Below are 68,537 nucleotides of genomic sequence, written 5' to 3'. Positions count from 1 at the left end.
ACGAGACCCGGGAGCTTTAGGAAGGTCCAGGTTGTCAATTAGCTTCATGCTAATATTTTTTCTGTTGGCATTAGTGTACGACCGACTCTTCAGAGTAGTATATTGATGGGTAAGTCTGATCACAGTCTGTATAAACACAAACCCGACTCGGTGTACAAATCTTTGTCTGATACATACATAAGTAACTCTCAGTGAGAACTGGACAGGCTGAGACAAATTCTGCTTCGCGTTCATCTGGCCAGTTGCATGGCTTCTCGGTGACATTCCAGTGAGTGTTGTGCCTGGAACACTGAACCGGGTGCAGGAATGAAACGGGATGTGCTATAAATAAAATAGCCTAAACGACAAAACAACACGCAATGCAACAATAACATAAGTATGCAAAGTAGTTGGACGGAAACGAATGTTAAATAATCGTGGCATCGAATTTGAACAACTCAGAAAAACACTGAGATTAGACCACTTGTTGGAGTGACCATACGTTCTTCGTTGCAAACAATCCACATCGCCCGTTTGATTCTGGTATTTAAGGATATAGGTCCCCAGCAACCCATGCATGTTTACAGGGGAGACTATATAAATATATCGGGCGGTCAAGCATGTTTACAGGGGAGACTATATAAATATATCGGGCGGTCAAGCATGTTTACAGGGGAGACTATATAAATATATCGGGCGGTCAAGCATGTTTACAGGGGAGACTATATAAATATATCGGGTCGGTCAAGCATGTCAAGCATGTTTACAGGGGACTATATATATAAATATATCGGGCGGTCAAGCATGTTTACAGGGGAGACTATATAAATATATCGGGCGGTCAAGCATGTTTACAGGGGAGACTATATAAATATATCGGGCGGTCAAGCATGTTTACAGGGGAGACTATATAAATATATCGGGCGGTCAAGCATGTTTACAAGAGACTATATAAATATATGTCACATGTTTACAGGGGAGACTATATAAATATATCGGGCGGTCAAGCATGTTTACAGGGGAGACTATATAAATATATATCGGGCGGGCATGTTTCAGGGGAGCATGTTTACAGGGGAGACTATATAAATATATCGGGCGGTCAAGCATGTTTACAGGGGAGACTATATAAATATATCGGGCGGTCAAGCATGTTTACAGGGGAGACTATATAAATATATCGGGCGGTCAAGCATGTTTACAGGGAGACTATATAAATATATCGGGCGGTCAAGCATGTTTACAGGGGAGACTATATAAATATATCGGGCGGTCAAGCATGTTTACAGGGGAGACTATATAAATATATCGGGCGGTCAAGCATGTTTACAGGGGAGACTATATAAATATATCGGGCGGTCAAGCATGTTTACAGGGGAGACTATATAAATATATCGGGCGGTCAAGCATGTTTACAGCATGGGAGACTATATAAATATATCGGGCGGTCAGGGGCATGTTTACAGGGGAGACTATATAAATATATCGGGGAGTCAAGCATGTTTACAGGGGAGACTATATAAATATATCGGGTCAAGCATGTTTACAGGGAGACTATATAAATATATGTCAAGCATGTTTACAGGGGAGACTATATAAATATATCGGGCGGTCAAGCATGTTTACAGGGAGACTATAGACTATATAAATATATCGGGCGGTCAAGGTCAAGCATGTTTACAGGGGAGACTATATAAATATATCGGGCGGTCAAGCATGTTTACAGGGGAGACTATATAAATAAGCATGTTTACAGGGGAGACTATATAAATATATCGGGCGGTCAAGCATGTTTACAGGGGAGACTATATAAATATATCGGGCGGTCAAGCATGTTTACAGGGGAGACTATATAAATATATCGGGCGGTCAAGCATGTTTACAGGGGAGACTATATAAATATATCGGGCGGTCAAGCATGTTTACAGGGGAGACTATATAAATATATCGGGCGGTCAAGCATGTTTACAGGGGAGACTATATAAAATATATCGGGCGGTCAAGGAGGTTTACAGGGGAGACTATATAAATATATCGGGCGGTCAAGCATGTTTACAGGGGAGACTATATAAATATATCGGGCGGTCAAGCATGTTTACAGGGGAGACTATATAAATATATCGGGCGGTCAAGCATGTTTACAGGGGAGACTATATAAATATATCGGGCGGTCAAGCATGTTTACAGGGGAGACTATATAAATATATCGGGCGGTCAAGCATGTTGTCACAGCAGCACAGCTGAATTATTCATGATGGCGACCACTGGGTTGTCTTGTCCTGACTTGATTGTTAACACACCGTCATCTGACTGTAATAATGCTCAGTGCGGCAACTACCAGAACAAAACCTTGTGACGACATCAGGTCACAAGAACAGTCAGCGTATGACTATCACTGTGACATGCATGTAACCATCTGCTGCAGATAGCCAATATACTTCCAGGAAGCCTGGACACAATACGTCGACCTTGATAATCCAGGGAATCCCTAAATACGATAATTACCGTGGCCTCGTGGGTTACCATAGTTACCTTTGAGTCAGCTACACAGCACAACACTACAAACACACACGGAAATGTGTACCGATGTAAAACAGTTGGACATCAAGACGCTGGTGACGGGTATGTTGTCTGCAGACTGTATGTGTGACAAGCAGCGTCCATCTTGGAACTATCAATCTGTCAATCATGCAACAAATGCCACACACAAATGTTCAATCATATCACACCCTCAAGAGGAAGTCATCCTATGCGATATTACTGGTGGGGGTAGATATGGCCTTTGTTCCAGTCTGTGGAACGAGAAGGTGAAACATGATAGACTTTACCACTTGCATGTTGGGACGTGGGAATATCAACCCTTCTCATTGTTGTTATAATAGGCAAAAATCGATTGTCTAAGACTCTGTCGCTATTTCCACTATTAACAAAACAGCCACTCGTGATGAATCTTCTTGTTTTGGTTGAAACGGTTCAAAGTAACCGAGATAAATAGATTACAGAACGAATTCCCTCGAGATTCCGTTTTAAATACCACAATTGTTATTGGAACACGCAAGAGGGAGTTACTGAGGGCGAGATCCAAGCAACCTTGGTCCACCGTAGGAGAGGAGGTAATGGATCGGGTGGACAGGCTGGTGACGCTGGTGTGGTTGTCATGGGCGTAGCTACCATTATTAAAAAACGCCGGGCTTACACATGATCGTTGCTCAAAAAATTGACAAGCACTCAATACTCTCTAAACATAAGGCTTTGCAACCTATAGGGCTTACACGAAAAATAGGCTTGCTACATGCCTGGCTGTGGCTACATGTTTACCATACTTAGAAATATCCTCTTTCAACTCGTAGCTCATCTTCACTGTTGCCTGTTTCACTTAAGGGGGCTACTGACTGTCCCTACAGAAAGTCTACCGGGGATTCATCAAGATCGAGGGACTGTTTTAATATGGTATGTATCGACCAAGTCTCGGGTAATCGGTATTTGACGAGACTTTAGCGAAGCAGAACCGACTAACGGGACGAGGTTGACGTTTCCCCTTTAAAACAGAACACGCGTGGTGAATTCGCTTGAACATTTGCAACAAAAAGCTTTCCCCATTTAGAAAACAAACACACCGGAATTGCTTACACATAACGGTACATTTGGCTTTGTGAAGCAAACACAAAACGCTGTCTTGGAGAATAGCGAGCTGCAGACATACATTCCTGGAACTATACGTTAAAACAAAATATGAGTACACGATGTGTTGTATCTGAAACTGCATGGCGATCGCTGTTGTCTACAACTTGTTTGATTCATGCTGGTGTTTTTGAATATATATCTGGTGTAATGACACATGTTTAATTACTCGAAACAAACCACCACCACCCCACCACCCACCAACACCAACATACCACCACCCCACCCCACCAACATACCACCACCCCACCCCACCCCACCCCACCAACATACCCGGGAACCAGTTTGTAAGCAAGGCTGCTGTACACATTAGAGTGGATGGTTTGACCTTTCTAATACAATTAGTGATAAACCAATAGTCGCAAGATTTAGATACCCCGACAAGTGTGTCCATGTAAAACAATTCGACTTCAAGATCTTGGTGACGGGGATGTTTTCTTCACATGGTGACAGTCCACATCGGTACTGTGAATCTAGCAACATTTACTAACAGTTCATCACGTAGATGTCAACTCTCTTTTGTCGTGTAACACATTCCCCCATTAACGACGTTATGAAGTATATCACCAGTGAAAATACAAGTGAAAACACTGCCGTTTCCTGTGTCTAATGTCCAGACTAATATCATTGGGGTATGACATTAATTGTCATTTTATGTCACGTATTGTCGCCAGTTTGGCCTGTTCCAGGTGTTCCATCACAATGATTACCATCTACGGGTTCCGCGGATTTCAAATATGGTAATGATTTGGGCCTAGATTTTCGGAGCTCTCTTAGCGCTAAGATAGTCGTAAGTGCCATACATTAAAATTAACTTACGACTATCTTAACGCTAAGAGAGTTTCGAAAATCTATGCCCAGGACATTTTGTAAGATCATGCTATCAATAGTTGAGACAAACATGAACGGGTCCAAACGCCATTTGCCTCAAGTAAGTGACGTTTCTCAATGCTGAAGTGTCTGAAGAATGTTTCATGAGTTCATGTAACTTTCGCCACACAATGAACTATGGTGGCTCATTCGATAGTACGACACGATATTGCGATATGGCGACACAATATATCGATATTGCGATACAGCCAAAAACGAAATAGCGATATCACGACACGACATGACGATAACAAGATACGATATGGCGATAACTCAACACGAAATGGCAACAACTCGACACGACATTGCGATAACACGACACGAAATGGCGAAACTGTGATTCTTGTCCATGTCAAGGTCATGAGAATTCTGTATGCTATAAGAGTTCATCAGAACAGATTTGGGCTCTAACGGTGCCTGATCGATCTGCCTGATCTTATGGGAAATCGATCTCTGAAGGGTTTATTTTTTAGAATGGTGGCTGCTTATCTAATGGTTGGAAAGAAAAATATCATTATATAAACGAAAAGTTGAAGAATACTTTGGTACAGTGGAAGCTGTATAATCCGACACTCACTGGGACCGGGGGAAAATGTCGGATTATACAGCGTGTCGCATATTTCAATGTCTCCTAGCTCGAATTCTGTTCAAACAGTATCATACATTGTAACTGGCTTCATAAAATTAATGTTTGATAGGTATTTTCTTGGTATATAAAGGGGAAAACAACAAAATTTGTATTTACATACACATGTATATCATTGGTATTTATTCTCTTCAGTACAATGTACATACATGTACATATGCATACCATGCTGACTACCCAATCACGATCATATTCACAGTTTCATGAAAAAGTCCTCCATTGTAGCCATTGAATGGTTGATTGGCTATTTTAGTCTAATATGGGCAGAGGATGTCGGATTGTACAGCGTAATAGTGTCATTGTGACCAGAAAATGGTGTCGGAATTGGGAATGTACAGATGTCAGATAATTCAATATTAAAATCATGATAATATAGAAGAACGCTGCCGGGACCCAAAAATATGTCGGAATACACAGATTGTCGGATACTTCAGATGTCGGATTATACAGAGTCCACTGTATAGTAAATCAATCTCTAAGTTTTTGACAATTAGCGTTGGCAATTTGGCGGGATGTAGGTTTTAAAAGGGAGTAAGATACGTTTTATATTCCTGAGTTAAGTCACCCGTGAAGGTTCGGGATAGAATTGATCTTCAGTAACCCAATCTTGTCTTAAGAGGCGACTAACGGGATCGATGCTCATGCTGTTGATCACTGGATTGTATTGTCTGGTCCAGACACGATTATTTACAGACCGCCGCCATATAACTGGAATAGTGCTGAGTGCGGCGTAAAACAAAACTCACTCACTAAGTTAAGTAAAAGTAGTATATCTAAATCTTTACAGTGCAGTTTGACCATTCATGGCCATCAGCAAAGCCATGTGTAGGCCAGCTGCATATGGCCGGTTGGCCACAGAAGCTTAATTTTGTGGATGAGGTACTGGATACTGCAGACTGACCATACATTACTGTACATACGATACAAAGATGCCTGAAAGTGAGAATGTATATAGAATTCTGGTTTTCAACGGGACTGGACCCTTATGCAACAGCAAGGCAGTTGACTGATGATCCCCTCTGAGATGCTATCTGTGCGCTGCTGCACTATCATGTAATTGTATACTTGACGCCCAATAAAGTGTTGTGGACCCGCTGAGGAACTTCTGTGTTTAAGGAAACAGATAGCCCAACTAAACAGCCCGGGATACAATGTTACACTTGATTGGATTAAAGTATTTGATGACTGAAGTCGCTCAACAGCATGCCTCATAAGATCATGTCTTGAAACACAATACCCATTCAAGTGTCTACACTAAACGCCAAGACCCTCCTTCCTTAAAGGCGGAGGTGCCTATCTTCAGCTGGCGTTGTGATGCGTGGACGTCCACTTCCTGGTCTGTCTATGGTGACCCCAGTCTGTCTGTAGCCCTGAATAAGTCTTATAATCATGATACGGAGGCATCCGAGGCCGTTGGCAACAGCATTGTATGTTGACCCCATCTGCACCATCCCATTGGCTCTTTCTCTCTCTTTAGCTGTTAATCGTGGCATATTCTAGTACTTGTGTGTCATATCATGCATTCTTTCTAGGCTCTCCTTATACCCTACAGAATCATTCTACACATGAAAGGCAGGCAAACCCTGCTTGTTCCTCAACACTTTTTCACAATATCCAAGACACGTTTTACTTGTTTTCACTAATGAAAATCAACAGATTATGTTTTAAAAGACTGAAATCAAAGCAATGATTTTTTCACAATTTTACACACTCTACAACGGTTGTTTCTTGTTTTAATAGTTGAAAAATGGTGACTTTAAATGGTTTATTTTTGTTTCCAAGCAGAATATTGTTTCCACCTTTCTTTTGGACATCTAAAACACTGTTATTGGTTTATTTCGGCATAGACGAAAATTTAACTCTCTGAAAAAGATGCATTTCACCTAAATATGAATGCATTTGAAAATTTGTTTTCGTGATTTGCATAAAGCTGTGTTGTTAGGCTTTCTTGTAAACTAATACCTTCTAACATATCTTTGATAGTGTTTCAGTAATTCATATAGGTAGGAGGGTGATGTTTCTGTTGGCGTTTAGTGTATACACATTCAATTTGTCCATACACATTTCAAGCTCGCTGACTTGGTTGACACATGTCATCGGTTCCCAGTTGTGCAGATCGATCCTCATGCTGCTGATCACTGGATTGTCTGGTCCAGACTCGATTATTTACAGACCACCGCCATATAGCTGGAATATTGCTGAGTGTGGCCTAAAACTAAACTCACTCACTTCACTATTTATGGCAGAATGTCTATAGATTTGTGTTGTCGCGTCTAATGTATACACTACACATCAAGATTGAAAAGTTGTTATCAAGTGGCGGTTTATGTGTTTGTAGTTCTGCTGGGTTAAAACTCATACATTGACTATAAGGGAACACCGCATTGACTGTTACGTTCATGTCAATGTACACCTATCTTGATGCTGACACTAGATAGTCAATTGTGAAAGACAATTAAAGTACCCATTCAATTGTGCAAACAAACATTTTTTTATGTTAAGTTTCATTTTGTGAATGATGATCCTAGTTAAAACAATATACACTGAATGGGTCAAACAGTAAACCGATAAAATATAAAAATAACCCGAATTTGAATGATAAACGTTATTCTAAACGAGATTCGAACTCAGATCTCTCTTTACAAACGGATGTGAACAAAGAAATTCACAAAAAAAACCAAGTGATAAATGATAAACCTCCCCTCATCTATATGCCTTCACTCGTAAGAGTGAACTATATGTTGCAAATGTTATACCAATCGCGTAACATACTATTACTTTCATGTTGTAGCAATGGACTAGTGATTATATGAAGCCCTTTACACATTCAACACCACAGGTGCTTGTAACGCTAAAAACTGTCATCAAGGTATGTACAGTCACTAACGGGGTCTTAGCACTATATAAAGGCCGTATATAGTGCTGAGACCTAGCTCGTGACAGTACATACCTTGATGGCAGTTTTGAGCGTTACAACAGTACATACATACCTTGATGGCAGTTTTGGGCGTTACAAGCTAGTGCTGAGACCCCAGCTCGTGACAGTACATATACCTTGTTGGCAGTTTTGGGCGTTACAAGCTAGTGCTGAGACCCCGTTAGTGACAGTACATACCTTGATGGCAGTTTTGGGCGTTACAAGCTAGTGCTGAGACCCAGCTCGTGACAGTACATACCTTGTTGGCAGTTTTGGGCGTTACAAGCTAGTGCTGAGACCCCGTTAGTGACAGTACATACCTTGATGGCAGTTTTGGGCGTTACAAGCTAGTGCTGAGACCCCGTTAGTGACAGTACATACCTTGATGGCAGTTTTGGGCGTTACAAGCTAGTGCTGAGACCCCGTTAGTGACAGTACATACCTTGATGGCAGTTTTGGGCGTTACAAGCTAGTGCTGAGACCCCGTTAGTGACAGTACATACCTTGATGGCAGTTTTGAGACCCGGGCGTTACAAGCGTTAGTGCTGAGACCCAGCTCATGACAGTACATACCTTGATGGCAGTTTTGGGCGTTACAAGCTAGTGCTGAGACCTAGCTCGTGACAGTACATACCTTGTTGGCAGTTTTGGGCGTTACAAGCTAGTGCTGAGACCCCGTTAGTGACAGTACATACCTTGATGGCAGTTTTGGGCGTTACAAGCTAGTGCTGAGACCCCGTTAGTGACAGTACATACCTTGATGGCAGTTTTGGGCGTTACAAAGCTAGTGCTGAGACCCCGTTAGTGACAGTACATACCTTGATGGCAGTTTTGGGCGTTACAAGCTAGTGCTGAGACCCAGCTCATGACAGTACATACCTTGATGGCAGTTTTGGGCGTTACAAGCTAGTGCTGAGACCCCGCTAGTGACAGTACATACCTTGATGGCAGTTTTGGGCGTTACAAGCACCTGTGCAAAACAGAAACCTTACGCTTATTTGAGTGGCATTTTGAAGTTAGTATGATGAACAATGGAGAGAGTTCTCGTCCAGAAATACAGCGACCCAATTTGAGCGGAAACAGAACCTCCCTCACAGCGCATGTGTGCGTATCAGTTACAGTTATGAATACAGCGGCATGAAACCAAACACATGTGGTATGTGGTCGGACAATATGTATTGGAGATCTCTGTATGATAAACGCCTATGTTTAACTCTATGCTTAATTGTTGGTTTATCAATCAATTTAATCACAAAGCATGGGGCTATAGTATAAGCATAATGTACATCGGATTTTATGTGGAATTTACAGTGAGTTTTTCATGGACTATCGAGGTAGGACGTGTGTGTATAATGGCGTAATTACATTTGACTTTCACTTTATGCTCTGTGTATTTAATGCATAACCTCCGTTATACCGTTAATAATGATAATATAGTGTATTTGTAGAGCGCTAGACTCCATGCACTAGTGCATGCTCAAAGCGCTACAAATTTATTACAATCTGATTAGGTGTCCTCCCATTACGCAGACAGCCAGTTCGCAGACACCTTAAAACAACAACATTTACGGTTCAGTGAACAGATTATCTACTACCTGTTACCTACACATTATAATAGAATAGTCCAAATAAAAACACAGGAACAAACTGAAGCTACATTATTTATTTTGAAAGATGGACGAAAAGACAGTAATTTGAATTTTTATTGCGGCAATATAAAAACAGTTTATTTTCATAAACATTTCGGTTAACCTTCTAGTCTAACGGGAGTCGGCATCATCATATTGAAAACATTAGCTTAGCTATTAGAAATTGCGACACTGTTGTATCATATTAATCAAATAAAGACAAATGTGAACCTAAATATTATTCATATGGAATATAGCAGTTATATGTTTTGCACACAATATTAAGATATATGACGAGTGCACTTAATTACGATTTATTTAGAATAATTATTTAAAATATAACGCATCATGTCAATGTGGCCATGGGTGTGGGAACAATTTTCATTACTTCCTTGAATGTCCGTTGTATACTGCTCAAAGACATAAACTGTTACAATCTTTAGAAAGTATTGTTAAAATTAGAACACTGATTGGTATTAATCGTATCTTACATGGCAATGCAGGTGTCTTATTTACTGCAAATCGGAATGTTTTCAAGTATGGACATATCTATATCTCTCCAACAAAACGTTTTCTCAGTTAACTTCTGTTGTACATATGCGATTATTGGGAGGGGACTTTTCTATCAATAAACACAATCAAACCTCTCAGTGACAACCTGTTTTTACATTCGATAGTAATTGATAGTAAAATCAATTTTGAGAAGAGAAATCATTTATCATTTAATCACAACAAAGTTCTATTTACCTACAATCAAACGAACCTGTTTCATGCTCACCCTGCTCTACTCACTAGACAGTGGACTGTTCCATTATACCCGTAGGTGTTACCCTAATTAACCTTCTAGTTCAGTGTCTGTCAATTGGGTGTCTGTCAAATGGGTGTCTGTCAAATGGGAGATAACCTCTGATTATTATTACCCCAGATAACCCAAGCTGGCTGTGAGGCGCTAGTATAGTCACGTGACATATCCCACCGCGTACCCATTTGTCTGCTGGGCGAACAGAAGCAATTTTGAACAAACTCACTTGCCTAAGATGAGACCACATGTATCACATGTGCTTCATTGTGGGGCAGGACTCATATCCTAAAACCCCTCAGGAGTCAAGCTGCCAAACACAGTCATCCATCCAAGGATTCTCCGCTCTCTCGACGTTGCTTAACTTCAACTGATTTGTGACCTGAGCTCTGTGCACAGGACCACGTTTCACTTGTATTTTACATTATTGATTCACTCATATACTAAAACTAGGAACTCTTACTGTCTGTCAAGACACGTTAGGGTGTTATAGTTCACCCTCCTGTGGACTATTGACAAAACCCTGATAGATGTGCACGGATAACGCATCTGTCTGACCCAGTAGCCTACAAGAATACTTAACACCAGTTCAACGGTGTTACCAGTTTTACTATATATGGTAAATTGCGTAAACACGATTATTTGGAATAAGTCCAATCTTATTTTAAAACAATTTCAAACAATAACATTCAAGCATACACGTTGTAACGATACGAATATGTCAGCTTGTAGAAGATTTCAAAAGTCGAACGTGTAACGACACCAGTAGGTCAACTGAATGGTAAACGATTAAAAGTTTAAAACCAGTTCAACGCGTTTCCACGTTACGATATTCACCATAATATTCTCTAACGTGAGAACATCGTGATTTCCGTGCAAACATGCTTTAACGTCACGGGATGACGGATGAGTGGGGTTTCCGGTTACATGTGGACGCTATGACGTCACGGGTCACATTCCAAGATCGGGAATGACGGATGAGTGGGGTTTCCGGTTACATGTGGACGCTATGACGTCACGGGTCACATTCCATGATCGGGAATGACGGATGAGTGGGGTTTCCGGTTATATGTGGACGCTATGACGTCACGGGTCACATTCCAAGATCGGGAATGACGGATGGGTTCGGTGGTCGTCATGTTGTGACGCTATAACTTTCCGGTCACGTGGGGACACTATGACGTCATCCTTCCGGTGACTTAAAAATTTAAGACTTGCCGTATAATACTTGTTTGTCCTTGTATTACTCTCCAAGTTGTAAATAATGCCGCTCCAAGAAGTTATGGCATAGTGTAAAGAAGTATGTTATGAAGGCTGACGACAAAATGTATGGATGCAGACAGTGTACAAAACATATATTTTGAAAATATATTTATCTTTTTTAAATCCAGATTTGAAATCCCCACTATATCAGTCAGGTGGCCAGAGGAGGTGCGTTTCCATAGACATAAAAGTTTCATTCAGGGTTTCATACTTCAGGCAAGCTGTGAAAATGCCCCCCTCCACACTCCCCTGGCCCCATGCTGTGCAGGGTTAGCGTGGTACACTTATTTGATACTGACATCACCATTGTTGAAGATTTTATTTTCAGAAAATAAGTAAAATCTGAAGTTTCATGTATGCTAATCAAATCAATCTCTTTTGTCATCAAAATATGTAGCGATGGGGTTGTCTGACATGACATTGTACTGTAAAGCACGTGTTTATTCTAGTAGTAAATTCCAAGGTTTACCTTTGACATCGCCAGACTCATGTCAGGCACCTATAGCTGTTACAGTCCTGTCACTTATGGACAGATAACATCTACACTGCTGAGGAGTAGACAATGTTTTTTCTTAAGTTTACACCCCGGCCTTTAAGCGCCCGTGTCCAGCATGTATGAGGCTTATACAAAATTTATCAATATAATTTATAACAGTATGACAACAGAAGTTACAACAATTTTGTTATTTACAGAAAACAAATTGCTCATTCGAAGTCACAATGTGACAATAAATAATTTAGTGAGCGAAAACAAAAATACTGAGACTGACGGTGTTCTGGTACGGTTGGATGTCTGAGTGGGCGTGGCTTCAACTGGAGGCGGAACGTGATAGATTCACACACTCACGTATAAAGTTTTCAGGTGGTTGCAATTTCAGGAAGCCGGGGTACCTGTTTTTATTTCTTTTTCAAAATCTCTTTCAGTAACAGATTGATCAGCATATAAACTGGTTCGCTAGTTGTCGCTGTCCCACTGAGGTGCCAACCAGGGCCCGGATGTTCAATACCCGGTTATCTTAACCGCCGGTTAACTCCTAACGGCCGGTTAAATCCTTAACCGGACGTTAGGTAACCGAACGTTAAATATGCGTTGTTCCAAACATGGTTAGTTATGCCGTTAGCTAACGTCGCCGTCAAAGTTTAACAGTGTGGTTAACGTCACTGGTTAGCTTCCGTATATCCCACAATTCCGTTTTCTGTTTACTTCCGGATTGCCAAAAATGGAATCGCGAAATGTCGCCTGCACCCCAAGGAAAAAAAGAAGTCGAAATTTCTCTGCTGACGATGAGAATGTAATCCAGTCAATGGTTGAGACCAACTCTATAGTTGATCATAGGCATGCGAATGTCGTAGCGCTACGAACGCTTGTATTGGAACACAAGGTTCCAGACGTTTGCATATATATTTCAAAGACATATGATCCCAGCTCTGTGTGGGACTTATTTCAATTCCGACAACAGAAAAGACATTTTAATGAGAAACTATAGCACAGCTATAGATAAAATATGATGAATCAATGAAAATACATGAAATATTAATAGCAAAAGCATCTTTTCAGCGGATAGAATATTTACAAACATTACACACAGGAGTTACGCTTAGACGGCTACAGTCTTAATGAATCTTTGAATTCCCACAAGACCTATCGCTCACTTTTCACTTCTTAAATTGTCATGACTGTATGGCCAAGTCATTAAGATGCTATCAATATCATTTATTAATTATTTGCCAAGTCTGTTAAAAATTGTAATGTATGAACACACATTTGCCAAATCTTTTAACATCAAACAATGTAGATGTTGTGACAATAATACCATTAGCTTTTTATCTGAAATATGCATTCAATGCCAATAGAAACTTAATATGTTACTAGCACCACGTGCAAGTAGATCAAACTGTAATTGTACTATAGGCCTCAGGGCCAACACTGCTGAATAAAATCAATCTATTATTCGAGCTTACTGTTGTCAGGAATCTCATGAATAAAACTGTGCAATATCGTCATTATCTGAACGCTTTCACAGACGCATATTCCGGAAAGATGTCTTGAAAAACATGAAGCGGCGTCTAATTTATAGATGAACATAATTTCCTCGATACTCATTAATCAGATGAACCTTCATTTAGTTCAATTCACAAGTGACTGCAGAAAATGCATAATTCTTTTTAATGACTTCAAGGTCGGAAAACATGTATCATATTTCATAAGTGTATTATAAAACGCTGTAGTATATAAACATAATTTCCTCGATACTCATTGATCAGATGAACCTCTATTTAGTTCAATTCACAAGTGACTATAGAAAATGCATAGATAGTTTTTTTTCAGTGTATTCAAGGACGGACAACATGTATTATATTTCTTAAGTGTATTATAGAACGCTGCAACGATTCGGCAGAGAAATACTATTGTGCCATTGTATTCCGTAAATGAAATACATCAGTGTATAACATTAGCATTCAGATATTGCTATAAAATAAGTTTAAAATTAATTATCGTGTAAAATGACAAGAGATAGTGTTGTGTTCGCTGTGACAAAAAGGTTTCGATATTCAAATATAACATTTAATCAAAGTGACTACGAAGTAGGCCTGCATATCACTCACAACAGAAATAGATACATAATAATGTTTTGTTTATTTTCCTACACATCAGTTGCGAGAGCAATGTTTATGCTAATAAAGTTTTCGTCAATTTATATAGCATTTTTAAAAGATGATTTGCTTCAATTAAAAAATTGCTGAAATGATTAGTAAAAATATAATTATAATCCATCTATGGGAAGGGATGCCAGACGGATATATCAAACCAAAATCGGATAATTACTCGGAGTACTGATTTTCAAAAATAGCATATTAATTATCAATGATATCAGTTTTTCATAAAATCACTACTAATTCTGAAATGTTGCCGATAAACCTGGAATCGTGTTCAGATGTTTTCAGAAATACACTCACACGAACGCCCAAGTGCACTTTGCCCCCTATTGGTTAGTGTTTACAAAATCACGTTTCGCGAAGGCCGGTATTGAGACGCCAATTACATCACTTATATTTCATATTCAGCGGCGACAAATGCATCACGGAATTCTAAGGCTGGGACGGGTACTCGGGTACTCGAATCCGGGTCAGGTACAGCTGGAATCGAGTCCTGTTTCTAGGAATTGAGTACCCGAAAAGGGAGAGAGCTCAGTAATGACATGGGCAGACAATAGCTGGTTTTTTTCGTTTTTGACGTAACACACATTTACATCATTGAGTGAGTGAGTGAGTTTAGTTTTACGCCGCATTCAGCAATATTCCAGCTATATGGCGGCGGTCTGTATATAATCGAGTCTGGACCAGACGATCCAGTGATCAACAACATGAGCATCGATCTGCGCAATTATAGTTTGGCATGAAATGCATGTGGACCCGGTTTTTTGTAAATATCTCTTCATAAATGACCCAATCGATTTCAAACTGTGCAAGTGGATGTTTTGTCAGACAACCTAATCACATTATAAATCACCGATTTTATGCATTTGTATTAAAGAATCTGTCTATGTAACTGTCAACAAAATAAACACCAGAACGCAGAATGCTTGCAGAGGGAGGGAGCCAATGACCTGTAACAGCGGCAGTGTTGGGTCATAAAGGTCAACGTTCGTGAATGTAGGTCAGCTATGTACGTGACAGGTATGAAGAGGTGTTCATTTTTAGCAAATAGCCTGCGAATGACATCTCTGATGACCCTGATGTCAAAAGAATCTAACTTTGGATGCCTACCTTTTTGTACAAGGTTTTTTTTATTGGTTGTTGGTTTATTTTTCACAATTTTTAGCACGATGTTCTTTTTCATGCCAGGAGCAAAAGTTGTACGTTTCATGTAATCCGACACCTTATAAATCGGTTTGCTACGTTTGTTCTCTTTTTAAAAATAATTCAACACATTTCTAATTAAACGTTTAGCATCATCTGAATAAGCTTTCATGATGACAGCTTGAAGTAGTCAATGTGAATGATCCAAACGGTCCCATCACTGTGCAGTGCACAGGTAACTATCATGAACTGCACGTGCATTTTCCTTTATGACCCAACACTGCCGCTGTTACAGGTCATTGGCTCCCTCCCTCTGCAAGCATTCTGCGTTCTGCTGTTTATTTGGTTGACAGTTACATAGACAGATTCTTTAATACAATTGCATAAAATCGGTGATTTACAATGTGATTAGGTTGTCTGACAAAACATCCACTTGCACAGTTTGAAATCGATTGGGTCATTGGATGAAGAGATATTTACAAAAAAACGGGTCCACATGCATTTCATGCCAAACTATAGGAACCGATGACATGTGTCAACCAAGTCATCGAGCCTGACCACCCGATCCCGTTAGTCGCCTCTTACGACAAACATGGGTTACTGAAGATCAATATTCTAACCCGGAAATTCACGGGTTTTTACATCATTGGTATTGTCCGATTAATGGAGTATAGTTTTAATGACTGTAATTATCTGTGCATGTGCAGTGAGAAGTTAAGTTACAGTAGCAGCAGGAACGAAACGTTCGTTGTTATAACGAGGAATGTAAGTAATGGTGTTACTCTCTATATTGGTTAAACAGACGTAAATTAAATAGCTTGAGGTTAGTTTTAATGTCTTATTACCACCTTTTCAAGTTTTCTATAATAATCTCTGTCAAATCGTGATTGAATATTCAGAAAGTTGACCCGAATGTATTTCTTACATTTCCGGGTACTCGATTCCGATTCGGGTAAGTACATGCGGGTACTCGATTCCATTTTTTCCTACTCGTCCCAGCCCAACTGAATTCCTCATACATTTTAGAACCTAATTACAACTTGTCTTTGTCACCAATACCACGTGTCTAGATAAGCTGAAACGAAAGATATTGGGGGTAGAAACAAATGCTGTGCTCGAAAGACAACACCTGTTTGAAATGTAAACAAAGAAAATTTCAGACTTTATACTGTGTAGCATTTTCTAAAATTTTCAGACACCCATTTGCATGGAAAGAGCATAGCAGCAATTAAGAAATAGGAAATTAAAAATAGATACAATACAGGAATGTGATGTGTTTATACGTACGAAACTGTCAAGTTTCTGTGCAGCGTGACGCCATGACTGACGCAAAGTCACGCAGAACGACAACAGTAATAATCGGCATTTCTGGCCGCTTCTTCTCTTTCTTAAAATGAAAACGATAAAAACATGTAACAATACACAGATAGTCAGAATCATTCTGATTACTTACATCTAATATTTATGTACAAACGATCCCTGAATCAAAGGAAGGGTCCTCGCAAAACCAATGTCAGCCGCCATATTTTAAGAAATCTCAACGGTAGTTATGTCATACGTCAACATTGTTGTACATATTTGGCAATTTCTCTGAGGTGAAGGTCGGTATAATAAGAGTATACACAATCACCATATCCCGCCGATTACACTTTCAGTATCATAATGTATTCGGATATTTTTTCATGAAACTAACTTAATTATCTACATTTAGTCTTGTTCAATATTATATCATACGTGGGTTTAGGGTGTACGTGTTTGATTCTTTGAAAGTGTTTGTTTGACTAATATTTACAGAAGAAATTTACACATTTAGTGTAGTAAAACATATATAAACCTTACAAGTGTTAAAAGATGAAACGTAGGCATCATGTTCTTGTACAACATGTATTTTAGTTCCTATGAAGTGGTTAGAGCGTCCGCCCGGACAGCGGAAGGTCGCGGGTTCGATCCCCGACCGCGTCATACCAAAAGACGTTAAATATGGTACTTGTTGGTCCCTGCCTGGCGCTCGGCATTAATGGGTACAACAAGGACTGGTCGGCTCGGAGTCAGTATAATGTGTCTGAGTGGGGTATTCACGCTTCACTGCGGCATGGTATCTCAGTGGGCTAGCACTATAAAACCAGATTAAGTCTGGGCGGTGTCCTCCCATTTGTGAGAACTCCCAGTTGTGAGACACATTAATTAATGGTTCAGTGCACACAGGTGGTGCTTCCCCGTCCCTACGATGAAAGTGGGAACAGCCCTGTTGCTGAAGAGTACCCGCAGGAGGCATAGCTCATTAATGAGTTAATTAACACAGAAGACATTGTTCGTTGAAGAGCATTTATTGTTTTCAATAAATACTGGAATACTGAAAAAGATTATCCTGAACTGGTGATATATTCTACTTGTTGAAGGCCTGCCATAATGGTGATCGGAAAGAGTAGTCAAAGGTTAATAAATACATTTGGATTAATTATTGTTACAACAGTTATTGCTAGATTTTTCAAACACGTAAATCTGAGTAGGTAAATTAATTTCTCTTTCAAATGATCACGAAGTTACCTACACAAAGTGTTTATTTTTTAAAGCCATTTATCTAAGTAGGTTAATTACTTTATCTTTTGAGTTTCATTAAGTTACCTCCACAAGATTCAGTTAAATAGCTAATCCATAATTAGCTGGGGTTAATCCATTCTATCAGATAGGGGAGTAAGGTGTGTTTTCTTTGCTAAGTACCTACTCCACTGTCTCACAACTGGGAGTCTCACAACTGGGAGTTCTCACAAATGGGAGTAGACCGTCTGGGCTAGTACAAGCAGCCGCACATACACATACACCCGCATGCACGTAGTCATATTAGCGAAATATTCTCAAGCACGACGTTAAATTTCAATTTCACCTCACCTAACCGGCGGTCCTTAGGTGTGTCAACTTCACGTCACGTTAACAACCTGTTTAAAGTTAACAGAGTTATGAACAACAAGATAACCCTCTGTTATTAGTTAACGGTCGGTTAAATGTACTTAACGGCTGGTTAAAAAGATAACCGAGTTTTGAACAACCGGGCCCAGAAATGTTGAATTCACTGTACACTGCGGGATATTAACAAAACAGCCTCTGCTCAATCGGAACTTCCGACTCTCGGAGAAGACCGAACTTTTCCGATTGTTTTTCGGATTGTCACGTTGCAGTACGTAAACATGTAAACATAATAGTTCCGACTGTCTGGCAAGAATAGACGGATCACATACAACAGGTAAGTCGGGAGGCAGTTGACGTACGTGATATGAGCAGCATATATCGTTAAGCATCACAACAGAACTTATCGAGCTCACTAAAGAGGATTTGTACGATGTGTAAGTTTGAATTGTCCTATTTTCAATCACCATGTTTATCCGACCTCAGAGAAGTACGATCTTAAGAAATTGCCGGGCTACCAGGTCTAGTTACAGTACTTTTCACTGTAAAACGTTTTCGTGCTACCAGATAGGCAAATAATACCAATAGGACTTATACTATTTCTGGGCAATCGGCCTTGTAAACAATCAGTGATGATTGAATCACTGGATTGTCTGGTCCAAACGCGACCATGAACAGATGAACAGGTAGCCGCCGTAGAGGAGGTACACTGCTGAGTGCGACATTAAATAACAATTAACGCTGATTAAACCTGTTGGTCATGGCAGTCACATGAATCTGATAGATGCTCTTTTGATTGTGGAAATTAGCACACTCATATTCTTCATTCAGTCATGCATGCCTCATGTCGTGTTGATAGTTAACAACAGATGCACTCCATGTTGTCACCAGCTGTCACAATGGAAATGTAATCAGTGTCGGTTTGTTTCATATACAGGAACGAAGTAGGTATACAGCAACTCTACAGGAAGTACCAGGCAGGCATTTGGGAATGCTTATCTATCCATAATCTTAATGGCCTTTCTTAAAGTTATTATTTTAAGGGCAGCCAACACTTAGCGAATCTAATGGCAGTGTGGTTTGTTTGTGCACTTTTATATGCAGGTCAGTAAATTGTTGACAACCATTGTGTCAGACTGAAGTCACATAAAGAATCAAATTAATGATTAATGAATGTAAAAACACCATATGTGTGTTTCTCCTACCAGTACCAGATGTGTTTGGATGTGTGTGAGAGGATGTATGTGTTTTGTGGGAGAGGATATGTATACTACATAATGATCTGTCTGTACTAAACAACATACAATTTGTCATTAACCTGTTGACCTAATTGATGAGCATCCTATTGTTGTAACTGTTGGGTAAACTAGCCACACCTGAGTTTAAGATGACACGACTGAAACACAAGTCCAGTGTCCTTAGCACACCTTTTTTCACATTTTGAACCCTGGTGTTCATACAGCTTTGCATATGGGTGATTGCATCGCTGTAGACTTGTAGTCCGTACATTTGAATTGGTTGTGCTCAGAATTAATGCAGGATCTTAAGATGAGCTTTGCAAAATTGCAAAAAGTAGGTCATTAAGCTGTGAATTCATTACAGAATGAATATCCAGTTCAAACTATAGCGTTATGCCATTGTTGTCAAGTAAGCTGATGTAAATTTGACCTATTTCAGCAATATGTATCAGTGGCTCATCAAAACAACTGAAGTTTAAAAAACGTGATAAAAGTTTCATGGGAAACACTTTTGAATTTCCTGAAAATGTTTGCAACTGAAATACATGCTGAAATGGATGCAATAATTCTGAAAAAATGCTTTCCCTCATATTTTATAAGGAAAATATATCTATCACCTCACTGGATGTGATGTGTGCTCTGAATAATTATGTGTTTCAGAGGTAAATTTTTTTGTGAATTGTTATAAACCTTTGTGAAAGTGCTGACTGACAACTATACACAGCAACCACCCAGGGAGTGGCCTACCTCTCCCCATCCCTGTTGACCAATGTGAGTGTGTATATGACCTGTCAGTCACTGTTCCATGTTTGTGTTACAGGTAGTGGCACCATGTCCAGGACAAGTCTGCGGAATCGGATGTGGGCATACTGTGCAGCATCATTTGGCTTCACACTGCTGTCTTCCACATTCTCCTTCTATTACGTGAAAGTGTTTCTCAACCTCTACCACATAGACGAGAAATGGTTTCATCTTGCACAGATCCTCTACCTAGTGTGGAATGCTGTAAATGACCCACTGTTTGCGTATTGCCAGGATACCAGTGCGTCTTGGATGCCAACCACTCGTCGAGAGCTCATACTATACACCGGGCCTCTGTTTGGTGTGGCGTACTTGTCGGCGTGGTTCCCGTGGGCAGATTCCAGTTGGGTGACAGGCCTTCACCTCATTGTGGCCTTATGCCTGTACGACACCATGTTCACCTTCATAGGGCTGGCACTGTGCTGTCTGTTCACGGAGATTGCTGTCACGGAAAGTGAACGTATTCGCCTCACGCAGATGTCACAGATAGTTGGGTTCATTAGTTCCTTCTCCGTGACACTTTGTGAGTTTTCATCGAACAGTTTGAAGGATTTCTCCAAGTTCCAGGCTACAACAGTCCTCCTTGCTGTTTTGAGTGCTGTTTTTATGGTGTATGCTGGGAAACACGCTCACACTTACTATGACGTGCGGAAGATGGCGGCGACGAATGAAGAGGAGAAAGAGGAGGGTTGCACACAGTCTACAGACAGGACTTCGTACTGGAGACTCACATGGCAAATACTTTCAGACAGGAACTTCCTCTCATTTGTTATCACAAACTTTTTGCAAGACTTTCATCGAACTTTCATAATGAGCTTTACTGTGATAATTTGTGACCAGCTCATCAGCGAGGATGATGTTCATCCATACGTCAGGAGTGTTTTCTATGGCAGCATATCCGCAATACACTCAGTAAGTAGGTTTGTTTACCTCTGGAAAACATCAACAATTGTGTCAACATCTTGAAAACGGGAAAATAGCTTGAAAAATTTCCACTTGTCCAACACTTAGGGATAATTTGACTCCGACATCAGACAGTACTGATTTATTCATGCATATCTGCTGATTTACTTTTTGTCTGTCTGTTTGTTAATAAGTAATACTTTCTTGGGGTACAAGCATAAAGCTGCGAGTCTCACCCATTTGGAAACACAGAGCTACCTGCACTTAGACACAGATCATCTTGATACACTGTAGAAAATGGGAAGTGTACTGATTGAACTATGAATCTTTTGATCATTTTTGTTTGCGTTGCTTGTTAGTAAAGAATTATAAATCCCACATTTATCCTACACATGCTACATTGTAATTAGTTGCCGGTTACAGCCAGCATCCCTCTTGTATCGTGTACATCTCAATGAGGTATCATGTAATCTTGGACCTCCGATCTAGATATGTCAGATCCAAGAATCCAACTTCTTTTCAGGATGTGAGGTAACTGAAGCTGGAACTGGTGGTAAAAATTTATTATGTTTCTGATCATGGTGGATGCATGTAAATTTGACCGTGTAAATCATTAATTATTAAAACTTGTAGATTGCTTGTACATTTATGATTGACCACTCATCCTGGTAAGAAAGTGATTTTCTTCAATCTGACATATTAATCCCAGTTAACATGGTTAATAATGTACTATAGAATTTTGAGCATGCAATGATATAACACCAGTAACTTGTATGGTAATCAAGGAAACACATGATCACCATGAGACCCCCATGTTCTCGCTGTAGACCCTCCATGATTGTAACCGAGCACACCCTCGGTCCCAGGTAAGTGCCTTCGAATATGGTGGCAGTGCAGTATGACAGATATCTCGTGATCTGTTTTCAGTTAATCGTCATATTTGGTGCCCCACTGGTGGACAAGCTGGGTTACTTCAGTGTCATTCGTGGAAACTTTGTTTGGAAAATATTATCTGGACTGACCATGCTGTTCCTTGGTCAGGGCCACCCCTGGCTGCTGATCCTGTTTCTTCTTGCTGACAGGTCAGTCTTGATCTTGATCTCACACTTTCATCTTGCTCTTCCATCATGTTCTCACTTGCATCTATGTCAAACCTGCATCTTTCCCTGCTGGAATCCAGTCAGAACTTCCTCCGTGGTGTAGTGGTTAGAGCGTCCGCCCGGACAGCGGAAGGTCACGGGTTCGATCCCCGACCGCGTCATACCAAAAGACGTTAAAATATATGGTACTTGTTGGTCCCTGCCTGGCGCTTGGCATTAATGGGTACAACAAGGACTAGTCGGCTCGGAGTCAGTATAATGTGTCTGAGTGGGGTATTCATGCTTCACTGCGGCATGGTATCTCAGTGGGCTAGCACTATAAAACCAGCTTAAGTCTGGGCTAGTACAAGCAGCCGCACATACACATACACACGCATGCACATCGTCATATGAGCGAAATATTCTCAAGCACGACGTAAAACCAAATTTCAACTCACCTCACCCAGTCAGAACTTGGTAAATTGATGACATCCAAGTCAGGTGGAGAAAGGCTTTGAACCGCTCTTCTGTTTCTCTGGTTTAGGCACGGGTATATCCAGCCTTCTAGATACTCTCCAATCTCAAGACTCTTAAAAATCAAGCCAGCCATGTTTGTAAACAATCAGGGTCAGACAACTCTAAATTGTACATGTAACCATCAACAGCCATTGACATCTTACAAGTTTTCCAGTACCAAATTACAACTGTCAGACACAGCATCAATCAGGCTTATGAATAATGAAATGAGAGTGTAATCACTGCAAGGTGGACACTGGTCATATATCCCAGAAAGGTTAGGTGTGTTTTTGTCCAAGGTGGACACTGGTCATATATCCCAGAAAGGTTAGGTGTGTTTTTGTCCAAGGTGGACACTGGTCATATATCCCAGAAAGGTTAGGTGTGTTTTTGTCCAAGGTGGACACTGGTCATATATCCCAGAAAGGTTAGGTGTGTTTTGTCCAAGGTGGACACTGGTCATATATCCCAGAAAGGTTAGGTGTGTTTTTTTTGGGTCCCAAGGTGTTTTGACACTGGTCATATATCCCAGAAAGGTTAGGTGTGTTTTTGTCCAAGGTGGACACTGGTCATATATCCCAGAAAGGTTAGGTGTGTTTTTGTCCAAGGTGGACACTGGTCATATATCCCAGAAAGGTTAGGTGTGTTTTTGTCCAAGGTGGACACTGGTCATATATCCCAGAAAGGGTAGGTGTGTTTTTGTCCAAGGTGGACACTGGTCATATATCCCAGAAAGGTTAGGTGTGTTTTTGGTCAAGGTGGACACTGGTCATATATACCAGAAAGGTTAGGTGTGTTTTTGTCCAAGGTGGACACTGGTCATATATCCCAGAAAGGTTAGGTGTGTTTTTGGTCAAGGTGGACACTGGTCATATATCCTAGAAAGGGTAGGTGTGTTTTTGTCCAAGGTGGACGTACAGTAGTGTGAAACCCTTATATCTACTTCAGTATCATCAGTGTTTGCAACCTATTATACAGGTCCCGAGGAACTTGGCGTATACCTCGTGTTGAAGAGATTCAGGGAGACTCCAGATGGCTAAAATACCACATGAAAAACCCTCATATACCCAGTGACTCAGTTGATTGCACTAAACATAACATCAGCTCCTGTTATTATTAGTTTTATAACTGTACCAAATGAATGTATGCTTATTTTGAGAGTTTAGTTAGTGTGTTTAGATACAGTGCTATAGAAATAATCTTCTACATGACAAACAATCTCCTTATTTCACCATCTGTAGACAGTGTGAGTTGAGTATTTTACATGTCAGTTTTTTTCCTCACTACTCATCGATAGTGAGGCTGTGTCACCCTTCTCTGACACTGCTGCCTCCGTAATTCTGTTATATGAGGCGATGCTAAAGTGTGACTTTGTTGCTTGTCATGGGCTCATTGATATGTATTCCATCTGTCTGACTGCACATCGCTGCTGTAGGTCGATGTCACATGTGGTAAAATGTGATATCATGATGGAACAGCTGCCAGCACGTTGAGCAGACGTGGCTGAAAAATGAACTGTATGTTCAGAATTTCATTGTATTCATTCGACAGAATGCGCAACGTATGTGGATTATATATATATAACAACAGTAATATTATCTAAACTATACAGAAAAAATGACTGTTTCACTAATGGCATGTCATATTGATATGCCTGATGTTATAAATTATTCAGGATACATTTGAGAAGGTGACAATACTAGACACAACACGATGGTGTCAGGGGCCGAGCAGAGACAGAACCAGCATGCTTCCTACATCAACAAGGTTCCTTACTGTTGTGGATGTTCCCAGGGCTGGTAGACTCGGGCATTGTTCCCAGGGCTGGTATACTTGGGCATTGTTCCCAGGGCTGGTATACTTGGGCATTGTTCCCAGGGCTGGTAGAGCATTGTTCCCAGGGCTGGTAGACTCGGGCATTGTTCCCAGGGCTGGTAGACTCTGGGCATTGTTCCCAGGGCTGGTAGACTCGGGCATTGTTCCCAGGGCTGGTAGACTTGGGCATTGTTCCCAGGGCTGGTGTTCCCAGGGCTGGTAGACTTGGGCATTGTTCCCAGGGCTGGTAGACTTGGGCATTGTTCTCAGGGGGCATTGTTCCCAGGGCTGGTAGACTTGGGCATTGTTCCCAGGGCTGGTAGACTTGGGCATTGTTCCCAGGGCTGGTAGACTTGGGCATTGTTCCCAGGGCTGGTAGACTGGGCATTGTTCCCAGGGCTGGTAGACTCGGGCATTGTTCCCAGGGCTGGTAGACTCGGGCATTGTTCCCAGGGCTCCCAGGGCTGGTAGACATTGGGCATTGTTCCCAGGGCTGGTAGACTTGGGCATTGTTCCCAGGGCTGGTAGACTCAGGGGGCATTGTTCCCAGGGCTGGTAGACTTGGGCATTGTTCCCAGGGCTGGTAGACTTGGGCATTGTTCCCAGGGCTGGTAGACTTGGGCATTGTTCCCAGGGCTGGTAGACTTGGGCATTGTTCCCAGGGCTGGTAGACTTGGGCATTGTTCCCAGGGCTGGTAGACTCTGGGCATTGTTCCCAGGGCTGGTAGACTCGGGCATTGTTCCCAGGGCTGGTAGACTTGGGCATTGTTCCCAGGGCTGGTAGACTCCGGGCATTGTTCCCAGGGCATTGTTCCCAGGGCTGGTAGACTAGACATTGTTCCCAGGGCATTGTTCCCAGGGCTGGTAGACTTGGGTGTTCCCAGGGCTGGTAGACTTGGGCATTGTTCCCAGGGCTGGTAGACAGGGCTGGTAGGGCATTGTTCCCAGGGCTGGTAGACTTGGGCATTGTTCCCAGGGCTGGTAGACTCGGGCATTGTTCCCAGGGCTGGTAGACTTCGGGCATTGTTCCCAGGGCACTTGGGCATTGTTCCCAGGGCTGGTAGACTCGGGCATTGTTCCCAGGGCTGGGACCCGGACTCGGGCATTGTTCCCAGGGCTGGTAGACTGGTAGGGCATTGTTCCCAGGGCTGGTAGACTCAGGCACTTGGGCATTGTTCCCAGGGCATTGTTCCCAGGGCTGGTAGACTTGGGCATTGTTCCCAGGGCTGGTAGACTCAGGCATTGTTCCCAGGGCTGGTAGACTGACTTGGGCATTGTTCCCAGGGCTGGTAGAGACTCAGGCATTGTTCCCCAGGGCTGGTAGACTCGGGCATTGTTCCCAGGGCTGGTAGACTTCTGGGCATTGTTCCCAGGGCTGGTAGACTCGGGGCATTGTTCCCAGGGCTGGTAGACTAGACTGGGCATTGTTCCCAGGGCTGGTAGACTTGGGCATGGCTTAAGCATTGTTCCCAGGGCTGGTAGACTTGGGCATTGTTAAGGTTGTTCCATTGTTCCCAGGGCTGGTGCATGTAGACTTGGGCAGGTTGTTCCCCGGCCAGGGCTGGTAGACACGCAGCATGTTAAGGTTGTTCCCCCGGGCTGGTAGGGCATTGTTCCCAGGGCTGGTAGAGCATGTTAAGGTTGTTCCAGGGCTGGTAGACACTAAAGGCATTGTTCCCGGGGCTGGTTGTTCCCAAGGCTGGTAGACTCCGGCATTGTTCCCTGGTTAAGCATTGTTCCCAGGGCTGGTAGTGAGCATGTTAAGGTTGTTCCCCGGGCTGGTAGACACGAGCATGTTCCCAAGGTTGTTCCCAGGGCTGGTAGACACGAGCATGTTAAGGTTGTTCCCCCAGGGCTGGTAGACGTTAAGGCATTGTTCCCAGGGCTGGGCTGAGCATGTTAAGGTTGCTTCCCTGGGCTGGTAGACACATGAGCATGTTAAGGTTGTTCCCAGGGCTGGTAGACACGCAGCATGTTAAGGTTGTTCTGGTAGACTTCGGGCATTGTTCCCAGGGCTGGTAGGCATTGTTCCCAGGGCTGGTAGACGAGCATGTTAAGGTTGTTCCCAGGGCTGGTAGACACTGTTAAGCATGTTAAGAGTGTTGTTTCCAGGGCTGGTAGACACCAGCATGTTAAGGTTGTTGTTCTCGGGCTGGTAGACACTGGCATGTTAAGGTTGTTTCTCGGGCTGGTTCCCAGGGCTGGAGACATGGGCATTGTTCCCAGGGCTGGTAGACACGAGCATGTTAAGGTTGTTCCCCGGGCTGGTAGACACAGCATGTTAAAGTTGTTTCCCGGGCTGGTAGACACGCCAGCATGTTAAGGTTGTTGTTGGAGCCAGGCATTGTTCCAGGGCTGGTAGACACGGGCATGTTAAGGTTGTTCCCAGGGCTGGTAGACACTGGCATGTTCCGGGCTGGTTGTTTCCCAGGGCTGGTAGACACTGGCATGTTAAGGTTGTTCTCCAGGGCTGGTAGACACGTAGGGCATGTTAAGGTTGTTCCCAGGGCTGGTAGACACGAGCATGTTAAGGTTGTTCTCCGGGCTGGTAGACACCCAGCATGTTAAGGTTGACCCCAGGGCTGGTAGGGCTGGCATGTTAAGGTTGTTCCCAGGGCTGGTAGACAGGCTGGTTGTTCGGGCTGGCAGACACTGGCATGTTAAGGTTGTTCCCAGGGCTGGTAGACACTGGCATGTTAAGGTTGTTTCCAGGGCTGGTAGGGCTGGTAGACACGAGCATGTTAAGGTTGTTCTCCGGGCTGGTAGACAGGTTGAGCATGTTAAGGTTGTTCCCCGGGCTGGTAGACACGTAGCATGTTAAGGTTGTTCCCGGGCTGGTAGACACGAGCATGTTAAGGTTGTTCCCCGGGCTGGTAGACACTGGCATGTTAAGGTTGTTCTCCCGGGCTGGTAGACACGCAGCATGTTAAGGTTGTTCCCGGGCTGGTAGACACGAAAGCATGTTAAGGTTGTTCTCCGGGCTGGTAGACACGAGCATGTTAAGGTTGTTCCCGGGCTTAAGGCATGTTAAGGTTGTTCCAGGGCTGGTAGACACGGCATGTTAAGGTTGTTCCCAGGGCTGGTAGACCACGAGCATGTTAAGGTTGTTCCCGGGCTGGTAGACACGAGCATGTTAAGGTTGTTCCCAGGGCTGGTAGACATGTTAAAAGCATGTTAAGGTTGTTCCGGCATGGGCTGGTAGACACGGCATGTTAAGGTTGTTCCCCGGGCTGGTAGACACGCAGCATGTTAAGGTTGTTCCCAGGGCTGGTAGACACGCAGCATGTTAAGGTTGTTCCCGGGCTGGTAGACACGAAAGCATGTTAAGGTTGTTTCAGGGCTGGCTGGTAGACACGAAAGCATGTTAAGGTTGTTCCCGGGCTGGTAGACACGCAGCATGTTAAGGTTGTTCTCCAGGGCTGGTAGACACGAGCATGTTAAGGTTGTTCCCGGGCTGGTAGACACGAAGCAGCATGTTAAGGTTGTTCTCAGGGGGCTGGTAGACACGAGCATGTTAAGGTTGTTCCCGGGCTGGTAGACACGAGCATGTTAAGGTTGTTCCCGGGCTGGTAGACACGAGCATGCATGTTAAGGTTGTTCTCCGGGCTGGTAGACACTGGTAGGCAGCATGTTAAGGTTGTTCCCTGGGCTGGTAGACACGAGCATGTTAAGGTTGTTCTCCGGGCTGGTAGACACGTAGCATGTTAAGGTTGTTCTCCGGGCTGGTAGACACGAGCATGTTAAGGTTGTTCTCCGGGCTGGTAGACACGAGCATGTTAAGGTTGTTCCCAGGGCTGGTAGACACGTAGCATGTTAAGGTTGTTCTCCGGCTGGTAGACACGTAGCATGTTAAGGTTGTTCTCCGGGCTGGTAGACACGAGCATGTTAAGGTTGTTCTCGGGCTGGTAGACACGAGCATGTTAAGGTTGTTCCCAGGGCTGGTAGACACGAGCATGTTAAGGTTGCTGGTAGACACGAGCATGTTAAGGTTGTTCCCAGGGCTGGTAGACACGAGCATGTTAAGGTTGTTCCCAGGGCTGGTAGACACGAGCATGTTAAGGTTGTTCTCCAGGGCTGGTAGACACGTAGCATGTTAAGGTTGTTCTCCGGGCTGGTAGACACGTAGCATGTTAAGGTTGTTTCCATGTTGGGCTGGTAGACACGCAGCATGTTAAGGTTGTTAGACCCATGTTAAGGGCTGGTAGACACGCAGCATGTTAAGGTTGTTCCCAGGGCTGGTAGACACGAGCATGTTAAGGTTGTTCCCAGGGCTGGTAGACACGAGCATGTTAAGGTTGTTAGACACAGGGCTCCCAGGGCTGGTAGACACGAGCATGTTAAGGTTGTTCCTAAGGGCTGGTAGACACGCAGCATGTTAAGGTTGTTCCCAGGGCTGGTAGTAGAAAGCATGTTAAGGTTGTTCTCCGGGCTGGTAGACACGAGCATGTTAAGGTTGTTCCCAGGGCTGGTAGACACGAGCATGTTAAGGTTGTTCCCAGGGCTGGTAGACACGAGCATGTTAAGGTTGTTCTGGCCAAGCTTTTGAAACATTTTCATTCATAAATGTTGTAACTTTTCTGTTGCCTCGTCACTTCGAACCATGTGTTTGCAAGATGGTGGGCAGGGCGACCTACTAACCCTTTTGGTCAGTCTAAGTAAACTTAGGCTCAGTATTATTCGCTACACTGCTACACTGAGTCTAACAAAACCTTATAGAAGGTCGCTGCGTCAGCTAACCTTTGAGCGACCTATGACCGTCCAATCAAACGTGAGACGGGCCGAAGGGATTTAACCAATCAGACAACGACTACTTGTTAGGTTTCCTCGCGGACTTACAAAGCGGTTTGGGATTTTCTCTCCCCTGGTCGCTGACACTGATCTATCAACAAACGAAAATCTGCTTATAACACATTATATTTGACCTGCAGTATATACGGCTTATGGGTTTCTAATGACATGGTTACTATTTGCTTATATTTTCGCAAGGTGACATTCTTGAATGTTGACAAAAACGCTTATTTCAGCGACTGTTTACTCATTCGCGTGTAGCACCTCGGAGCCGCATCGTGGTGGAAAATAGCATTCGAATCATTTGAGGTTTTGAGGTAAAGGTTCAAACGGTATGTGCGGATGTTAACTTCTCGCGATTTGGTAAGCTGTGTTCTGATTGGTCAGTCCAAAGGTTAGCTGGCGCCGACCTTCTATAAGGTTTTGTTAGACTCAATTATAGCAGTGTAATGAATAATACTGAGCCTACTTAGACTGCCTTTGGTGCTATGACATATTCTGCTGTTAAATAAGAATGTAATGAATATATTTATTTTAAACTAAAACTCATTTGGACTTTGTATGTACTTGGAATATCCATGAATGCAGACTTGTTCTCGTCACTATATGGCTAAAATAATGCCAGTGTGACATAAAGCCCAACTGAACTCAACTCAACTGTGGAAGGCGTCTCACGCTTTAGATTAGGGATTCTTGGCTGCGGTATTATTATAAGTACATCTCATTACATATATATGTAATTATTTGTGACAAGTCATCGCCATCAAGCTGGTGCTTTTGTTGTTGATTCGATGTCAGGCTACATCTGTCACCCTCGCCACTTCAAACTATGTGTTTGCAAGAATAGCAGGTGGGACAGCCTACTTTCCCTTTTCTATGTCCGTTTTAAGAAAGGCTTCTACTTTAAATTAGGGATTGTTGTCGCGGTGTATTATAATTACATCGCATTACATGTAGTATATATATAAATTTTTAAACTTATCCTATCTCACGGTATGCACTCCTCTTCTTCTACGACCATGTGGAAACGTGCTGTAGGCTAAGTTGAATCAAATCTTACTGGCCTCCTCCCGCCTAGCCTCCCCCCACTCCAATATCAGCACCTGTCAATCATCTCCATAAGCGTGCAGCTCGGCTCAGATGATCATGTGACTACCTGTGCCTGTCATTCTCTTTCTTGTTGCTACGTCTTGTGGACGTAATGCTTGTCTCTAAGAAAGTTTGATTGTTGTTTCAACATGGGTAAATCAAATCGTAATGGTTTTAAGAAGTGCAAAACATTGTGACAATTGTAACAGTAATTTCTCGGTGGCGGTAGATCCACATGCTTTATGTGTAGATTGTTTAGGTCGTTGTGATTGGTCTCAATGTTGGCCTCGACGATGATGCTTTCTCTGAATATCGCCGGTAGCTTGTAGACGCATGTCAGATAGGGATCGTCGCAAAACATCTGAGGGTCCGTCTGCGTCTAAACGTCCTAAGGCAGAACGCCATAAGAAAACTGCAGTTCGACGTTCGAAGTCCCCGTCTCCTAATGAAGATTTCCTAGGGGAGGCGTCTGATTCTTACCTCAGTGAAAATCTGCGTCGACTTTTCCGTCCGCATGCATCCAGCCCTATCACTTTGGAAGACTCCTCACCACCTAGGGTTGTCGTTTTATCTACATCTGCTGTTCAGCCCGTCCGGTGGTAACTATATGCCCCTCAGCTCCCTATGTTCCTTTGGTGGGAGTTTCTCATCGCGGCTTGGTGTGATTCCTAACATTACCTCTCAAGCGACGCTTGCTTGTAGTTCAGCGCTTTCCACTTCGGTGGTTGGTTCTACATTTACTTCCCATTCGGTGCTTGTGTCTCATGTGACACTTGGTTCTGGTACAGTGGATAGTTTCGGTTTGGCTTTCTCATCCTCTGGTAGGGTTGACAAGTTTGCCGATGATTCCCAGTGCAACTTTTTCCACATCTATCCCTTATCCTGTACCATTTGGTTACGGACCACCACTTTATCCTAGTTAGTCGTTTACCTCCTCAAGCACCGCTTTTACATGGGGACAGGTACCTGGTTGCAGAGAGCCACTTGGTCCTGATTCCACGCTTTCATTTATAGTGCCACTTGTTTCCAGTTCAGCTCTTGTTTGCCCCTGTTTGGCTTACTCACAGTGCTCCTGTTTCAGTGCTTAGTGTATCCAGTTGAAACTTCCCTCATAGAGCACTGGCTTCAGTGCTTCCCTCACAGTGCATTCAGTTCGGCACTTGCTCAGAGTTCAGTGCTTACTTCCAATGTGTCTGGTTGGTGCTTGGTACACTCAGCTTACCTCTTGCTTTCAATACGCCGCGCTACCTGTTTGGCGCTTGTTTCTTCTGCTACATTGATTCCCGGTGCCCCCGCTTATTCCAGTGTGATGCTTAGTACACCTTGTGTTTCCTATCGTCTTCAGTGGTGGGAGCGCCACATTCCATAAGTACTACTGTTTCTTCCTGTGAAACTGTCACAGCGGGTTTGGTTTACCACCTAGAGCGGGCGCGAGTGTGAAGGACCCTACGCCTTCATCGCTTCATCACGGGAACTTATATCAGTCAGCTGGTTGTTCGTCTTCTCTTAGTGGAGCCTCATCATCCCTCGTTATCTGCTCCTGTTTCGTCTTTTACCTCCTCCAACGGGCCTGTGGCGAGACCTATTTTACGGGTTTCCTGGAATCCGGGGTCAACCTGTTGATTGTGACACTAATGTGCAAGCGGTAGCCTCTCGGCTTTACGCATCAGACTCTAGCATCTTCCTCTGCTATTCAGTCTTCTGGCCCTCACGTCCGGCTCCAGTTTAACATTTGGAGGAAGTTCATCGCTCGGGCTACGCCATCTCCCTCTTCAGATGGTACGCCGCCTTCGGATGTTAGCGTTGATGCTGTTGACACACACCTCAATTGTTAGTTTGGATCGCCTGATAGCCTCCGACTACAGCCTAGTAGTTAGCCGTCAGATTTGTTATCCAGCCTCTATTACCTTTCCGCCCTTGCCCTTTGCATCACTTAATTGGCAGCGTCTCTAGATGAGGCGTTTGGTAACCTGAGGAAGGTTAAGGATGGGTTCGCAGCTCCCCGCTTCAATTTAGCATCTGCTCATGTTCATGGTTTCTCTACGCTGATCGTCTCCCCTCCGGTGGATGATGATATTACGTTGTTGGGAACCAAACAGAAAGCCTACTCGCCGTTCCTGGTCGAGGATCGTGAGCTCTTGCATTTGGATAGTGTCATAAGGAAGATTATGGCGCCACTCAACATGGTGTTGACGACAACTGAGGCGGAGGCTATGTCGAGTTGCACATGCTACGTCCCATCAACAAGCATATATTCGGGCTGCAATGGTCTTATTACAAGAACAATTTCAGACCATTTTGGATCAGTTGGCCCACTTCTTTTCAGATGCGCCACAGCTATGCGCCGCAGGGGGCCTCTGCACTTATCCTCATGGGAGGAACTAATCCCTACGCGCCATCTTCAATTCATTGGAGCAGTGTTGACACAGAGGTCAACAAACTGTTTGTCCCGAGGGATTGTTTCTGCAAGATACAGCGCTTGGTGTCCCTTTGCATTGGCACAACCCAGGACGCTTGCGTCCGTCAATGGCAGGAGCTCCTGGGCCTCTTGACGATCAGCTCAGGCACTGACCTCAGTGGTCAACTCGCGACTTCGACCCTTGCAGCTCTTTCTAGCTCTTTACATCAGAGTGGGTGATCCGGTTGCCTTGAACGCTTCTACCTCGAGCTCCATCCCCATCTCCTGTGGTGGATGGAAGAGTTGAACGTTTGCGGCAGAGTTTGCTTAGGGCCGTTTGTTCCGTCTCACCACCTGTATGTGGACACGTCTCAACACGGGTGAGGAGCTCATCTTCTCAATCAGCAAGTGGCAGGGCAGTGGTCTCTCGCAGATCACGCCTGTCACATCAATGTTCTGGAGTTCAGGGCAGTGATTATTTCAATCATCCACTGGCAAGATGTCCTACGAGCAACTTCCCTCATGGTCCGATGGGAAAACGCAGCAGTGGTATGGCATATCAACAGGATGGGATCAACGGGGTCTACTCAGCTCCTGCAATGGACTCAACAGTTCTTCGACCTGGTGGACTCTCTCAACATCTCTGTGCGAGCCAACCAAATTCCGGGGTTGAAGAATGTCATCGCGGATTCCCTGTCCCGTCCGAGTCGTCCCTCTCCAATGGAATAGAAATGACATCCTTAGGTGTTTCAGACCTTCTGCCTTCCGTTGACGATACCGACAGTGGATCTATTTGCCACTAGGTTCAACCATCAGCTGCCTGTTTGTGTCACCGATTCCGGACCCTCTGGCTTGGAATCACGATGCTCTTGCCATTCCGTGGGACGACCTGAACACTTACGCGTTTCCGCCAGTGGCCCTTCTTCCTCGCATACCAGTGAAACTGCGCGCAACTCAGCGGATGGCACTACTTTTGGTTGCGCCCTACTGGCCGGCCAGAAGTTGGTTCGTAAATCTTCAAGAACTAGCCGAACCAAATCCCATACCATTTCCCGATCGGCTTGATCTACTGGTTCATCCCCACTACGACCAGCTACATTGGTCCCCGTTTGCTCCATCTTTCACGCTTGGCGCATTTACATCGGTCGCTAACAGCCAAGGGCTATTCAAAGCATGTTGCTACTGCCATCACTACAGCGCATCGCACCTCCACTAGGTCACTCTACGATGACAAGTGGAAGAATTTTGAAGCATATTGCAGGAAGAAGGGCATAACATCTCCCACTACGGCATCCCCGCAGATGGTAGCAGAGTACCTTCAGCATCTTCGAACCTCGAGAAAACTCAAAGGTTCTACGCTATCTACATACCTGGCTGCCCTTAACACGGTTAGCTGGAATATTGCTGAGTGCGGCGTAAAACTAAACTCACTCACTCAATTAACACGGTTGTTGCGTCGGCCTCAGATGTGAAGGTGTCCACTGTCCCTGAGCTCCAGTCTCTCCTCAGGTCTTCCTCAGGACCAATCCCTGAAGTTCCGGCCTCCAGCTTGGGATCTTTCCGTTGTGCTTGCTCATCTCACATCAGCTGATTATGAACCTCTGGAGGAGAAAGATTTTGAACATGTCTCCTTTAAGACCTTCTTTCTCCTGGCCTTCGCCACTGCTGCCCGTATTTCGGAGTTGCATGCTCTTGATGTCTCTCGGGTACGATTTGAGAGGTTTAGACATGCTAGAGTTTTCCTTGGTTTGCGGTGGGATTTTCTTGCTAAGAATCAGTTACCAGGACAGCCGGATCACACGTTCACATTTCCGCCGTTGTCCACTATCTTGGGCCCAGATGAAATAGAAGATCTTTTCGAGCATTACAGATTTATCTAGCTGCCTCGCGCGAGGATCGCCGCGAGACCGCGAAGAGATTGTTCATTCCATTATCTACTGTCTCCGCCTTGTAAGTCTCAAGCAAGACTACCTTGGCGCTTTTGGATGAGAACCACGATCCTGCGTGCTTATGCCTTTGCTGACCTGCCTCCACCATCGACGGCGAAGCCTCATGAGACTCAGGCTCTGACTTCCACCATGGCGCTTCACAGGAATTGTTCCCTCCAGTCCATCATGGAGGGATGTTTTTGGAAATCAGATACTGTGTTCACCTCACACTACCTGCGGGATCTCTCGGTTACAGGCGTGGAAGGTCTACATCAATTCGCCCCTGGTCCTGGCGCAGCAATTGTCATTATCCCCGCGTTCACAGATAAAGCAATCCTTCTTTGGTCGGGTTTGCTTTGTACATAATAAAAGATATCGATGTTATCCATGTCTTGGTACTTTTTTTCATTTGGGCTTAGATCATTCTCACCTGGGGAAGTAGGGTGTGTTTGCACTGTCATAAATATGACTGGATAGACTGTGAGGCAAGACTTGTGCTACATGCAGAGATGGTCGACATTCCGCTTACTGACCTCTACTCTTTGAGCAATTACGTCAGTGAAGTGTTGATTTCCGATTACCTACATGGTTTTCAAAGCGTTCCGCTCCTAAGTCCATTCTCACCTTTGGTAAGTTAGGGGGATTAGTACTGAACGTTAAACTAGTTGAGCAACTGGGCTATTCCCTCTTTCACCGCCTTCCAGCGTGTGTCTGTGGGGGTTAGTTTCGAAGCAGGGACTGGCCAGATTACGATCTTAGACTTTAATGCACTGCGGTCACCTGATAAATTGTGGGCGGGGGGGCCTACTTGCCAAACTGCGTCTTTTTGCTTGTCAAAAGTTGCGGCTGAAAACCACATTAATTCGGGAGCGCCCACTCCCTAGAGTTTTTGTGCTGTGTAAGCTAAGGGGTTACCTGAAGAAACCCATCACAAGTTTGGAGTTTGCATATCGGGAGTTGGTGCTTTCTCCTGGGGTTATGCGTCTTCACGGTTGTAAGTATTGACAGGGTAATCTACAGCCCTCCTACCAACCGTGGGATTATGCATTCCGTGAGATAGGATAAGTTTAAAAATTTGAAAATTTTACTATAAATTGTATATTTATATACTTATCCTATCTCACGCGATGGATACCCACCCGACCTGCCCCACATCACAGATTACTGGAAGCTCCAAGACGAGAATGACAGGCACAGGTAGTCACATGATCATCTGAGCGAACTGCACGCTTATGAAGATGATTGACAGGTGTTGATATCGAGGTGGGGGCAGAGGTCAGGGCGGGTCAGAGGCCAGTAAGATTTGATTCAACTAAGCCTACAGCACGTTTCCACACATGGTCATAGAAGTAGAAGAGAGGTGCATACCGTGAAATAGGATAAGTATATAAATATACAATTTATAGTAAAATTCAATTATTTGTGACACGCCATCGCATCTAGGATCGCTTTACGATACTACTTGGGGAATATCGTTCTTCATCATTTTGTTCACATTGTGTTGATATTTGTGTATTTATGTTTGCCAAATTCTCCACATCAAGCTACGTGTTTGACAAGATGGCGAGCGACATACTACATTCTTCTACATGTTTACATGTCAATGTGGTGGGGTTGCTGTAATGTTTTGCTCTGCATTACATTTTGTAATGAGCACCCTTGCGTTAATTTTTTCCTGTTACGTTCTGTAGTGTTATGTGATAGGTATAAACATTACATAAGTATACACACAACAAGGCTCATGGCGACCAAGCTTATGTTTTCTACCTGGGATTTACGCCTCATGTGCGTTCATGCAGACATGCAGATTTCATGTTTTTCACTAATCTGCTTCAGGCGTGTTGAACACTCTTATGAAACTGGGGCGATGGGGTAGCCTTGTGGTTAAGGCGTTCGCCTGTCATGCCGAAGACCAGGGTTTGATTCCCCACATGGGCACAATGTGTGAATCCCATTTCTGGTGTCACCTGCCGTGATATTTCTGGAATATTGCTTAAAGCGACATTAAACCAAACTCACTCTCTCTTTCTTGGGGGTGGTGCGAGTTTGAGGATGAGACCCATACAGCATACACTCTTGGGAGTCTGTCTTATGTTTATAAGTACCCCAAGGAGGACCTCTTCTGAAAAAGAATAGAACCAAACTGCAGAGGTTTCTGATTTTTTAAGAGAATCCTCCTTGTTGTAGGGCCACCCACCTCTCCACATTCTGTCTGATAACGGTCAGTATGGAAAGTGAGTTGCGAGGTTGAAGGTTAGAGTTACCTTCTCTTGACTGTGGTGTCCCGCGGGGCCCTGCAGGGGTGGTCGAACAAGACAAAACCTGAGTTTTTGTTTTGTAAATATTTCATTCAAAATATAGTAACAACTGTTGTAGGTATTTTTAATGGACATAAAAATGCTTATAAGTACCCCAAGGAGGACTCTCTTCAAAGAATCAGCAAGCTCTGCAGGTTGGTTCGAATTTTATGGACACTCATGCTAATTTCTCTTGACACTGATATTGAAGGAAAATACAATGTAAACACAAATTAAAGTCATAGCACAGCTACAATCATGTAAAGATGTTTACAATCCATCCATCATCTTGTCATTAGTTATTGAGTAATAGTTTACTGTTGAGAAACTTGTATACGTTTAATGTGTCTGTTTCAGACATCCGATGACCTCAATGATCTTTGGGACAAATGCCCTGGTGGTAAAACCAGCACAGTCTCTGTGTCCGATGTTCATTGTGACAGTTCTCAACATGTACGGGTACCAACACTTGAAGAATGGAACACTCACCTCACCTGACACCTCCCAGCTGAAGGAGGTCATGTTCCATCTGGCCTGCTGTCTGCCTGTTGTTATGGGATGCTTGCAGTTGCTGTCTTGGTCCTTCTTCAGCATCCGGCTACGCCATGCACCCAGCCACACTGTGGATGTCACTGCATAAACACAAGGGGGAGACAGGCCGCTCCACTGTCCTCCTTCACCATCCAGGGACAGCACTCACCCAGCCACACTGTGGATGTCACTGCATAAACACAAGGGGGAGACAGGCTGCTCCGCCGTCCTCCTTCACCATCCAGGGACACCTCTCACCCAGCCACACTGTGGATGTCACTGCATAAACACAGGGGAGGCAGGCCGCTCCACATCCAGCACTCACCCAGCCTCACTGTTGGTGTCACTGCATAAACACAAGGGGGAGACAGGCTGCTCCACCGTCCTCCTTCACCATCCAGGGACACCTCTCACCCAGCCACACTGTGGATGTCACTGCATAAACACAAGGGGGAGGCAGGCCGCTCCACTGTCCTCCTTTACCATCCAGGGACAGCACTCACCCAGCCACACTGTGGATGTCACTGCATAAACACAAGGGGGAGACAGGCTGCTCCACCGTCCTCCTTCACCATCCAGGGACACCTCTCACCCAGCCACACTGTGGATGTCACTGCATAAACACAAGGGGGAGGCAGGCCGCTCCACTGTCCTCCTTTACCATCCAGGGACAGCACTCACCCAGCCACACTGTGGATGTCACTGCATAAACACAAGGGGGAGACGGGCCGCTCCACTGTCCTCCTTCACCATCCAGGGACACCACTCACCCAGCCACACTCAGGAATTCATGATAAATATTGATGCAGGTGATGGGCCACTTCTTCGTCTCTCTTCACTGTTGTGCCAGACCACCCCGCTCCAGCCATTACCTCACTCAATATGTCTCCATGTAAAGGGGGAATGGCCACTTCACAGTCCTCCTTCACCATCCAGGGACACCATGCACCCAGCCTCACTCAATATGTCTCCATGTAAAGGGGGAATGGCCACTTCACAGTCCTCCTTCACCATCCAGGGACACCATGCACCCAGCCTCACTCAATATGTCTCCATGTAAAGGGGGAATGGCCACTTCACAGTCCTCCTTCACCATCCAGGGACACCATGCACCCAGCCTCACTCAATATGTCTCCATGTAAAGGGGGAATGGCCACTTCACAGTCCTCCTTCACCATCCAGGGACACCATGCACCCAGCCTCACTCAATATGTCTCCATGTAAAGGGGGAGTGGCCACTTCACAGTCCTTCACTATGATGCAGTGTGAGGTGTGAGAGCTGGATCCCTCACTATCATGCTGCTAACAGTAATCCATGGAGACCAGGATTTGACCAACAGGGACCACTGGACATATGTACTGAGCGGCAAGGGGACACTGCTGGAAAGTAATTAAAGCTTACAGAAGTATTTCAGTTTAGTGTATGCTAAACTCAAAACATTTTGTTACCCTTCAAAGACTAATCAGAATGTCACATCATAAAAATGGGTGATTGGGCTGTTATGTCATTGATGTCATGGTGTCAAGTCCTGGGCATCATATACTATTTAAGTGTCATGTACTTGACATCATTGGGATGTGCCTTGAGCTTCATAGTGTCACGACCTTAGTGGGGATCATGTTTGTCTTTGTTCCCGACCTGTGAAGATCCAGGTTAGAATTGGTCTTCAGAAACACAGGGGTTGAAAAATACCATTGCCCGATGCCCGGGTAGAGTGGAATTCTCCGGTTGGTCAAGCAAATGTCCATGTCCAACTTTACCCTGGTGCAGTAGTGCAGTATTAATGTTTTGATGTGTGTATTTTGATGATGAAATAATACCGGTAATGCAATTGCTACCTATTGATAAAAAATACTTGCAAAAGAAACCAAATTGTTAATTGTGGTCAAGTGAAATTAGTATTTGGTCAAGTGGATTTTGAAAGTTCACTGGACCTGTATCCAGTGGAGTATGGAAAAAAATGTCAACCCATGTAACCCATGCTTGTCATAAGATGCGACAAACAGGATCAGGTGGTCAGGCTCACTGATTTGGTTGACACATGACATCGTGTCCCAATTGTGTTGATTGATGCTCATGATGTTGATCACTGGATTGTCTGGTCTATTTCAGACCGCTGCCATATAGCTGTAATATTGCTGAGTGTTGCATAAAACTAAATTCAGTCAATCTTTGTGCCCCTGTCGTGGGCATGATCGTGTGCTATGTGGCTTGTGCTGGGCATCAGGGCTTCATGTCCTGTGTCTCACCGCCTGGGCAGCCATCATGGTGTCATATCCATGGCATATCATAGTGTCCTTGGTTCGCATCATGGTGTCCTTGGTTCGCATCATGGTGTTGTGTAATGGGTGTTATGTCTGGGACCATTATATCATGTCCAAATTGTCATGTGCAGGGTATTGTTATGTCATGTCCAAGGCAACATTGTGTCATGTCCAAGGCATCATTGTGTCATGTCCAAGGCAACATTGTGTCATGTCCAAGGCATCATTGTGTCATGTCCAAGGCATTGTTGTGTCATGTCCAAGGCACCATTGTGTCTTTGTATTGGAGTGGTGTGGGATGGAGCTGATGTTGTGTTGGAGCGGCGTGGGATGGAGCTGATGTGTTGGAGGGGCGTGGGATGGAGCTGATGTTGTGTTCGAGTGGAGTGGGATGGAACTGATGTTGTGTTCGAGTGGTGTGGGATGGAGCTGATGTTGTGTTGGAGTGGCATAGGATGGAGCTGACGTGTTGGAGGGGCATGGGATTGAGCTGATGTTGTATTGTAGGGGCATGGGATGGAGCTGATGTTGTGTTGGAGGGGTGTGGGATGGAGCTGATGTTGTGTTGGTATTTGCATAGGATGAAACTGATGTGTTGGAGTGGCATAGGATGGAGCTGACGTGTTGGAGAGGCGTGGGATGGAACTGATGTTGTGTTCGAGTGGAGTGGGATGGAGCTGATGTTGTGTTGGAGTGATGTGGGATGGAGCTGATGTTGTGTTGGTATTTGCATAGGATGAAACTGATGTGTTGGAGTGGCATAGGATGGAGGATGCTGGAGCGTGTTGGGAGGCGTGGGATGGAACTGATGTTGTGTTCGAGTGGAGTGGGATGGAGCTGATGTTGTGTTGGAGTGGTGTGGGATGGAGCTGATGTTGTGTTGGTATTTGCATAGGATGAAACTGATGTGTTGGAGTGGCATAGGATGGAGCTGACGTGTTGGAGAGGAGTGGGATGGAACTGATGTTGTGTTCGAGTGGAGTGGGATGGAGCTGATGTTGTGTTGGAGTGGCGTTGAATGGAACTCATGTTGTGTTGGAGTGATGTGGGATGGAGCTGATGTTGTGTTGGAGTGGCATAGGATGAAACTGATGTGTTGGAGTGGCATAGGATGGAGCTGACGTGTTGGAGAGGAGTGGGAGGGAACTGATGTTGTGTTCGAGTGGAGTGGGATGGAGCTGATGTTGTGTTGGAGCGGCGTTGAATGGAACTCATGTTGTGTTGGAGTGATGTGGGATGGAGCTGATGTTGTGTTGGAGGGGCATGGGATGGAGCTGATGTTGTGTTGGGAGGGCTGACGGGTTGGAGGGCGTGGGATGGAGCTGATGATGTTGTGTTGGTTGGGAGCGTGGGATGGAGCTGATGTTGTGTTGGAGCTGATGGAGTTGTGTTGGAGGGCGTGGGATGGAGCTGATGTTGTGTTGGAGGGGCGTGGGATGGAGCTGATGTTGTGTTGGAGGGGCGTGAGATGAAACTGATGTTGTGTTGGAGGGGCGTGGGATGGAGCTGATGTTGTGTTGGAGGGGCATGGGATGGAGCTGATGTTGTGTCATGTCCAAGGCACCATTGTGTCATGTCCAAGGCACCATTGTGTCATTGTATAGGAGTGGCGTGGGATGGAGCTGATGTTGTGTTGGAGCAGCGGCGTGGGATGGAGCTGATGTGTTGGAGGGGCGTGGGATGGAGCTGATGTGTTGGAGGGGCGTGGGATGGAGCTGATGTGTTGGAGGGGCGTGGGATGGAGCTGATGTTGTGTTGCATGTGTTGTGCTGATACACCAGCTGTCAAGGCTGTGGTTGTCCTTGTGTTATGGCATAGTGTTTGTGTTGATATTATGGAACCACGACTACCTTGTTCCAGTGTTGGTGCCATTGTATATACAAGATGCAGTGTATATATGTAGTGCCTTCACAAAGTTTGGATGTATTTATTGTTATTTGTTTTTACCTATTACAAATATTTTTTTATTTTGCTCTCCTGACTGAGAGTCCTGGTATCGTGTATCTATACGGTACTTGTTGTCTGGTTGACTGTTACATTCTCAGCACCTGCTGTCAGCAGCAAGAGAGGTCAAGGAAGTTGAAACATTCCACCATTGCTTCATTGTGGGCTTTCCTTGGACAGATATCTGAATGAGTGGCACAACTTTCTATTTAAAAGTTTTGTTAAAATCATACTATGATTATGATTCTTCTTGATCTTGATTATATTTTCTTTGTTCTCATCTTTGTGATTTTTTTCATTTTAGTTTTATTGCAAGAAAATGTTTTTATGTTAACAAACCACATATTTCATTACACAGCTAAGTAGCATGCCATATTACTCACCTAAGTAGCATGCCATATTACTCACCTGAGTAGCATGACTTGTTACTCACCTAAGTAGCATGACTTGTTACTCAGCAACAGCCCATTTGATTTCATTTTAGACCGATGAATTGCTCACTGACACAAAATCTAATAACTGCATCCCAACCAAATTTTGCAGTCACATGAAATCGACAGACCAAATCTGATGATTTGTCTTATATTTTTGGACAACCCGAATATAAAAGTTATTTAACAAACGATCAATATTTTGTTGTCACTTTTCACTATTTTTTTACATGGGAGGACCACTTACTAGTAGAACAATCAGTTGTGCGAGCTGCACGTGTGAAATTGAAATTTCATTACACACACTTGTATGGTGGTTTGAACAATGAATAATAACACATTCCAGTGCAACGTCCTGCACATAGTGGTACCGATGAGAGAAAGGGAATCCACTTGTAGTTAGGATTCCTTGACAGTGGTACCGATGAGAGAATGGGAATCCAATTGTAGTTAGGATTACCTGACAGTGGTACCGGTGTGAGAAAGGGAATTCACTTGTAGTTAGTGATACCATTGAGAGAAAGGGAATCCACTTGTAGTTAGGATTCCCTGACAGTGGTACCAATGAGAGAAAGGGAATCCACTTGTAGTTAGGATTCCCTGACATAGTGGTACCAATGAGAGAAAGGGAATCCACTTGTAGTTAGGATTCCCTTACATAGTGATACTGGTGTGAGAAAGGGAATCCACTTGTAGTTAGGATTCCCTGACAGTGGTACCAATGAGAGAAAGGGAATCCACTTGTAGTTAGGATTCCCTGACATAGTGGTACCAATGAGAGAAAGGGAATCCACTTGTAGTTAGGATTCCCTTACATAGTGATACTGGTGTGAGAAAGGGAATCCACTTGTAGTTAGGATTCCCTGACATAGTGATACAATTGAGAGAAAGGGAATCCATTTGTAGTTAGGATTCCCTGACATAGTGATACCATTGAGAGGAAGGGAATCCACTTGTAGTTTAGACTCCCTGACATAGTGATACCAGTGTAAGAAAGGGAATCCACTTGTAGTTAGGATTCTCTGACATAGTGTGGTGGTGAAGGGTGTTTGCTCCATTCTAACGTTGGGAAATGAATGCAATACTAGTAACATATTCAACATAATATGCTTGAAAAAACATGGAATATACATGTATATTGTGTTACATTACAGGGTTGGTAGTGACTACTAATTATTAGAGTAGACTATTAGTGGCCTTAGTTTTCACTTTACTATTCATTAGCAACACCCAGAGAGAAATAAGATACAATGTAGAGTCTTAAAGAGCAGAAGATAAGGATTCTGCTGCAAGGTTTAGGTTTCTACATTCAAGTCTGTACCGTAATATATTGTTGTACTAGTGTATTCTTGACACTACTGTGTGGTTCCTTTAGGTCGGAGAGACCATGATTGGTAGGGCAGGGTGCTGGTGTGGTACCCATTTCAACTGATTCTCAGGAATCGAACCTCACAATGATCAAATATATGAATGACTTTTGCCCTCTGTTTTTTCATCCAGAGAAATTACCACATCTTTGGGATTATATGACTTTGCATTGTCTTTGATCAGAGCTCAAACTGAGAATAAAGCCAACCTAGATTTGATGGGCTTCATCAAGGGAGAAATGATTATCCGGGCAGAGCGTAATGTGTAGGAAAACAACCTCATACAAGAAAAAGCTGTTACTTCAAGAGCAGTGTAGTGTAAGGAATGCTTTGATGGGTGCTGGAGACAAAGCTGTGTGTCTACTATAGAAAGAACTAATGATACAATGATGGGGCCACCACACAAACTAAAGTAATTCAGTTTTTGTTGATTGTCATAAAGCTGTAGTTGCGGAGATGCTGTGAGTGCGGCTGTGTGTGATGTGCCGTTGAGGTTCACTGGATCATGTGCTTGGCAGACACAAATCATTCTGGGATTGAGCCCCCGGGAATACAATACTCAATATTGTATGTCGGAATTGATCCTACAAAGGCTAAAGTGGTTATGCGGTCGAGGAACACTGAGAACACTCTGTGCCTGCAGAGTGTTAGATTAATACTTAATTCATTGTAGAGACTGATGCTGTACACAGAGAAACAGTTTTACATTAGCGGCACACATGGCAGGTTGGTGTACTTACTGGGGGACGTTGTGGCACGTCTATCTTAAGTGGGACACATGTCATCATGTTCTACTTAAGTGGGCCATATGTATATGTACTTATGTCAGGCCAATGACAGTGTTATACCCTAAGAGAGGCCCATGACAGCATGTACATAAGTGGGGCACATGAGAGTATCTTCTACTTTACTGGGGCACACGGCAGTGTGTAGTACGTAAGTACGGCACATGAGAGCATGTTCTACTTTACTGGGGCACACGGCAGTGTGTAGTACATAAGTAGGGCACATGAGAGAATGTTCTACTTTACTGGGGCACACGGCAGTGTGTAGTACATAGTTAGGGCACATGGCAGCATGTTTTACTTTACTGGGGCACACGGCAGTGTGTAGTACATAATTACGGCACATGAGAGCATGTTCTACTTTACTGGGGCACACGGCAGTGTGTAGTACATAAGTAGGGCACATGAGAGTATATTCTACTTTACTGGGGCACACGGCAGTGTGTAGTACATAAGTGGGGCACATGAGAGCATGTTCTAATTTACTGGGGCACACAGCAGTGTGTAGTACGTAAGTAGGGCACATGAGAGTATCTTCTACTTTACTGGGGCACATGGCAGTGTGTAGTACATAAGTGGGGCACATGAGAGCACGTTCTACTTTACTGGGGCACACGGCAGTGTGTAGTACATAAGTGTGGCACATGAGAGTATCTTCAACTTTACTGGGGCACACGGCCGTGTGTAGTACATAAGTAGGGCACATGAGAGTATCTTCTACTTTTCTGGGGCACACGGCAGTGTGTAGTACATAGGTAGGGCACATGAGAGCATGTTCTACTTTACTGGGTCACATGGCAGTGTGGTCGTGTGTAGTGGATAAGTAGGGTAGATGAGAGTATGTAGTACGTTAGTGGGGCACATGAGAGCTTGTTCTTCTTTACTGGGGCACATGACAGTGTGAAGCACGTAAGGACATCTCACGACATCACACAAGTACATAACCCAAAGAGATCTCACGACATCTCAAAAGGACATATCTGAAGGATATCTCACATCTCACAAGGACTTCAAACAAGGACATCTCACAAGGGCATCACACAAAGACATCACACAAGGACATCTAATCACATTACACAAGTACACCACACGACATCTAAGAAGGACATCACACAAGGACTTCTCACAAGGACATCCCATAGGCCATCACACAAAGACATCACTTAAGGACATCTCACAAGGACATCACACTAGGACATCTAAGAAGGACTTCATACAAGGACATCACTTAAGGACATCTCAAGGATATCTCATATCTCACAAGGACATCACGTAAGGACATCAGACAAGGGCGTGTCTTAAGGCCATCACACAAGGACATCTCACGACATCACACAAGGACTTCGCACTAGGACATCTCTTAAGGACATCACACAACGACAACTCACATACAATGTACATGGAAGTGCACACTCACATATGCTAACACGCGTTATGGTGAAACATTATGGTAGGCTTTGCACATTCCATAAAAGGAATCAATATCATAAATACATCAGCCAACAGTTCGAACAACATATATAAGTATAATCACGTGAAGTGATACGCATTTAGGTGGGTGACGTTTCACCAATAAAGAGAACATTTTGCAGGTCACAAACAGTGAGCCCCCAGTCACTGTTAAGTTATAGGAGTGTTGAAGTTAAACAATACAAACAGGAAATATGTACCTGGCGTTGTTTCTGCAGTGTGTCTGTTCTTCAACATTTACACTTCAGTGTGCGTTAAACATACCAATAATACGTAATCTCAGCCAACTGCAGTTTCTGTTGTACGAGTACAAATGGATGTCTATGAAACAGCTATGGTAACAGGTGTTCCCGGGAAAAACTGATAACATTCATGAGAGAAAATTGAAGTTTGTAAACTGCTCCAACATTCCGGTAAACGGTAAACTCGCACAGTCTGCACAGTGCAGTCCATGTAATATTCTCAACATGTGAGAGTGCGTGGACACAGATGAAACAGAGGCATCACGGTCAGGCTTCGTGGATCCCATCAGCCAGCGTGAATCAGGTCCTCATTGCCCCAATACATCTGTTTTGTCGTATATGACGCGGTATCGAAGTGTCTTATTATCAATGAAAGGAGATGAGGCAGTATATATATTTGTTAAGCAGCAAAACAACGGAGAGCTGAACGAACACATCCTTCAAGTCATGGGAGGCCATGCAGCTGCAATGTCTCAATTAGCACTGCACGTTGGTCAATGTGGTTATTTTTCAGTAAACAAAGACCTCGGCAAACAAAGGCTCTCCTATATCGAACACACACTGTGCTGATCCCATCTGGAGTCGTTCTAATGTCTGTTGGAACAATGCAGATATTTAGGCAATTTAACGCACTGTCAGTTGTTGGGAAGATAGGTTTTGTTCAAACTTGCTGTCTACGGCCTTCCGTGACGTCCTTAATCACCAGCCAGTTGGTCTGACTCACACATACTCCTGGAAGGGCTGCTGAGATCAACATGAATGGCGAACACTCATATACCCAATAAGAATTAATCGTATATGGTAGTCACAGCTATCAGACAATGTTTTCATGTACAGCTCTAAGATAAACACAATCCAAAACGTTTGTTTATTTATTTAATTTTTTTTCAAAACAAACCCTGTCCATTTGAATGTGTTTATTGGTTATGAAGTTTGTATCTATCTTTCACCTCCTTTTTCTGAACCATCCTTGTAACTTTGCCTGATTAAGATATGATAAAATGATGTATTTGTATGATTCACTTGACATGAAAACAACATGCCTGCACCACAATCTTATTGCACTGATTCACTTTACATGAAAACAACATACATGCACCACTATCTCATTGCATTTATTCACTTTACATGAAAACAACATACATGCACCACAATCTCATTGCACTGATTCACTTTACATGAAAACAACATGCCTGCACCACAATCTTATTGCACTGATTCACTTTACATGAAAACAACATGCCTGCACCAAAATTTTATTGCACTGATTCACTTTACATGAAAACAACATACATGCACCACAATCTCATTGCACTGATTCACTTTACATGAAAACAACATACATGCACCACAATCTCATTGCACTTATTCACTTTACATGAAAACAACATGCATGCACCACAATCTTATTGCACTGATTCACTTTACATGAAAACAACATACATGCACCACAATCTCATTGCACTGATTCACTTTACATGAAAACAACATGCTTGCACCACAATCTCATTGCACTGATTCACTTTACATGAAAACAACATACATGCACCACAATCTCATTGCACTGATTCACTTTACATGAAAACAACATACATGCACCACAATCTCATTGCACTGATTCACTTTACATGAAAACAACATGCCTGCACCACAATCTCATTGCACTGATTCACTTTACATGAAAACAACATGCTTGCACCACAATCTCATTGCATTGATTCACTTTACATGAAAACAACATGCCTGCACCACAATCTTATTGCACTGATTCACTTTACATGAAAACAACATGCCTGCACCACAATTTTATTGCACTGATTCACTTTACATGAAAACAACATGCCTGCACCACAATCTCATTGCACTGATTCACGTACGCACGCGGGCAAACACCTAGGTATGAACTATTGAAAACAATGGACTTTCCACATTCGCGTTACGTTCAGCAAGAACACTACGTTATAAGACTATATTGTAGTCAGCGCCAATATCCCCTGTCATACTGAATTATTAATGGTCTTTTTCATGAAGGATAGCCACATTTATACTTTGTGAGTCATGCATCATTGGGATGTTTGTAAATCCCCAAAGAACCAGCCCTAAGTACGGTTTAACAAATCACGCTATGTCATATATAGCAAATACTCAACAACCCAAAGTCTCAACAAATTTTAAACAGAAACATTTTTATGAAAACTGAAGAATTCAGTTAACAACGTCTCCCCCTAGTTACCCCGTCCCGACGAGCGTCAGTACGAGGCAATCGTTTGTACCGATCGTTACATCGAACTTTAACTCCTGCAGTCTTGGGGGAATGTAATCACTGAGCCATACAACCAAGCAGAACCCTGCACAGGAATGTCGGTCGTTGTGATATAGTCTTTAAGTGCTCAATCACGTACTCTTATTTAATAAATAATGATCAAATTTCCTTACAATTTTGACATAAACTCGATTATAAGAATACTGTGTCATTTTGCTTTGATAGACTTAGTCTAAAACATTTTCAGGCCAGATAATTTCAACCAGGTTTAGGGTTCAATTTTATGCTGGCTTTAGCATGCGTTTAAATCATCGGACAAGGATTGAATATTGTTTGAGAGTAGTAACCAAGCAGACATCGTCCATGGACAGGAGCGTCTGATTCTAATATAAATGATCCAACATTATAAATGCTGCTGTAATAATGATAAACTCATGGAAACTCAAAATCATGAGTTCACAAATATACACTGCCCCACACCCGTGCGTCAATGGTTACAGTATGCAAACGCTCAGTTTGTGTGAATGACTTATTTTTAGAACGCTAGTTCTTGAAAACCATGACATGACAGGATCAACTATAATGGGAATCTATATGCGACATAGACTTGAAAGATATAGGAAAACATTTAGTTACCAAAGACCAAATACATTCACATAATTGTTTTGAATAAGATTGTAGCTGAGTTTTAAGGTGAATCGGGGAAAGACATTGCACTCCACTACTGGACTAGATTGAAACAGCACTTGTTCTTATGCAGCTTGCACATTCACTTGCAGGGAAATATGGTTCTTTTAAGACTACACGCAGTTCCGCGGATATAACCACACATGTGGGGATTGAGATTTGGAAATGTCAGAATGCTGTTCTGTAGAACCTCGGGGAAAGCAACAGAATGAAAATTACAGGTATGTTCTACTGAATATGAGAACTGACGTTTACACACGTTTAAATTGTGAGCATCACCTAAACTAGAAAACTGCTTGATGTAGTCATTAGTGGTAAAACAGTACAACCAGAAATTATTGAGAATTTAAAGATTGTAATTTTTTAAATGTTTTCACTCATTACTCACGTATTAAATGTGAATATTAGCAGAACATAACTCCAGATTCAAAGACAGGTGAACAGTTAGTATTTTGTCAAGTCACCATGGGCAGCAATGCAGGCTTTAATGCGGCGGGGCATACTACTGATCAAAGAAGTTAGAAAGTCGTGGTCCATGCTGTCCCAATATCGGACCACCTCTTCTTTCATTTCAGCAATATGTGTCAGATTTTTGTTATTGACACTTTCCTTCATAAGTCCCCAAACATTTTCTATTGGATTTAGGTCAGGGCTATAGCTTGGCCAATGTCACATTTTGGGTCCGAAACCAGGCCTGTGAATGCTTTTAACGATGTTTTGGGTCGTTGTCCTGATGGAAAATCAAAAAAATTCCATAGAACACGTGAGCAGATGGAAGTAAATGTCCCTCGAGAATATCAATGTACCGCTCACTGTTCATATTTCCTTCATATATACGGAGGGGCCTTGCCCCTAACACAGATATGCCACCCCACACGTTAAATTTCGGACTGTACTTCGGGCGCTGATACAAAGGTTGTTCAGTTTGTTTGATCCAGAATTTCAGTGTATTAGGAAACAGCCACACAGAACTTTCATCTGAGAAAATCACATTGTCCCAGTTAAAATGTCTATGCTGTAAGCACCAGTTCAACCTTCGCTCCTTTTGTTCAGGTTTCATGATCGGTGATGGAATTGCTCGACTTTTCTGCCAACCCATTGCATGCAGCTCAGTTCTAATTGTCTCCTTACAGACAGCCACAGTTCCTCTATCAATTATATCCAGTCTTAAGTTTTCTAAACTCCTTCGTTTGTTTTTAGAAACAAGAATACCAAACCGCCTCCGGTCACCGACAGTCAATTTTCTGGGCCTACCTGCGCCTCCCTGGTGCTCAATGCCATATCCATTTGCAATATTTTTCAAAACACAATAAACACCGGACAAAGGGATGCCTGTTCTACTGGAAATCACTTTAGCTGATCTGATGTCCTTGTTATAATACTCTAAAATCAACTTCCTCTTCTCTAAATCATCCATACTGAGGATCACTGAAAATGTCGTCTGTTAGCAAGTAAACATAGGGGGATAACTCTTCACAAACTAATGAAAAAGGATTAACGGAGTTGTCTCTCTTGAATGAAACCAAGCACTTTATAGCTGGTCAAGGTTGTTTATACTAGAAATCCAATTAAACATATTCCTAAAATTCTCAATAATTTCTGGTCATACTATATAATGCAGATATATCACAGAATCCATTTAGCTACGACTGCGCATTTAGGAGAATATGAGATGTCGTATAATGTTTAAGTTGTTCATACACGATTTCAAGGATATTTAAACCTGTGTCATCAATGAACAATCTTTACAATTATTTCGCACGTTGTAAATATATAAAAGTGATGGCGTATGTTCACACCTTGGTTATAATTGTTTACAGTTCAAAATCTGATTCACTTCATGGCCTGCTAAACAAATATAAAGTTGGCCTCCAAATGATACGTCGGTCACATGGGCCTCGGATGATACGTTTATTTTCTAGCATGTTTAAATTTGGGAAATATACTTTTAAGTGTGGTGCTGGTCAACCCTCCACCGGCCCTACATCGGATAACATTGAACACTGAACCACTCCTTAACTTGAACAAGAGGTGTCTTATACCCCATGAGCAGGATTCTATTGTACTGGCCGCTAGAAACAATCGGAGTTCTGTGTCCGATGAGTCATCATCTCTCATGCCCCCTTTAATAGACACAATCGCTACCTAGAAGATTTTCATGTCAGGCTTTGATTCATCATCAGGATCCGGCGAAAAAATAACAATCCGTGAAGTGTAAAACAAGCAGATCCACGTAGAACGTTGGGAGCAGCAAAGGCACAGCACACATGGGTTTTTCTCCAGAGAACGATTGCGCGATTGGATTGAAAAGAAGTGTCAGCGTCGACGTTGTGGTGGTCTGTAGGTCAGTGGTACAGTTCAGATGGTTGCTGTTGGGCTGCTACCTCATCCAGCTTCACACGGGCCCTTGTGACGACCGTCTGTTGTCAAAATACTATTAACAACAACAACAACAACAACAACAACAACAACAACATTTGATCACATAGTTTACTAGGACGGAGAATTGAGCGGTGCTTTGTCCAGCTTAACACCAGGGTTTAGCCCTCCACAAAGTAGGACCCACTGACTCGAAGAAGCTATTTAGCAAATGCACCTAACTGCAAGGGATTTAAATTGAAAACTAATTAAATCACATGAAAGTACAGTGCACTCCCTCTAAACCGACATTCCCTGTAAACCGACATATTTGTGTGGTCCCGAATTTGTCTCTATATAATAATTATGACTCTCTAATCCGACATTCCCTGCAAACCGACATATTTGTGTGGTCCCGAATTTGTCTCTATATAATAATTACGACACCCTAATCCGGTCCCAAAACCTGTATTTAGTGCAAACTGACTCTCTCTTAACCGACGTTGTGATTTGCACAATGGCATCAGCCAACACACCGTGTGGGTTATCTCCCATTTGACAGACACCCATTTGACAGACACCCAGTTGGCAGACACTGAGCAAGAAGGTTAATTAGGGTAACACCTACGGGTATAATGGAACAGTCCACAGTCTAGTGAGTGGAGGAGGCTGAGCTTGTAACAGGTTCGTTATTGAGAAGCTTAATTGGTTTGGTTGTGTGTAAATAAAACTTTGTTGTGATTAAATGATAATCTGTTTTCTCTTCTCGAAATTGTTTTTACTATCAATTACTATCGAATAGAGGTTTGTCACTGTGTTTATACAGAACTTGGTCGCCGTTTAATGATAATCTGTCTACTCTTCTCACTTTATTTTTACTATCAATTGATCTTTGTTTGAGGAAAGATCTTAAGAGAGTTTTAAACCTGTTTTTTAAAACAAGGATTAATTAATTAATTTTATCAATAGACTAATTTGAAATTTGACTCAACAAATATATAAAATGGTGAAAAACACATCTGTTCGATATCAATATGGCTGGAGTGCGGAGAGTAGAGTATCTGATGTCACAGAGGGGACCCTCAAATTGTTCTGGATGGTTATGTTTACACCAGAAATAAAGTCAGACAGACCTGCACCCACTGGAGTAGTCTCTCGTACAGACCCTGAAGCAAATATATCCAAGAAAGCCCACACAAGTCTAGAAAATGTGGCAAGTCTAGATTTCCTCAGCTTCAGGGTCTGTACCAATCTGCTGAATTCACAAGCCAGAATATGGCTTGTAATTATCAGTTGATCTCTAGCTGTCACTGGTGTTTAATATTAACTCTGAAAATGAAGAAAGTCTCAGGGCTCCTTTTCATTATATATTTTTTTTTTACTATAAACTTTTTTCAGTAAAATATGTTCATTTCAGAGACTAGTTGTTAGTCTACCACTGGAGATGCATCGTCAAGACCTGCACGGGGAGGCTAACAAGACACGAACTTTAATGGACTTGCTATAACTAAGCATAAATTAGATCTATAAATACAGATAAAATATTGCTATGTAAAAGATATATCTACTTGAAGCTACTGTGCTACTATTATGCATTGTTATTTGAAAAATATTATATTCTTGTTATCAAATAAATGTTTCTTGTGTTTTTATTTGGACTATTCCATTATAATGTGTAGGTAACAGGTGGCTGCTAATCTGTTCATTGAACCCGAAATGTTGTTGTTTTAAGGTGTCTGCGAACTGGCTGTCTGCGTAATGGGAGGACACCACCGTGTGTATTTAGCACACGCTTGGATGAGAGGTGACGTTCGTAATAGGATTAACTGTTAATTACTTGCTAATTACTTGTTCAATGGATTCATAGATTGGTGAAATCACATATTGAGTGCTTGTTATGACTCACTGACATTAACATTGACTGAAACATACAACTTTTTGTTTATTGCATAGAGCGAAGTTACGATGTGACGTTTCCCTATGCAATGAACGGTAAGTTCGTCATCCATAAAGTTGTATGTTTCATTCTTGACTCACCAACTTCTAGAATGCCGATCAAACGATTATTAACATTGACACTGAGATCGTCTCAGTTTAGCAAGTATATTGCCAGTCAGTGTCACCAAGACATAGTATATTATAATAACGAGAAGTCATGGTCAGTTACGGCACTACAGGTCTCAATGGCTTCCCCGCCTTCTAAGAGAGCAAGGACTGAGTTAACTCTGGATATAGCCCTATAAACATACATTTAACTGTTTGATTTTGTCTGTGTGTTGTTTAATTTGGATTGAGTTTCTAACAACTCCCTCTAAACCGACATCCCTCTAAACCGACATTTTTCACCGGCCCCGAGCGATGTCGGTTTAGATGGAGTCCACTGTAACCCATTTATGTGTTTGCTAGGTTGAACGTTGTTTTGTCTGTGTCATTGTTTGTTATATCTCTATTTATCCGGACTGTATTAGCTAGAATAAATGGAATGTATCCATTTTAACTGCCTTTACTTTCCCGGTGTGCTGGGCCAGATAGAGCCGTTGCTAAGACCAGGTGCAATACAGTCCCTCACACCACACATTGACTGACCTCTATCTGCCTTTCTACTGACACAGCTGTAACGTGGCTTCTCTTATGGCGATGAAGTCCTCATTATGTATCGTTACGGGGTGAATCCTAAATTGTTCTCAGAAGGAGATGGTTGGAATTAAAATGGGATTGGGTACAGAGTGTCAAGGTGCAGGAATTGAGGCTGAACAAGACTGGCTGAAGGTCACGAGATGCAGGGATTGAGGTTGAAAGGGACTGGTTAGATGGTCACAAGGTGCAGGGATTGAGGCTGAAAGGGACTGGGTAGATGGTCACGAGATGCTGGGATTGAGGCTGAAAGGGACTGGGTAGATGGTCACAAGGGGCAGGGATTGAGGCTGAAAGGGACTGGGTAGATGGTCACGAGATGCAGGGATTGAGGCTGAAAGGGACTGGGTAGATGGTCACGAGATGCAGGGACTGAGGCTGAAAGGGACTGGGTAGATGGTCACAAGGTGCAGGGACTGAGGCTGAAAGGGACTGTGTAGATGGTCACGAGATGCAGGGATTGAGGCTGAAAGGGACTGGGTAGATGGTCACGAGATGCAGGGATGGAGGCTGAAAGGGACTGTGTAGATGGTCACAAGGTGCAGGGATTGAGGCTGAAAGGGACTGGGTAGATGGTCACGAGATGCAGGGATTGAGGCTGAAAGGGACTGGGTAGATGGTCACAAGGTGCAGGGATTGAGGCTGAAAGGGACTGTGTAGATGGTCACAAGGTGCAGGGATTGAGGCTGAAAGGGACTGGGTAGATGGTCACAAGGTGCAGGGATTGAGGCTGAAAGGGACTGGGTAGATGGTCACAAGGTGCAGGGATTGAGGCTGAAAGGGACTGGGTAGATGGTCACAAGGCGCAGGGATTGAGGCTGAAAGGGACTGGGTAGATGGTCACAAGGTGTAGGGACTGAGGCTGAAAGGGACTGGGTAGATGGTCACAAGGCGCAGGGATGGAGGCTGAAAGGGACTGGGTAGATGGCCACGAGGCGCAGGGATTGAGGCTGAAAGGGACTGGGTAGATGGTCACAAGGTGCAGGGATTGAGGCTGAAAGGGACTGGGTAGATGGTCACGAGGCGCAGGGATTCAGGCTGAAAGGGACTGGGTAGATGGTCACGAGATGCAGGGACTGAGGCTGAAAGGGACTGGGTAGATGGTCACAAGGTGCAGGGACTGAGGCTGAAAGGGACTGGGTAGATGGTCACGAGATGCAGGGATTGAGGCTGAAAGGGACTGGGTAGATGGTCACGAGATGCAGGGATGGAGGCTGAAAGGGACTGGGTAGATGGTCACAAGGTGCAGGGATTGAGGCTGAAAGGGACTGGGTAGATGGTCACGAGATGCAGGGATTGAGGCTGAAAGGGACTGGGTAGATGGTCACAAGGTGCAGGGATTGAGGCTGAAAGGGACTTGGTAGATGGTCACAAGGTGCAGGGATTGAGGCTGAAAGGGACTGGGTAGATGGTCACAAGGTGCAGGGATTGAGGCTGAAAGGGACTGGGTAGATGGTCACGAGATGCAGGGATTGAGGCTGAAAGGGACTGGGTAGATGGTCACAAGGCGCAGGGATTGAGGCTGAAAGGGACTGGGTAGATGGTCACAAGGTGTAGGGACTGAGGCTGAAAGGGACTGGGTAGATGGTCACAAGGCGCAGGGATTGAGGCTGAAAGGGACTGGGTAGATGGTCACGAGGCGCAGGGATTGAGGCTGAAAGGGACTGTGTAGATGGTCACAAGATGCAGGGATTGAGGCTGAAAGGGACTGGGTAGATGGTCACAAGGGGCAGGGACTGAGGCTGAAAGGGACTGGGTAGATGGTCACAAGGTGCAGGAATTGATTGATATCACATTGTTCATATATGTTTCGAGGAATGTGTGCATGTATGCCTCTGTGTGTGTTTGTGTGTGTGTGTGTGCGTGCGTGCTGCGTGCGTGCGTGCGTGTGTGTACACGTGTGTGTGTGTGTGTGGATGGCTTGGGGTGTAGGCACATCAATGCGTGAGGTAACTTAGAGTAATATGACTGCGGGGTCTACCGACTCGGGCTTCCCACGTTATGGAACCAGGGCCTCTGCCATGACGAGCGAACACTTTATAGGCATGACTATCTGACCGCCCTCATCAAATATAAGGTCTTACGTCAAAAGATACGAGCAGCGTTGATGCGGCTTTAGCCAAGCCTTGAGTGATCACCTCCAGATGTGTGCGTGTGATGGTCGACATTTCATCAGCGGCTGCATGAGACAATATCCTCCTGGACGCGGCTTAGTGGTCGTCTATGTCAAGAAGGATAATACCTTGACCAGGCCTGACAATTACAAATATTCATTTGACCATAATTAATAACGTTCTCTCTAACAGATGTAGCTAGAGTTAATTAACATCCAACAAACTATCCAACATCAGGCCAAAGAAACCTGTGAAGTCCCAAATGCACAAATACTAACATAAAGATTTGTTTGTTTTGCGGGGGTTGTGTGTTCCACGACGACTGTCATGTGCGTTATGTGTCTGGTGTCATGTGCCGTGTGTGTCGCGTGTGTCGTGTGTGCCGTATTTCCGCTGTGTGTGGTGTGTGCTTTGGACCACTGTGTGCCGCTGAACCCTGGAGAGTAGTCGGTTCAGATATATGTCACTGTTGGGGAACCTTTATTGTGGCTTCTATTTGTCCATGACCATTACTCAATGGTAACTGGTAATATCACTGCCAGTCTGAGGGTGAGGGTCTATCGAACGACGCCGCTGTACACAGTCATACTCAGCCAAATAAAGTGCACGGGTAACTGACAGTGTTTGAAGCGGCCCATCAATCTTCAGCAACCGCAACTTCACCGTGTGGCGATCCAACTGTAGCTTGGTCTATACACACATATGCTGAGGTGAGCGTGGTTGTAGTTTATTCAGAAGTGTGATTGATGGGGTAAACGTTGTTACAGCGTAGGGAGCCTTCTCCAACAACGTGGACACAGAAGCGAAAAACCCGGAATATTGCAGTCTGCACTAGAAGTCTATACCGTAACCCCCTCATTATTTCCTAGAGGTTTGTATCCAAACCTACAGCATTTCTTAGAAGTCTATGTCTCCAACCCTCAGTACTTCATGAAGACTATATCCCAAGCCTTCAGTATTTCTTAGAGGTCTGTATCACCAACCCTCGGTATTTCTTAGAGGCCTGTATTACCAACCCTCGGTATTTCTTAGAGGCCTGTATTACCAACCCTCGGTATTTCTTAGAGGCCTGTATTACCAGCCCTCGGTATTTCTTAGAGGCCTGTATTACCAACCCTCGGTATTTCTTTGAGGCCTGTATTACCAACCCTCGGTATTTCTTTGAGGCCTGTATCACCAACCCTCGGTATTTCTTAGAGGTCTGTATCACCAACCCTCGGTATTTCTTAGAGGTCTGTATCACCAACCCTCGGTATTTCTTAGAGGCCTGTATTACCAACTCTCGGTATTTCTTAGAGGCCTGTATTACCAACCCTCGGTATTTCTTTGAGGCCTGTATCACCAACCCTCGGTATTTCTTAGAGGTCTGTATCACCAACCCTCGGTATTTCTTAGAGGCATGTCATACCAACTCTCGGTATTTCTTAGAGGCCTGTATTACCAACCTTCGGTATTTCTTAGAAGCCTGTATCACCAACCCTCAGTATTTCTTAGAGGTCTGTATCCCCCACCATTAGACTTTCTTAGAGGTCTGTATCACCAACCCCCCAAATCGGCTAACAGCGGGTCACACAGCATCTCATTCAGCTTCATAATTGACATTTTACTGTTAAATGTTGATATTTGGAAAGTGAGAATCAGCGTCAGAACTCATTAGTTTTGTAATGGAAGTCGGAATGAATCTGAACATTGTCTGCGCTTGGATCCCCAAACCTGCTCGTTAAATGATGGAAACGAGCAAGTCGATATAGAAGAGTTAGCCACCGCACTTCAAAAGGCAGGCCCGGGAGTAGCTGATCAAAGTGCCATCAGTTCAGTCAAGTCAAATACCAATTGTTTCAACAAAGTTCACAACGCGCACTATCAGTGCATTTTAAAAGCTAGGTCAGTTTAACTTTTCATTAACACATTTTTTAAAGTCATGAACCGTTTGCCCCATATTTGCTATAAACAGCATAACGGATCCTGTTGCTGTCATAGCCTGACGGGTTTTAATACAAAGTGTCGTAAAACGGAATATTATGTCAACAAAAGCCCGAGATGGATTGAACAGATAATATGAGGGCGTTAAACTGACACAAAGGCATTTAACTCACGACATCAACAACTGCCGAATTGTGTCAACTGATGACGACAGGGCTTTACTGGACGTTGATGCTGTTTGGCAAGTCTTCCAAGTGGTAAAATAATAACGATATTGTATTGTCTCGCGCTGCTGTGTTCGGCCCTTGAATAATGTGTGTCGAGTCTAATGACCAGTCACTGTACATCTGGCGTCCATAGGTTCAGGTGGGGACGTCAGGAGAAAACCGGAAGTGTTTATTGACTTTAGTTGACAACGCTAATCTATATGAACATTGTGCTCCTTTTAAGAAAATATACTATAGCTGTGGAGTAAAGTGTTGGGGAAGGTAGCTCACACACAGGTAGAGGAAGGTGGCTCACACACAGGTAAGGAAACGTGGCTAACACACAGGTAGGGGAAGGTGGCTCACACACGGGTAGGGGAAGCTGTCTCACACACGGGTAAGGGAAGGTGGCTAACACACAGGTAGGGGAAGGTGTCCCACACACAGGTAGAGGAAGGTGGCTCACACACAGGTATAGGAAGGTGGCTCACACACAGGTAGAGGAAGGTGGCTCACACACAGGTAAGGAAACGTGGCTAACACACAGGTAGGGGAAGGTGGCTCACACACGGGTAGGGGAAGCTGTCTCACACACGGGTAAGGGAAGGTGGCTCACACACAGGTAGGGGAAGGTGGCTCACACACAGGTAGAGGAAGGTGGCTCACACACAGGTAGAGGAAGGTGGCTCACACACGGGTAGGGGAAGGTGGCTCACACACAGGTAGGGGAAGGTGGCTCACACACGGGTAGGGGAAGGTGGCTCACACAGGTAGGGGAAGGTGTCCCACACACGGGTAGGGGAAGGTGTCTCACACAGGTAGAGGAGGGTGGCTCACACACAGGTAGAGGAAGGTGACACACATAGGAAGGGGAAGGTGGCTCACACACAGGTAGAGGAAGGTGGCTCACACACAGGTAGAGGAAGGTGACTCACACACAGATAAATGAGGGTGGCTCACACACAGATAGAGGAATATGACTCACACATAGGTAGAGGAAGGTGGCACACTCATAGGAAGGGGAAGGTGACTCACACACAGGTAAAGGAAGGTGACTCACACACATATAAAGGAAGGTGTCTCACACAGGTAGAGGAAGGTGACTCACACACTGGTAGGGAAAGGTGTCTCACATACAGATAGAGGAAGATGTTTCACACACAGGTAGGGGAAGGTGGCTCACACACAGGTAGAGGAAGGTGGCTCACACACGTAGGGGAAGGTGGCTCACGCACAGGGAGAGGGAGGTGGCTCACACACATGTAGGGGAAGGTGACTCACACACATGGAGGGGAAGCTGACTCACACACATGGAAGGGAAGCTGACTCACACACATGGAGGGGAAGCTGACTCACACACAGATAGAGGAAGGTGGCTCACATACAGATACAGGAATGTGTCTTACACACATGTCGGGGAAGGTGGCTCACACATAGGTAGAGGAAGGTGACTCACACACAGGTAGGGGAAGGTGACTCACACACAGGTAGGGGAAGGTGGCTCACACACACGTAGAGGAAGGTGGCTCACACACAGACAGAGGAAAGTGTCTCACACACAGGTAGGGGAAATTGGCTCACACTCAGGTAGGGGAAGGTGGCTCACAGACAGGTAGAGGAAGGTGACTCACACACATGTAGGGAAAGGTGGATCACACACAGGTAGGGGAAGGTGCCCCACACACAGGTAGGTGAAGCTGACTCACACACATGTAGGGAAAGGTGTCTCACACACAGGCAGGGGAAGGTGACTCACACAGAGGTAGGGGAAGGTGGCTCACACACAGGTAAGGGAAGGTGGCTCACACACAGATTGAAGAAGTTGGCTCACACATAGGTAGAGGAAGGTGGCTCACACACAGGCAGGGGAAGGTGACTCACACACAGGTAGGGGAAGGTGACTCACACAGAGGTAGAGGAAGGTGGCTCACACATAGGTAGAGGAAGGTGGCTCACACATAGGTAGAGGAAGGTGACTCACACACAGGTAGGGGAAGGTGACTCGCACACAGTTAGGGGAAGGTGACTCACACAGAGGTAGGGGAAGGTGGCTCACACATAGGTAAAGGATGGTGGCTCACACAGAGATAGAGGAAGGTGGCACACACACAGGTAGGTATACAGGCAGTGTTTAATGTTACATGGGATGTCAGTCAGGTGTACAGGTAGTGTTCAATGTTACATGGGATATCAGTAAGGTGTACAGGTAGTGTTCAATGCTACATGGGATGTCTGTCAGTTGTACAGGTAGTGTTCATTGTTACATGGGATATCACTAAGGTGTACAGGTAGTGTTCAATGCTACATGGGATGTCAGTCATATGTACAGGCAGTGTTCAGTGTTACATGGGATGTCAGTCAGGTATACAGGCAGTGTTCAATGTTACATGGGATGTCAGTTAGGTGTACAGGCAGTGTTCAGTGTTACATGGGACATCAGTAAGGTGTACAGGTAGTGTTCAATGTTACATGGGATGTCAGTCAAGTGTACAGGTAGTGTTCAATGTTACATGGGATGTCAGTCAGGTATACAGGTAGTGTTCAATGTTACATGGGATGTCAGTCAGGTATACAGGCAGTGTTCAATGTTACTTTGGATATCAGTAAGGTGTACAGGTAGTGTTCAATGTTACATGGGATGTCAGTCAGATGTACAGGCAGTGTTCAATGTTACATGGTATGTCAGTCAGGTGTACAGGTAGTGTTCAATGTTACATGGGATGTCAGTCAGGTGTACAGTCAGTGTTCAATGTTAATGTGATGTCAGTCAGGTGTACAGGTAGTGTTCAATGTTACATGGGATGTCAGTCAGGTGTACAGGTAGTGTTCAATGTTACATGGGATGTCAGTCAGGTATACAGGCATTGTGCAATGTTACACGGGATGTCAGTCAGGTGTACAGGCAGTGTTCAATGTTACATGGTATGTCAGTCAGGTGTACAGGCAGTGTTCAATGTTACATTTGATGTCAGTCAGGTGTACAGACAGTGTTCAATGTTACACGGTTTGTCAGTCAGGTGTGAAGACAGTGTTCAATGTTACATGGGATGTCAGTCAGGTATACAGGTAGTGTTCAATGTCACATGCGATGTCAGTCAGGTGTACAGGCAGTGTTCAATGTAACATGGTTTGTCAGTCAGGTGTACAGGCAGTGTACAATGTTACATGAGATATCAGTCAGGGGTACAGGTAGTGTTCAATGTTACATGGGATGTCAGTCAGGTGTACAGGCAGTATTCAATGTTACATGGGATTTCAGTCATGTATGCACGCAGTGTTCAATGTTACATGTGATGTCATTTAGGTGTACAGGCAGTGTACAATGTTACATGGGATATCAATCAGATGTACAGGCAGATGTACTGGCAGTGTACAATGTTACATTGGATGTCAGTCAGGTGTACAGGCAGTGTTGAATGTTACATGGGATGTCAGTTAGGTGTACAGGTAGTGTGCAATGTTACATGGTATGTCAGTCAGGTATACAGGCATTGTGCAATGTTACATTTGATGTCAGTTAGGTATATAGATAGTGTACAATATTACATGGGATGTCTGTCAGATGTACAGGCAGTGTACAATGTTACATGGGATGTCAGTGAGGTGTACAGGTAGAGTACAGTGTTACATGGGATGTCAGTCAGGTGTACAGACAGTGTGTAATATTACACGGGATGTCAGTCAGGTGAACAGACAGTGTTCCAGGTTACATGGGGTGTCAGTCAGGTGTACAGGTAGTGTACAATGATAAATGGGACGTCAGTCAGGTGTACAGACAGCGTTCAATGTTACATGGGATGTCAGTTAGGTGTACATGCAGTGTACAATGTTACATGTGATGTCAGTTAGGTGTACAGGTAGTGTTCAATGTTACATGTGATGTCAGTTAGGTGTACATGCAGTGTACAATGTTACATGGGATGTCAGTCAGATGTACAGGTAGTGTTCAATGTTACATGTGATGTCAGTTAGGTGTACATGCAGTGTACAATGTTACATGGGGTGTCAGTCAGGTGTACAGGTAGTGTTCAATGTTACATGGGATGTCAGTCAGGTATATAGACAGTGTACAATGTTACATGAGATGTCAGTCAGGTGTACAGGTAGTGTACAATGTTACATTTTATGTCAGTCAGGTGTACAGGCAGTGTTCAACGTTACATGGGATGTCAGTCAGGTATACAGGCAGTGTTCAATGTTAGATGGGATGTCAGTCAAGCGTACAGGCAGTGTTCAATATTACATGGTATTTCAGTCAGGTGTACAGGCAGTGTTCAATGTTACATGAGATATCAGTCAGGGGTACAGGTAGTGTTCAATGTTAAATTGGGATGTCAGTCAGGTGTACAGGCAGTGTTCAATGTTACATGGGATTTCATTCATGTATGCACGCAGGGTTCAATGTTACATGTGATGTCATTTAGGTGTACAGGCAGTGTACAATGTTACATGGGATATCAATCAGATGTACAGGCAGATGTACTGGCAGTGTACAATGTTACATTGGATGTCAGTCAGGTGTACAGGCAGTGTTCAATGTTACATGGGATGTCAGTCAGGTATAAAGGCAGTGTTGAATGTTACATGGGATGTCAGTCAGGTGTACAGGTAGTGTTGAATGTTACATGGGATGTCAGTTAGGTATACAGGCATTGTGCAATGTTACATTTGATGTCAATTAGGTGTACAGGCAGTGTGCAATGTTACATGGGATGTCAGTCAGGTATATAGGCAGTGTTCAAGGCTACATGGGGTGTCAGTCAGGTGTACAGGTAGTGTTGAATGTTACATGGGATGTCAGTTAGGTATACAGGCATTGTGCAATGTTACATTTGATGTCAGTTAGGTATATAGATAGTGTTCAATATTACATGGGATGTCAGTCAGATGTACAGGTAGTGTACAATGTTACATGGGATGTCAGTGAGGTGTACAGGTAGAGTACAGTGTTACATGGGATGTCAGTCAGGTGTACAGACAGTGTTTAATGTTACACGGGATGTCAGTCAGGTGTACAGTCAGTGTTCAATGTTACATGGGATGTCAGTCAGGTGTACAGGCAGTGTGCAATGTTACATGGGATGTCAGTCAGGTATAGAGGCAGTGTTCAATGTTACATGGGGTGTCATTCAGGTGTACAGGTAGTGTACAATGATAAATGGGACGTCAGTCAGGTGTACAGACAGCTTTCAATGTTACATGGGATGTCAGTCAGGTGTACATGCAGTGTACAATGTTACATGTGATGTCAGTTAGGTGTACAGGTAGTGTTCAATGTTACATGGGATGTCAGTCAGGTGTACATGCAGTGTACAATGTTACATGGGGTGTCAGTAAGATGTACAGGTAGTGTACAATGTTACATGGGATGTCAGTCAGGTATATAGACAGTGTACAATGTTACATGAGATGTCAGTCAGGTGTACAGGTAGTGTACAATGTTACATTGTATGTCAGTCAGGTGTACAGGCAGTGTTCAACGTTACATGGGATGTCAGTCAGGTATACAGACAGTGTTTAATGTTACATGGGATGTCAGTCAGGTGTACAGTCAGTGTTCAATGTTACATGGGATGTCAGTCAGGTGTACAGGCAGTGTGCAATGTTACATGGGATGTCAGTCAGGTATAGAGGCAGTGTTCAAGGTTACATGGGGTGTCATTCAGGTGTACAGGTAGTGTACAATGATAAATGGGACGTCAGTCAGGTGTACAGACAGCTTTCAATGTTACATGGGATGTCAGTCAGGTGTACATGCAGTGTACAATGTTACATGTGATGTCAGTTAGGTGTACAGGTAGTGTTCAATGTTACATGGGATGTCAGTCAGGTGTACATGCAGTGTACAATGTTACATGGGGTGTCAGTAAGGTGTACAGGTAGTGTACAATGTTTCATGGGATGTCAGTCAGGTATATAGACAGTGTACAATGTTACATGAGATGTCAGTCAGGTGTACAGGTAGTGTACAATGTTACATTGTATGTCAGTCAGGTGTACAGGCAGTGTTCAACGTTACATGGGATGTCAGTCAGGTATACAGGCAGTGTTCAATGTTACATGGGATGTCAGTCAGGTGTACAGGTAGTGTACAATGTTACATGGGATGTCAGTCAAGCGTACAGGCAGTGTACAATGTTACATGGTATGTCAGTCAGGTGTACAGGCAGTGTTCAATGTTACATGGGATGTCAGTGGAGTATACAGGCAGTGTACAATGTTACATGGGATGTCAGTCAGGTGTACAGGCAGTTTATACTGTTCCTCAGTCAAGCATGTCGGTTGTGAATGGGAAGTTCTTGGAAGCCTTTTCATTGGTATAAAAAATGTAAGGAGATTTTTCCCTGGCATCGCTTCCTCAGATGGATGCAAATCCTCAAATCAGGTTTACCATAATTCAATCAACCGTCGATGTGCAGAGTACCGAAAGAACGAGATCCCGTCATCAGATGGCCCTTGGTGGCTTCACTGGGGAAGTTATTAGCCGTGTGAGGAGCTGATACGTTGCTACTTGTGCGCTCTACAGTGACGGCTCCTTACAGCGCCATGGTGAGATGAATTTGGAGATGCACATATTGCAGGCCACAGACATCTGAATTTCTAACAGTAAATTTTGCATCTTTATATTAATATAAAGATTACATACATACATTCAGTGCGTTTTATGCGTGGACTTGGTAATTGTGTGTAACGTTTTTCCTCTATTGAAATTGTAAATCACCCGTTGTATCTGTCGTGCGAATACGATATTTGTCCCTGGTGTTCCATAACGGTTACTTCCTGAACATTGTGAGTTGCAGCAGGCTGGTGACAAACAGTCGGTTAGGTTGTCAATGTTGTCAGATGGCTGCGTCACATCTTCCCTCCACCACGACCTGGAGACAAACAGGTGGTCACATTGTGGATGTTGTCACTTGGCTGCGTCACATCTTCCCTCCACTTCCACCTGGAGACAAACAGGGGGTCACATTATGGATGTTGTCAGATGGCTGCGTCACATCTTCCCTCCACTACCACCTGGAGACAAACAGGTGGTCACATTGTGGATGTTGTCACTTGTCTGAGTCACATCTTCCCTCCACCACGACCTGGAGACAAACAGGTGGTCACATTGTGGATATTGTCACTTGTCTGCGTCACATCTTCCCTTCACCACGACCCGGAGACGAACAGGGGGTCACATTGTGGATGTTGTCACTTGACTGCGTCACATCTTCCCTCCACTACCACCTGGAGACTAACAGGTGGTCACATTGTGGATGTTGTCACTTGGCTGCGTCACATCTTCCCTCCACCACGACCTGGAGACAAACAGGTGGTCACATTGTGGATGTTGTCACTTGGCTGCGCCACATCTTCCTTTCACCACGACCTGGAGACAAACAGGTGGTCACATTGTGGATGTTGTCACTTGGCTGAGTCACATCTTCCCTCCACTTCCACCTGGAGACAAACCGGTGGTCACATTGTGGATGTTGTCACTTGGCTGCGTCACATCTTCCCTCCACTTCCACCTGGAGACAAACAGGTGGTCACATTGTCCATGTTATGTTACTGGGAACCGGCATCCATGTGGCGGGTTACTGGGTGTGAGACCAGCATCCATGTGGCGGGTTACTGGGTGTGAGACCAGCATCCATGTGGCGGGTTACTGGGTGTGAGACCAGCATCCATGTGGCGGGTTACTGGGTGTGAGACCAGCATCCATGTGGCGGGTTACTGGGTGTGAGACCAGCATCCATGTGGCGGGTTACTGGTTGTGAGGCCGGCATGCATGTGGCGGGTTACTGCGTGAGACCGGCATCCATGTGGCGGGTTACTGGGTGTGAGACCGGCATCCATGTGGCGGGTTACTGGCTGTGAGACCAGCATCCATGTGGCGGGTTACTGGGTGTGAGACCGGCATCCATGTGGCGGGTTACTGGGTGTGAGACCAGCATCCATGTGGCGGGTTACTGGGTGTGAGACCAGCATCCATGTGGCGGGTTACTGGGTGTGAGACCAGCATCCATGTGGCTGGTTACTGGGTGTGAGACCAGCATCCATGTGGCGGGTTACTGGGTGTGAGACCAGCATCCATGTGGCGGGTTACTGGCTGTGAGGCCGGCATGCATGTGGCGGGTTACTGGGTGTGAGACCAGCATCCATGTGGCGGGTTACTGGCTGTGAGGCCGGCATGCATGTGGCGGGTTGCTGGGTGTGAGACCGGCATCCATGTGGCTGGTTACTGGCTGTCAGGCCGGCATGCATGTGGCGGGTTACTGGGTGTGAGACCAGCATCCATGTGGCGGGTTACTGGGTGTGAGACCAGCATCCATGTGGCGGGTTACTGGCTGTGAGGCCGGCATGCATGTGGCGGGTTACTGGGTGTGAGACTGGCATCCATGGGGCGGGTTACTGGGTGTGATACCGGCATCCATGTGGCGGGTTACTGGATGTGATGCCGGCACCCATGTGGCGGGTTAGTGGGTGTGAGACCGTCATCCATGTGGCTGGTTACTGGGTGTGAGATCGGCATCCATTCGGCGGGCTGCTGGACGTGATACCGGCATCCATGTTTTCGGGTTATTGGGTGTGAGACCGTCATCCATGTGGCTGGTTACTGGACGTGAGACTGACCTGCCCGTGTAAAGGAGGCGACATGGACACGTGGTCTGGTATAGATTGTATCCTGCGCTTCATTATCAACAATCATGCTTATCATTTACTCCACTTGATATTACGTCAGACATTTAATGATGATGATGTCATGAGACATGAGATACAAATATTTTGGAAGAACATAATCTGAAAACAGTCACGTCAATGAAGCTGACTGGAAATAGTTCCTCCAAAAATAACTCGAGTTGAGAAATTTACGTTTTCACCACTCAGTACAGAATATTTTACTGTTCACAGAATGCTGTTGTGAAACTATTGACGTCGGCAACAACGGTGCTAATATCACATATAAGATGAGACCCCTAGCCTGACACTGAGCAATGATTCCCGCATACTTGGCCGTGGAAGGTTAATCATCACGTCATAGGTTCCTGGACAAGACAGAAAATGTATCACACAAAACATCGTGCAACAAAGACATATAATGGCAGGCAGTGGGTTTAACGTATCGGTTGTACAGTCAAAGTCATACAGAGGCCACATAACCGTATAATTACGAAATGCACTTGTATTTTTTCATTGAAACACGACACGATAGATGGGAATGAATGAGAGATGGTATATGGATCCGGTAGGTTCTACAGCGAGGGGAGATTGACGCTAAATGAAGATAATGCTGTTTTAATCGGAAGTTCAAATTTCAGTGGTGTTTGTCATGGAGAGCAATTCCCAAACGGGGGCACTGTGCCAGGTTTGCTAGTTTTTAGCAGAAGAATTTTCATCACGAAGAAAAGCTAATTTATTTGATAAGGAGTGTGAAATCCTCTTCAGTTTTCTACAAGCTCGTTATCGGGTTCCAGTGTAAAACTCCCATCTGCGCCCGCCACACCTGTCTCCTCAGTACTGGACCCCACCCACAGGAACCCTGGCGGGAAACCAGGATTCACGAGACTTGTGAAATAGAAGATTGCGTCCGTCTCTTGCCAGCTGTTCATAGATGTTGCGGAAATAGGCATACTTTTTAATTGGAAATGTTGTGCGTTAGTTTCACCTCATACAAACTTGTGTGTAGCACAGTGATGCGCCCTTTTGAATGGATGAGACAGTGTCCGCCATTTGCCTTGATTGTGTAAGTAACTATGGCCGTCTTCTCCCTAGGCACCAAGACATTCACCCAACAAAACGGTAGCGAACCTCACGGTAGCCTCCACGCCCCCGCAAGTGCTGTAGGCGGCGTCGATCGCCGCAACAGCGTCACCTTAGGGATCTATGCGCTGTATTGATTCTGTAGTTTCCGAGTGAAGCCGCACAACGAACTGGAACGTCTTCCGCTGTGGTGCCGCCAAATGTTGTGGACGACCACAACTGCGACAGGG

General features: G+C 44.2%; 2 protein-coding genes across 2 annotated transcripts; one reads left to right on the top strand and one right to left on the bottom strand.

The window, feature by feature from the left end:
• The first annotated feature begins 19,496 nt into the window (after nt 1-19,496).
• Nucleotides 19,497-38,154, top strand: LOC124281438. Its single transcript, XM_046717487.1, has 11 exons — nt 19,497-19,592; nt 20,547-21,439; nt 22,358-22,512; nt 26,359-26,442; nt 26,953-27,071; nt 27,194-27,321; nt 31,799-31,913; nt 32,662-32,847; nt 33,919-34,116; nt 34,625-34,821; nt 37,684-38,154. Exons 1-11 carry the CDS (start codon nt 19,556-19,558, stop codon nt 37,978-37,980), a joined length of 2,409 nt encoding a protein of 802 aa, XP_046573443.1. The 5' UTR covers nt 19,497-19,555; the 3' UTR covers nt 37,981-38,154.
• Nucleotides 38,155-40,345: 2,191 nt separating this feature from the next.
• On the bottom strand, nt 40,346-41,850 carry LOC124281437 (uncharacterized protein C2orf16-like). The gene is made up of 6 exons (XM_046717486.1): nt 41,709-41,850; nt 41,552-41,654; nt 41,352-41,415; nt 41,044-41,229; nt 40,947-41,013; nt 40,346-40,506 (listed from the first exon to the last, which is right to left on the bottom strand). The coding sequence occupies exons 1-6, from the start codon at nt 41,731-41,733 to the stop codon at nt 40,346-40,348; spliced, it is 606 nt and encodes a 201-aa protein (XP_046573442.1). The 5' UTR covers nt 41,734-41,850.
• Between the last annotated feature and the right edge of the window lie 26,687 nt (nt 41,851-68,537).

Source organism: Haliotis rubra, unplaced genomic scaffold (genome assembly GCF_003918875.1).
Source record: "Haliotis rubra isolate DU_JTF1 unplaced genomic scaffold, ASM391887v1 Scf284, whole genome shotgun sequence".
In the NCBI taxonomy this organism is placed as follows: domain Eukaryota; kingdom Metazoa; phylum Mollusca; class Gastropoda; order Lepetellida; family Haliotidae; genus Haliotis; species Haliotis rubra.
The sequence above is the reverse complement of the archived record's forward strand: the minus strand, read 5'-3'. Positions and strand labels throughout refer to the sequence as shown.

Bases quoted from the DNA above. Each gene is read 5' to 3' on its own strand.
- LOC124281438 (XM_046717487.1), top strand. From the start codon at position 19,556: ATGGCAGTGTGGTTTGTTTGTGCACTTTTATATGCAG. The intron at 26,443-26,952 runs GTAGGGCATTGT...TGTTGTTTCCAG, and splicing joins AAGGTTGTTCCCCCGGGCTG to GGCTGGTAGACACCAGCATG. The intron at 34,822-37,683 runs GTACGATTTGAG...GTATACGTTTAA, and splicing joins ATGCTCTTGATGTCTCTCGG to TGTGTCTGTTTCAGACATCC.
- LOC124281437 (XM_046717486.1), bottom strand. From the start codon at position 41,733: ATGACACAATGGTGCCTTGGACATG. The intron at 41,655-41,708 runs ACACAATGGTGC...CATGCCCCTCCA, and splicing joins ACAATGGTGCCTTGGACATG to ACACAACATCAGCTCCATCC. The intron at 41,014-41,043 runs ATCAGTTTCATC...AAATACCAACAC, and splicing joins ATCCTATGCCACTCCAACAC to AACATCAGCTCCATCCCACA.